We start from the raw sequence: 72,089 nt of genomic DNA, 5'->3' as shown, positions 1-72,089 counted from the left end.
AGGAATGGTTCAAATCATAGACAGTAAGAAGTGTCAGTCTTCTTGTACTTATGTCGGCATTGTGCTTTTTCTATTTAATTCCGATGCAATTTCTGTGTTTCATCGTCAATAAGAAGGTCCAAGGGATAGAGTAAACCTGAAGTGAAGCATCGGAATCTATAACTAGTGTCACAGGAATGCTTCAAACCATAGAGAGTAAGAAGAGTCCGTCTTCTTGTACTTAATTCGGCATTGTGCCTTTTCTATTTAATTCCGATGCAATTTCTGCGTTTCATCGTCAGTAAGAAGTTCAGAGGGATACAGTAAACTTGAAGTGAAGCATCGGAATCTATAACTAGTGTCACAGTAATGGTTCAAAACATATTCAGTAAGAAGAATCAGTCTTCTTGTACTTAAGTCGGCATTGTGCCTTTTCTATTTAATTTTGATGCAATAGCTGTGTTTCATCGTCAATAAGAAGGTCAGAGGGATACAATAAACCTGAAGTGAAGCATCGGAATCTATAACTAGTGTCACAGGAATGGTTCAAAGCATAGACAGTAAGAATGGTTAGTCTTCTTGTACTTAAGTCGGCATTGTGCCTTTTCTATTTAATTCCGATGCAATTTCTGTGTTTCATCGTCAATAAGATGGTCAGAGTGTTACAGTAAACCTGAAGTGAAGCATCGGAATCTGTAACTAGCGTCACAGGAACCGTTCAAATCATAGACAGTAAGAGGAGTCAGTCTTCTTGTACGTAAGTCGGCATTGTGCCTTTTCTATTTAATTCCGATGCAATTTCTGTGTTTCATCGTAAGTAAGAAGGTCCAAGGGATACAGTAAACCCGAGGTGAAGCATCGGAATCTATAACTAGTGTCACAGGAAATATTCAAACCATAGACAGTAAGAAGAGTCAGTCTTCTTGTACTTAAGTTGGCATTGTGCCATTTCTATTTAATTCCGATGCAATTTCTGCGTTTCATCGTCAGTAAGAAGTTCAGACGGATACAGTAAACCTGAAGTGACGCATCGGAATCTATAACTAGTATCACAGGAATGGTTCAAAACATATTCAGTAAGAGGAATCAGTCTTCTTGTACTAAAGTCGGCATTGTGCCTTCTCTATTTAATTTCCGACGCAATATCTGTGTTTCATCGTCAATAAGAAGGTCAGAGGGATACTATAAACCTGAAGTGAAGCATCGGAATCTATAGCTAGTGTCACAGGAATGCTTCCAAACATAGTCAGAAAGAAGAGTCAGTCTTCTTGTACTTAAGTCGGCATTGTGAATTTTCTATTTAATTCCGATGCAATTTCTGTGTTTCATCGTCAATACGGAGGTCCAAGGAATACAGTAAACCTGAAGTGAATCATCGGAATTTATAACTAGTGTCACAGGAATGGTACAAATCATAGACAGTAAGTTGAGTCAGTGTTCTTGTACTTAAGTCGGCATTTTGATTTTTGTATTTTATTCCGATGCAATTACTGTGTTTCATCGTCAATAAGAAGTGCAGAGGGATACAGTAAACCTGAAGTGAAGCATCGGAATCTGTAACTAGTGTCACAGGAATGGTTCAAAACATAGACAGTAAGAAGTGTCAGTCTTCTTGTACTTAAGTCGGCATTGTGCCTTTTGTATTTAATTCCGATGCAATTTCTGTGTTCCATCGTCAATAAGAAGGTCAGAGGGATGCAGTAAACCTGAAGTGAAGCATCGGAATCTGTAACAAGCGTCACAGGAATGGTTCAAAACATTGACAGTAAGAAGAGTCAGTCTTCCTGCACTTGAGTCGGCATTTTGCCTTTTGTATTTAATTCCGATGCAATTTCTGTGTTTCATCGTCAATAAGAAGGTCAGAGGGATACAATAAACCTGAAGTGAAGCATCGAAATTTATAACTAGTGCCACAGGAATGCTTCCAAACATAGTCAGAGAGAAGAGTCATTCTTCTTGTACTTATGTCGGCATTGTGCCTTTTCTATTTAATTCCGATGCAATTTCTGTGTTTCATCGTCAATACGGATGTCCAAGGAATACAGTAAACATGAACTGAATCATCGGAATCCATAACTAGTGTCACAGGAATTGTTCAAATCATAGACCGTAAGTTGAGTCAGTCTTCTTGTACGTAAGTCGGCATTTTGATTTTTGTATTTATTTCCGATGCAATATCTGTGTTTCATCGTCAATAAGAAGGTCAGAGGGATACAGTAAACCTGAAGTGAATCATCGGTATCTGTAACTAGCGTCACAGGAATGGTGCAAATCATAGACATTAAGAAGAGTCAGTCTTCTTGTACTTAAGTCGGCGTTGTGCCTTTTTTATTTAATTCCGATACAATTTCTGTGTTTCATCGTCAATAAGATGGTCAGAGGGATACAGTCAACCTGAAGTGAAGCATCGGAATCTATAACTAGTGTCACAGGAGTGGTTCAAGCCATAGACAGTAAGATGAGTCAGTCTTCTTGTACTTAAGTCGGCATTGTGCCATTTGAATTTAATTCCGATGCAATTTCTGTGTTTCATCGTCAGTAAGACGTTCAGAGGGATACAGTAAATCTGAAGTGAAGCATCGGAATCTATAACTAGTGTCACAGGAACGGTTCAAAACATATTCAGTGAGAAGAATCAGTCCGCTTGTACTTAAGTCGGCATTGTGCCTTTTCTATTTAATTCCGATTCGATATCTGTGTTTCATCGTCAATAAGAAGGTCAGAGGGATACAATAAACCTGAAGTGATGCATCGGAATCCATAACTAGTGCCACAGGAATGCTTCCAAACATAGTCAGAGAGAAGAGTCATTCTTCTTGTACTTATGTCGGCATTGTGCCTTTTCTATTTAATTCCGATGCAATTTCTGTGTTTCATCGTCAACACGGATGTCCAAGGAATACAGTAAACATGAAGTGAATCATCGGAATCTATAACTAGTGTCACAGGAATTGTTCAAATCATAGACCGTAAGTAGAGTCAGTCTTCTTGTACTTAAGTCGGCATTGTGATTTTTGTATTTATTTCCGATGCAATATCTGTGTTTCATCGTCAATAAGAAGGTCAGAGGGATACAGTAAACCTGAAGTGAAGCATCGGAATCTATAACTAGTGTCACAGGAATGGTTCAAAACATAGACAGTAAGATGGGTCAGTCGTCTTGTACTTAAGGCGGCAATGTGCCTTTTGTATTTAATACCGATGCAATTTCTATGTTTCATCGTTAATAACAAGGACCAAGTGATACAGTAAACCTGAAGTGATGCATCGGAATCTATAACTAGTGTCACAGGAATGGTTCAAAACATATTCAGTAAGAAGAATCTGTCTTCTTGTACTTAAGTCAGCATTGTGCCTTTTCTATTTAATTCCGATGCAATAGCTGTCTTTCATCGTCAATAAGAAGGTCAGAGGGACACAATAAACCTGAAGTGAAGCATCGGAATCTATAACTAGTGTCACAGGAATGGTTCAAATCATAGACATTAAGAGGAGTCAGTCTTCTTGTACTTAAGTCGGCATTGTGCCTTTTCTATTTAACTCCGATGCAATTTCTGTGTTTCATCGTCAATAAGAAGGTCCAAGGGATACAGTAAACCCGAAGTGAAGCATCGGAATCTATAACTAGTGTCACAGGAATGGTTCAAACCATAGACAGTAAGAAGAGTCAGTCTTCTTGTACTTAAGTCGGCATTGTGCCATTTCTATTTAATGCCGATGCAATTTCTGCGTTTCATCGTCTGTGAGAAGTTCAGTGGGATACAGTAAACCTGAAGTGAAGCATCGGAATAGATAACTAGTGTCACAGGAACGGTTCAAAACATATTCAGTAAGAAGAATCAGTCTTCTTGCACTTAAGCCGGCATTGTGCTTTTTCTATTTAATTCCGACGCAACATCTGTGTTTCTTCGTCAATAAGAAGGTCAGAGGGATACTATAAACCTGAAGTGAAGCATCGGAATCTATAACTAGTGTCACAGGAATGCATCCAAACATAGACAGAAAGAAGAGTCAGTCTTCTTGTACTTAGGTCGGCATTGTGCCTTTTCTATTTAATTCCGATGCAATTTCTGTGTTTCATCGTCAATACGGAGGTCCAAGGAATACAGTAAACCTGAAGTGAATCATCGGAATCTATAACTAGTGTCATAGGAATGGTTAAAATCATAGACAGTAAGTTGAGTCAGTCTTCTTGTACTTAAGTCGGCATTGTGCCTGTTGTATTTTATTGCGATGCAATTTCTGTGTTTCATCGTCAATAAGAAGGTCAGAGGGATACAGTAAACCAGAAGTGAAGCATCGTAATCTATAACTAGTGTCACAGGAATGGTTCAAAACATAGACAGTAGGAAGAGTAGGTCTTTTTGTACTTAAGTCGGCACTGTGCCTCTTCTATTTAATTCCGATGCCCTTTCTGTGTTTCATCGTCAATAAGAAGGTCCAAGGGATACAGTAAACCTGAAATGAAGCATCGGAATCTATAACTAAGGTCACAGGAATGTTTCAAAACATAGGCAGTAGGAAAAGTCAGTCTACATGTAGTTAAGTCGGCATTGTGCCTTTTGTATTTAATTCCGATGCAATTTCTGTGTTTCATCGTCAATAAGAAGGTCAGAGGGATACCGTAAACCTGAAGTAAAGCATCTGAATCCATAACTAGTGTCACAGGAATGGTTCAAAACATAGTCAGTAAGAAGAGTCAGTCTTTTTGTACTTAAGTCGGCATTGTGCCTTTTGTATTTAATTCCGATGCAATTTCTGTGTTTCATCGTCATTAAGAAGGTCCAAGGGATGCAGTAAACCTGAAGTGAAGCATCGGAATTTCTGACTAGTGTCACAGGAATGGTTTAAAACATAGTCAGTAAGAAGAGTCAGTCTTCTTGTACTTACGTCGGCTTTGTGCCTTTTGTATTTAATTCCGATGCAATATCTGTGTTTCATCGTCAATAAGAAGGTCAGAGGGATACAGTAAACCTGAAGTGAAGAATCGGAATCTATAAGTAGTGTCACAGGAATGGTTCACAACATAGAAAGTAGGAAGAGTCGGTCTTCTTGTACTTAAGTCGGCATTGTGCCTTTTCTGTTTAATTCCGATGCAATATCTATGTTTCATCGTCAATAAGAAGGTCAGAGGGATACTGTAAACCAGAAGTGAAGCATCGGAATCTATAACTAGTGTCACAGGAATGGTTCAAAACATAGACAGTTAGAAGGGCCAGTCTTCTTGTACTTGAGTCGGAATTGTGCCTTTTCTATTTAATTCCGATGCAATTTCTATGTTTCATCGTCAAAAAGAAGGTCAGAGGGATACAGTAAACCTGAAGTGAAGCAACGGAATCTATAACTAGTGTTACAGGAATGGTTCAAAACATAGTTAGTAAGAAGAGTCAGTCTTCTTGTACTTAAGGCGGCATTGTGCATTTTTTATTTAATTCCGATGCAATTTCTGTGTTTCATCGTCAATAAGAAAGTCCAAGAGATACAGTAAACCTGAAGTGAAGCATCGGAATCTATAACTAGTGTCACAGAAATGGTTCAAAACATAGTCAGTAAGAAGAGTCAGTCTTCTTGTACTTAAGTCGGCATTGTGCCCTTTTCATTTCAATTCCGATGCAATAACAGTGTTTCATCGTCAATTAGAAGGTCAGTGGGATACAGGAAATCTGAAGTGAAGCAACGGAATCTCTAACTAGTGTCACAGGAATGGTTTAGAGCATAGACAGTAGGAAGACTCAGTCTTCTTGTACTTAGGTCGGCATTGTGCCTTTTCTATTTAATTCCGATGCAATTTCTGTGTTTCATCGTCAATAAGAAGGTCAGAGGGATACAGTAAACCTGAAGTGAAGCATCGGAATCTATAACTAGTGTCACAGCAATGGATCCAAACACAGTCAGTAAGAAGAGTCAGTCTTCTTGTTCTTAAGTCGGCATTGTGAATTTTGTATTTAATTCCGATGCAATTTCTGTGTTTCATCGTCAATAAGAAGGTCAGAGGAATACATTAAACCTGAAGTGAAGCATCGGAATCTATAACTAGTGTCACAGAAATGGTTCAAAACATAGGCAGTAGGAAGAGTCAGTTTTCTTGTACTTAAGTCGGCATTGTGCCTTTTCTATTTAATTCCGTTGCGATTTCTGTGTTTTATCGTCAATAAGATGGTCAGAAGGATACAGTAAACGTGAAGTGAAGCATCGGAATCTGTAACTAGCGTCACAGGAATGGTTCAAATCATAGACAGTAAGAAGAGTCAGTCTTCTTGTACTTAAGTCGGCATTGTGCTTTTTCTATTTAATTCCGATGCAATTTCTGTGTTTCATCGTCAATAAGAAGGTCCAAGGGATAGAGTAAACCTGAAGTGAAGCATCGGAATCTATAACTAGTGTCACAGGAATGCTTCAAACCATAGACAGTAAGAAGAGTCCGTCTTCTTGTACTTAGTTCGGCATTGTGCCTTTTCTATTTAATTCCGATGCAATTTCTGCGTTTCATCGTCAGTAAGAAGTTCAGAGGGATACAGTAAACTTGAAGTGAAGCATCGGAATCTATAACTAGTGTCACAGTAATGGTTCAAAACATATTCAGTAAGAAGAATCAGTCTTCTTGTACTTAAGTCGGCATTGTGCCTTTTCTATTTAATTCCGATGCAATAGCTGTGTTTCATCGTCAATAAGAAGGTCAGAGGGATACAATAAACCTGAAGTGAAGCATCGGAATCTATAACTAGTGTCACAGGAATGGTTCAAAGCATAGACAGTAAGAATGGTTAGTCTTCTTGTACTTAAGTCGGCATTGTGCCTTTTCTATTTTATTCCGATGCAATTTCTGTGTTTCATCGTCATTAAGATGGTCAGAGGGATACAGTAAACCCGAAGTGAAGCATCGGAATCTGTAACTAGCGTCACAGGAACCGTTCAAATCATAGACAGTAAGAGGAGTCAGTCTTCTTGTAATTAAGTCGGCATTGCGCCTTTTGTATTTAATTCCGATGCAATTTCTGTGTTCCATCGTCAATAAGAAGGTCAGAGGGATGCAGTAAACCTGAAGTGAAGCATCGGAATCTGTAACAAGCGTCACAGGAATGGTTCAAAGCATAGAAAGTAAGAAGAGTCAGTCTTCTTGCACTTAAGTCGGCATTTTGCCTTTTGTATTTAATTCCGTTGCAATTTCTGTGTTTCATCGTCAATAAGAAGGTCAGAGGGATACAGTAAACCTGAAGTGAAGCATCGGAATCTATAACTAGTGTCACAGCAATGGATCCAAACATAGTCAGTAAGAAGAGTCAGTCTTCTTGTTCTTAAGTCGGCATTGTGCCTTTTGTATTTAATTCCGATGCAATTTCTGTGTTTCATCGTCAATAAGAAGGTCAGAGCAATACAGTAAACCTGAAGTGAAGCATCGGAATCTATAACTAGTGTCACAGGAATGGTTCACAACATATTCAGTACGAGGAATCAGTCTTCTTGTACTTAAGTCGAGATTGTGCCTTTTCTATTTAATTTCCGACGCAATATCTGTGTTTCATCGTCAATACGAAGGTCAGAGGGATACTATAAACCTGAAGTGAAGCATCGGAATCTATAACTAGTGTCACAGGAATGCTTCCAAACATAGTCAGAAAGAAGAGTCAGTCTTCTTTGACTAAAGTCGGCATTGTGAATTTTCTATTTAATTCCGATGCAATTTCTGTGTTTCATCGTCAATACGGAGGTCCAAGGAATACAGTAAACCTGAAGTGAATCATCGGAATCTATAACTAGTGTCACAGGAATGGTACAAATCATAGACAGTAAGTTGAGTCAGTGTTCTTGTACTTAAGTCGGCATTTTGATTTTTGTATTTTATTCCGATGCAATTTCTGTGTTTCATCGTCAATAAGAAGTGCAGAGGGATACAGTAAACCTGAAGTGAAGCATCGGAATCTGTAACTAGTGTCACAGGAATGGTTCAAAACATAGACAGTAAGAAGTGTCAGTCTTCTTGCACTTAAGTCGGCATTGTGCCTTTTGTATTTAATTCCGATGCAATTTCTGTGTTCCATCGTCAATAAGAAGGTCAGAGGGATGCAGTAAACCTGAAGTGAAGCATCGGAATCTGTAACAAGCGTCACAGGAATGGTTCAAAGCATAGACAGTAAGAAGAGTCAGTCTTCTTGCACTTAAGTCGGCATTTTGCCTTTTGTATTTAATTCCGTTGCAATTTCTGTGTTTCATCGTCAATAAGAAGGTCAGAGGGATACAGTAAACCTGAAGTGAAGCATCGGAATCTATAACTAGTGTCACAGCAATGGATCCAAACATAGTCAGTAAGAAGAGTCAGTCTTCTTGTTCTTAAGTCGGCATTGTGCCTTTTGTATTTAATTCCGATGCAATTTCTGTGTTTCATCGTCAATAAGAAGGTCAGAGCAATACATTAAACCTGAAGTGAAGCATCGGAATCTATAACTAGTGTCACAGGAATGGTTCAAAACATAGGCAGTAGGAAGAGTCAGTTTTCTTGTACTTAAGTCGGCATTGTGCCTTTTCTATTTAATTCCGTTGCGATTTCTGTGTTTCATCGTCAATAACATGGTCAGAGGGATACAGTAAACCTGATGTGAAGCATCGGAATCTATAACTAGTGTCACAGGAATGGTTCAAAACATATTCAGTAAGAAGAATCAGTCCACTTGTACTTAAGTCGGCATTGTGCCTTTTCTATTTAATTCTGATGCAATATCTGTGTTTCATCGTCAATAAGAAGGTCAGAGGGATACAATAAACCTGAAGTGAAGCATCGGAATCTAAAACTAGTGTCACAGGAATGGTTCAAAACATAGTCAGAAACAAGAGTCAGTCTTCTTGTAATTAAGTCGGCATTGTGCCGTTCCTATTTATTTCCGACGCAATTTCTGTGTTTCATCGTCAATAAGAGGTGCAGAGGGATACAGTAAACCTGAAGTGAAGCATCGGAATCTATAACTAGTGTCACAGGAATGTTTCAAAACATAGACAGTAAGAAGAGTCAGTCTTCTTGTACTTAAGTCGGCATTGAGGCTTTTCTATTTAATTCCGATGCAATTTCTGTGCTTCATCGTCAATAAGAAGGTCAGAGGGATACAGTAAACCTGAAGTGAAGCATCGGAATCTAAAACTAGTGTCACAGGAATGGTTCAAAACATAGTCAGAAACAAGAGTCAGTCTTCTTGTACTTAAGTCGGCATTGTGCCGTTTCTATTTATTTCCGACGCAATTTCTGTGTTTCATCGTCAATAAGAAGGTCAGAGGGATACAGTAAACCTGAAGTGAAGCATCGGAATTTATAACTGGTGTCACAGGAATGGTTCAAAACATAGACAGTAGGAAGAGTCAGTCTTCTTGTATTTAAGTCGGCATTGTGCCTTTTCTATTTAATTCCTATGCAATTTCTGTGTTTCATCGTCAATAAGAAGGTCAGAGGGATACAATAAACCTGAAGTGAAGCATCGGAATCTGTAACGACCGTCACAGCAATTGTTCAAAACATAGACAGTAAGAGGTGTCGGTCTTCTTGTACTTAAGTCCGCATTGTGCGTTTTCTATTTTATTCCGATGCAATTTGTGTGTTTCTTCGTCAACAAGAGGGTCCAAGGGATACAGTAAACCTGAAGTGAAGCATCGGAATCTATATCTAGTGTCATAGGAATGGTTCAAAACATAGACAGTGAGGAGAGTCAGTCTTCTTGTACTTAGGTCGGCATTGTGCCATTTCAATCTAATTCCGATGCAATTTCTGTGCTTCACGTCAATAAGAAGGTCAGAGGGATACAGTAAACCTGAAGTGAAGCATCGTAACCTATAACTAGTGTCACAGGTATGGTTCAAAACAGTCAGTAAGAAGAGTCAGTCTTCTGATACTTAGGTCGGCATTGTGCCTTTTGTATTTAATTCCGATGCAATTACTGTGTTTCATCGTCAACAAGAAGGTCAGAGGGATACAGTAAACCTGAAGTATAGCATCGGTATCAATAACTAGTGTCACAGGAATGGTTCAAAACATAGACAGTAGGAAGTGTCAGTCTTCTTGTACATAAGTCGGCATTGTGCCTTTTGTATTTAATTCCGATGCAATTTCTGTGTTTCATCGTCAAAAAGAAGGTCCAAGGGATACAGCAAACCTGCAGTGAAGCATCGGAATCTATAACTAGTGTCACAGGAATGGTTCTAAGCATAGACAGTAAGAAAGGTCAGTCTTCTTGTTCTTAAGTCGGCATTGTGCCTTTTGTATTTAATTCCGATGCAACTTCTGTGGTTCATCGTCAATAAGGAGGTCCAAGGGATACAGTAAACCTGAAATGAAGCATCGGAACCTGTAACTAGTGTCACAGGAATGTTTCAAAACATAGACAGTAGGAAGAGTTAATCTACGTGTACATAAGTCGGCATTGTGCATTTTGTTTTTAACTCCGATGCAATTTCTGTGTTTCATCGTCAATAAGAAAGTCAGAGGGATACAGTATACCTGAAGCGAGGCATCGTATTCAATAACTAGTGTCACAGGAATGGTTCAAAACATAGTCAGTAAGAAGAGTCAGTCATCTTGTACTTAAGTCGGCATTGTGCTTTTTCTATTTAATTCCGATGCAATTTCAGTGTTTCAGCGTCAATAAGAACGTCCAAGGGATACAGTAAACCTGAAGTGAAGCATCGGAATCCATTACTGGTGTCACAGGAATGGTTCAAAACATAGACAGTGAGGAGAGTCAGTCTTCTTGTACTTAAGTCGGCATTGTGCCATTTGAATTTAATTCCGATGCAATTTCAGTGCTTCATCGTCAATAAGAAGGTCAGAGGGATACAGTAAACCTGAAGTGAAGCATCGGAATCTATAACTAGTGTCAGAGGAATGGTTCTAAACAGTCAGTAAGAAGAGTCAGTCTTCTAGTACTTAAGTCGGCATTGTGCCTTTTGTATTTAATTCCGATGCAATTTCTGTGTTTCATCGTCAATAAGAAGGTCAGTGGGATACAGTAAACCTGAAGTGTGGCATCGGAATCAATAATTAGTGTCACAGGAATGGTTCAAAACATAGACAGTAGGAAGTGTCAGTCTTCTTGTACATAAGTCGGTATTGTGCCTTTTGTATTTAATTCCGATGCAATTTCTGTGTTTCATCGTCAATAAGAACGTCCAAGGGATACAGTAAACCTGAAGTGAAGCATCGGAATCTATAACTAGTGTCACAGGTATGGTTCAAAACAGTCAGTAAGAAGTGTCAGTCTTCTAGTACTTAAGTCGGCATTGTGCCTTTTGTATTTAATTCCGATGCAATTTCTGTGTTTCATCGTCAGCAAGAAGGTCAGAGGGATACAGTAAACCTGAAGTATAGCATCGGAATCAATAACTAGTGTCACAGGAATGGTTCAAAACATAGACAGTAGGAAGTGTCAGTCTTCTTGTACATAAGTCGGCATTGTGCCTTTTGTATTTAATTCCGATGCAATTTCTGTGTTTCATCGTCAATAAGAAGGTCCAAGGGATACAGCAAACCTGAAGTGAAGCATCGGAATCTATAACTAGTGTCACAGGAATGGTTCTAAGCATAGACAGTAAGAAAGGTCAGTCTTCTTGTACCTAAGTCGGCATTGTGACTTTTGTATTTAATTCCGATGCAATTTCTGTGTTTCACCGTCAATACGAAGGTCCAAGGGGTACAGCAAACCTGAAGTGAAGCATCGGAATCTGTAACTAGTGTCACAGGAATGGTTCAAAACATAGACAGTAAGAAGAGTCAGACTTCTTGTACTGAAGTCGTCATTATGCTCTTTTCAATTTAATTCCGACGCAATTACTGTGTTTCCTCGTCAATAAGAAGGTCAGAGCGATACAGTAAACCTGAAGTGAAGCATCGGAAGCTCTAACTCGTGTCACAGGAATGGTTCAAATTATCGTTAGTAAGAAGAGTCAGTCTTCTTGTACTTAAGTCGACATTGTGCCTTTTCTATTTAATTCCGATGCAATTTCTGTGTTTCATCGTCAATACGAAGGTCCAAGGGATACAGTAAATCTAAAGTGAAGCATCGAAATCTATAACTAGTGTCACAGGAATGGTTCAAAACATAGACAGTAAGAAGAGTCAGTCTTCTTGTACTTAAGTCGGCATTGTGCCCTTTGTATTTAATTCCGATCCAATTTCTGTGTTTCATCGTCAAAAAGAAGGTCAGAGGGATACAGTAATCCAGAAGTGAAGCATCGAAATCTATAACTAGTGTCACAGGAATGGTTCAAAACATAGACAGTAAGAGGAGTCAGTCTTCTTGTACTTAGGTCGGCATTGTGCGTTTTCTAGTTTATTCCGATGCAATTTCTGTGTTTCATCGTCATCAAGAAGGTCCAAGGGATGCAGTAAACCTGATGTGAAGCATCGGAATCTATATCTAGTGTCACAGGAATGCTTCAAAACATAGACAGTGAGGAGAGTCAGTCTTCTTGCACTTAAGTCGGCATTGTGCCATTTGAATTTAATTCCGATGCAATTTCTGTGCTTCATCGTCAATAAGAAGGTCAGAGGGATACAGTAAACCTGAAGTGAGGCATCGGAATCTATAACTAGTGTCACAGGAATGGTTGAAAACATAGACAGTAAGAAGAGTCAGTCTTCTTGTACTTAAGTCGGCATTGTTCCCTCTTCAATTAAATTCCGATGCTATTTCTGTGTTTCATCGTCAATAGGAAGGTCAGAGGGATACCGTAAACCTCAAGTGAAGCATCGGAATTTGTAACTAGTGTCTCAGGATTGGTTCAAAACATAGTCAGAAAGAAGAGTCAGTCATCTTGTACTTAAGTCGGCATTGTGCCGTTTCTATTTAATTCCGACGCAATTTCTGTGTTTCATCGTCAATACGAAGGTCAGAGGAATACAGTAAACCTGAAGTGAAGCATCGGAACCTATAACTAGTGTCACAGGAATGGTTCAAATCATAGTCAGTAAGAAGAGTCGGTCTTCTTGTACTTAAGTCGGCATTGTGCCTTTTCTATTTAATTCCTATGCAATTTCCGTGTTTCATCGTCAATAAGTAGGTCAGAGGGATACAATAAACCTGAAGTGAAGCATCGGAATCTGTAACGACCGTCACAGGAATGGTTCAAAACGTAGACAGTAAGAAGTGTCAGTCTTCTTGTACTTAAGTCGGCATTGTGCGTTTTCTATTTTATTCCGATGCAATTTCTGTGTTTCTTATTCAACGACAGGGTCCAAGGGATACAGTAAACCTTAAGTGAAGCATCTGAATCTATATCTAGTGTCATAGGAATGGTTCGAAACATAGACAATGAGGAGGGTCAGTCTTCTTGTACTTAAGTCGGCATTGTGCCATTTGAATTTAATTCCGATGCAATTTCTGTGCTTCACGTCAATAAGAAGGTCAGAGGGATACAGTAAACCTGAAGTGAAGCATCGGAATCTATAACTAGTGTCACAGGTATGGTTCAAAACAGTCAGTAAGAAGAGTCAGTCTTCTAGTACTTAAGTCGGCATTGTGCCTTTTGTATTTAATTCCGATGCAATGTCTGTGTTTCATCGTCAATAAGAAGGTCAGAGGGATACAGTAAACCTGAAGTATACCATCGGAATCAATAACTAGTGTCACAGGAATGGTTCAAAACATAGACAGTAGGAAGTGTCAGTCTTCTTGTACATAAGTCGGCATTGTGCCTTTTGTATTTAATTCCGATGCAATTTCTGTGTTTCATCGTCAATAAGAAGGTCCAAGGGATACAGCAAACCTGAAGTGAAGCATCGGAATCTATAACTAGTGTCACAGGAATGGTTCTAAGCATAGACAGTAAGAAAGGTCAGTCTTCTTGTACTTAAGTCGGCATTGTGGATTTCGTATTTAGTTCCGATGCAATTTCTGTGTTTCATCATCAATAAGAAGGTCCAAGGCATACAGTAAACCAGAAGTGAAGCATCGGAATCTTTAACTAGTTTCACAGGAATGGTTCAAAACATAGACAGTAAGAAGAGTCAGACTTCTTGTACTTAAGTCGTCATTATGCTCTTTTCAATTTAATTCCGACGCAATTACGGTGTTTCATCGTCAACAAGAAGGTCAGAGGGATACAGTAAACCTGAAGTATAGCATCGGTATCAATAACTAGTGTCACAGGAATGGTTCAAAACATAGACAGTAGGAAATGTCAGTCTTCTTGTACATAAGTCGGCATTGTGCCTTTTGTTTTTAACTCCGATGCAATTTCTGTGTTTCATTGTCAATAAGAAGGTCAGAGCGATACAGTAAACCTGAAGTGAAGCATCGGAAGCTCTAACTAGTGTCATAGGAATGGTTCAAATTATCGTTAGTAAGAAGAGTCAGTCTTCTTGTACTTAAGTCGGCATTGTGCCTTTTGTATTTAATTCCGGTGCAATATCTGTGTTTCATCGTCAATAAGAAGGTCCAAGGGATACAGTAAACCTGATGTGAAGCATCGGAATCTGTAACTAGCGTCGCAGGAATGGTTCAAAGCATTGTCAGTAAGAAGAATCAGTCTTCTTGTACTTAAGTCGGCATTGTGCCTTTTCTATTTAATTCCGATGCAATTTCTGTGTTTCATCGTCAATAAGAAGGTCCAAGGGATACAGTAAATCTGAAGTGAAGCATCGAAATCTATAACTAGTGTCACAGGAATGGTTCAAAACATAGACAGTAAGAAGAGTCAGTCTTCTTGTACTTAAGTCGGCATTGTGCCTTTTGTATTTAACTCCGATGCACTATCTGTGTTTCATCTTCAATTCGAAGGTCAGAGGGATACAGTAAACCTGAAGTGAAGCATCGGAACTTTTAACTAGTGTCACAGGAAAGGTTCAAAACATAGTCAGAAATAAGAGTCAGTCTTCTTGTACTTAACTCGGCATTGTGCCTTTTGTATTTAATTCAGACGCAATTTCTGTGTTTCATCGTCAATAAGAAGGTCAGAGGGATACAGTAAACCTGAAGTGAAGCATCGGAATCTATAACTAGTGTCACAGGAATGGTTTAAATCATAGTCAGTAAGAAGAGTCAGTCTTCTTGTACTTAAGTCGGCATTGTGCTTTTTCTATTTAATTTCGATGCAATTTCAGTGTTTCATCGTCAATAACTACGTCCAAGGGTTACAGTAAAACTGAAGTGAAGCATCGGAATCTCTAACTAGTGTCACAGGAATGGTTCAAAACATAGACAGTAGGAAGAGTCAGTCTTCTTGTACTTAAGTCGGCATTGTGCCTTTTCTATTTAATTCCAATGCAATTTCTGTGTTTCATCGTCAATAAGAAGGTCAGAGGGATACAATAAACCTGAAGTGAAGCATCGGAATCTGTAACGACCGTCACAGGAATGGTTCAAAACATAGACAGTAAGAGGAGTCAGTCTTCTTGTACTTAAGTCGGCATTGTGCGTTTTCTATTTTATTCCGATGCAATTTCTGTGTTTCATCGTCATCAAGAAGGTCCAAGGGATGCAGTAAACCTGAAGTGAAGCATTGGAATCTATATCTAGTGCCACAGGAATGGTTCATAACATAGACAGTGAGGAGAGTCAGTCTTCTTGTACTTAAGTCGGCATTGTGCCATTTGAATTTAATTCCGATGCAATTTCTGTGCTTCATCGTCAATAAGAAGGTCAGAGGGATACAGTAAACCTGAAGTGAAGCATCGGAATCTATAACTAGTGTCACAGGAATGGTTCGAAGCAGTCAGTAAGAAGAGTCAGTCTTCTAGTACTTAAGTCGGCATTGTGCCTTTTGTATTTAATTCCGATGCAATTTCTGTGTTTCATCGTCAATAAGAAGGTCAGTGGGATACAGTACACCTGAAGTGTAGCATCGGAATCAATAACTAGTGTCACAGGAATGGTTCAAAACATAGAAAGTAGGAAGTGTCAGTCATCTTGTACATAAGTCGGCATTGTGAGTTTTGTATTTAATTCCGATGCAATTTCTGTGTTTCATCGTCAATAAGAAGGTCCAAGGGATACAGCAAACCTGAAGTGAAGCATCGGAATCTATAACTATTGTCACAGGAATGGTTCTAAACATAGACAGTAAGAAAGGTCAGTCTTCTTGTACTTAAGTCGGCATTGTGCCTTTTCTATTTAATTCCGATGCAATTTCTGTGTTTCATCGTCAATAAGAAGGTCCAAGGGATACAGTAAAACTGAAGTGAAGCATCGAAATCTATAACTAGTGTCACAGGAATGGTTCAAAACATAGACAGTAAGAAGAGTCAGTCTTCTTGTACTTAAGTCGGCATTGTGCCTTTTGTATTTAATTCCGATCCAATTTCTGTGTTTCATCGTCAACAAGAAGGTCAGAGGGATACAGTAAACCTGAAGTATAGCATCGGAATCAATAACTAGTGTCACAGAAATGGTTCAAAACATAGACAGTAGGAAATGTCAGTCTTCTTGTACATAAGTCGGCATTGTGCCTTTTGTATTTAATTCCGATGCAATTTCTGTGTTTCATCGTCAATAAGAAGGTCCAAGGGATACAGCAAACCTGAAGTGAAGCTTCGGAATCTATAACTAGTGTCACAGGAATGGTTCTAAACATACACAGTAAGAAAGGTCAGTCTTCTTGTACTTAAGTCGGCATTGTGCCTTTTGTATTTAATTCCGATGCAATTTCTGTGTTTCATCGTCAATAAGAAGGTCCAAGGGATACAGTAAACCTGAAATGAAGCATCGGAATCTATAACTAGTGTCACAGGAATGTTTCAAAACATAGACAGTAGGAAGAGTTAATCTACATGTACTTAAGTCGGCATTGTGCATTTTGTTTTTAACTCCGATGCAATTTCTGTGTTTCATTGTCAATAAGAAAGCCAGAGGGATACAGTATACCTGAGGTGAGGCATCGTATTCAATAACTAGTGTCACAGGAATGGTTCAAAACGTAGTCAGTAAGAAGAGTCAGTCTTCTTGTAGTTAAGTCGGCATTGTGCCTTTCGTATTTAATTCCGATGCAATTTCTGTGTTTCATCATCAATAAGAAGGTCCAAGGGATACAGTAAACCTGAAGTGAAGCATCGGAATCTGTAACTAGTGTCACAGGAATGGTTCAATACATAGACAGTAAGAAGAGTCAGACTTCTTGTACTTAAGTCGTCATTATGCTCTTTTCAATTTAATTCCGACGCAATTACTGTGTTTCATCGTCAATAAGAAGGTCAGAGCGATACAGTAAACCTGAAGTGAAGCATCGGAAGCTCTAACTAGTGTCACAGGAATGGTTCAAATTAACGTTAGTAAGAAGAGTCAGTCTTCTTGTACTTAAGTCGGCATTGTGCCTTTTGTATTTAATTCCGATGCAATATCTGTGTTTCATCGTCAATAAGAAGGTCCAAGGAATACAGTAAACCTGATGTGAAGCATCGGAATCTGTAACTAGCGTCGCAGGAATGGTTCAAAGCATTGTCAGTAAGAAGAGTCAGTCTTCTTGTACTTAAGTCGGCATTGTGCCTTTTCTACTTAATTCCGATGCAATTTCTGTGTTTCATCGTCAATAAGAAGGTCCAAGGGATACAGTAAATCTGAAGTGAAGCATCGGAATCTATAACTAGTGTCACAGGAATGGTTCAAAACATAGACAGTAAGAAGAATCAGTCTTCTTGTACTTAAGTCGGCATTGTGCCTTTTGTATTTAATTCCGATCCAATTTCTGTGTTTCATCGTCAAAAAGAAGGTCAGAGGGATACAGTAATCCAGAAGTGAAGCATCGAAATCTATAACTAGTGTCACAGGAATGGTTCAAAACATAGACAGTAGGAAGAGTCAGTCTTCTTGTACTTAAGTCGGCATTGTGCCTTTTGTATTTAATTCCGACGCAATTTCTGTGTTTCATCGTCAATAAGAAGGTCAGAGGGATACAGTAAACCTGAAGTGAAGCTTCGGAATCTATAACTAGTGTCACAGGAATGGTTCAAATCATAGTCAGTAAGAAGAGTCGGTCTTCTTCTACTTAAGTCGGCATTGTGCTTTTTCTATTTAATTTCGATGCAATTTCAGTGTTTCATCGTCAATAAGTACGTCCAAGGGATACAGTAAACCTGAAGTGAAGCATCGGAATCTATAACTAGTGTCACAGGAATGGTTCAAAACATAGACAGTAGGAAGAGTCAGTCTTCTTGTACTTAAGTCGTCATTGTGCCTTTTCTATTTAATTCCAATGCAATTTCTGTGCTTCATCGTCAATAAGAAGGTCAGAGGGATACAATAAACCTGAAGTGAAGCATCGAAATCTGTAACGACCGTCACAGGAATGGTTCAAAACATAGACAGTAAGAGGAGTCAGTCTTCTTGTACTTAAGTCGGCATTGAGCGTTTTCTATTTTATTCCGATGCGATTTCTGTGTTTCATCGTCATCAAGAAGGTCCAAGGGATGCAGTATACCTGAAGTGAAGCATCGGAATCTATATCTAGTGTCACAGGAATGGTTCATAACATAGACAGTAGGAAGAGTCAGTCTACATGTACTTCAGTCGGCATTGTGCCTTTTGTATTTAATTCCGATGCAATTTCTGTGTTTCATCGTCAATAAGAACGTCCAAGGGATACAGTAAACCTGAAGTGAAGCATCGGAATCTATAACTAGTATCACAGGAATGGTTCAAAACATAGACAGTAGGAAGAGTCAGTTTTCTTGTACTTAAGTCGGCATTGTGCCTTTTCTATTTAATTCCTATGCAATTTCCGTGTTTCTTCGTCAACGACAGGGTCCAAGGGATACAGTAAACCTTAAGTGAAGCATCTGAATCTATATCTAGTGTCATAGGAATGGTTCGAAACATAGACAATGAGGAGGGTCAGTCTTCTTGTACTTAAGTCGGCATTGTGCCATTTGAATTTAATTCCGATGCAATTTCTGTGCTTCACGTCAATAAGAAGGTCAGAGGGATACAGTAAACCTGAAGTGAAGCATCGGAATCTACAACTAGTGTCACAGGTATGGTTCAAAACAGTCAGTAAGAAGAGTCAGTCTTCTAGTACTTAAGTCGGCATTGTGCCTTTTGTATTTAATTCCGATGCAATGTCTGTGTTTCATCGTCAATAAGAAGGTCAGAGGGATACAGTAAACCTGAAGTATACCATCGGAATCAATAACTAGTGTCACAGGAATGGTTCAAAACATAGACAGTAGGAAGTGTCAGTCTTCTTGTACATAAGTCGGCATTGTGCCTTTTGTATTTAATTCCGATGCAATTTCTGTGTTTCATCGTCAATAAGAAGGTCCAAGGGATACAGCAAACCTGAAGTGAAGCATCGGAATCTATAACTAGTGTCACAGGAATGGTTCTAAGCATAGACAGTAAGAAAGGTCAGTCTTCTTGTACTTAAGTCGGCATTGTGGATTTCGTATTTAATTCCGATGCAATTTCTGTGTTTCATCATCAATAAGAAGGTCCAAGGCATACAGTAAACCAGAAGTGTAGCATCGGAATCTTTAACTAGTTTCACAGGAATGGTTCAAAACATAGACAGTAAGAAGAGTCAGACTTCTTGTACTTAAGTCGTCATTATGCTCTATTCAATTTAATTCCGACGCAATTACGGTGTTTCATCGTCAACAAGAAGGTCAGAGGGATACAGTAAACCTGAAGTATAGCATCGGAATCAATAACTAGTGTCACAGGAATGGTTCAAAACATAGACAGTAGGAAATGTCAGTCTTCTTGTACATAAGTCGGCATTGTGCCTTTTGTTTTTAACTCCGATGCAATTTCTGTGTTTCATTGTCAATAAGAAGGTCAGAGCGATACAGTAAACCTGAAGTGAAGCATCGGAAGCTCTAACTAGTGTCATAGGAATGGTTCAAATTATCGTTAGTAAGAAGAGTCAGTCTTCTTGTACTTAAGTCGGCATTGTGCCTTTTGTATTTAATTCCGGTGCAATATCTGTGTTTCATCGTCAATAAGAAGGTCCAAGGGATACAGTAAACCTGATGTGAAGCATCGGAATCTGTAACTAGCGTCGCAGGAATGGTTCAAAGCATTGTCAGTAAGAAGAATCAGTCTTCTTGTACTTAAGTCGGCATTGTGCCTTTTCTATTTAATTCCGATGCAATTTCTGTGTTTCATCGTCAATAAGAAGGTCCAAGGGATACAGTAAATCTGAAGTGAAGCATCGAAATCTATAACTAGTGTCACAGGAATGGTTCAAAACATAGACAGTAAGAAGAGTCAGTCTTCTTGTACTTAAGTCGGCATTGTGCCTTTTGTATTTAACTCCGATGCACTATCTGTGTTTCATCTTCAATTCGAAGGTCAGAGGGATACAGTAAACCTGAAGTGAAGCATCGGAACTTTTAACTAGTGTCACAGGAAAGGTTCAAAACATAGTCAGAAATAAGAGTCAGTCTTCTTGTACTTAACTCGGCATTGTGCCTTTTGTATTTAATTCAGACGCAATTTCTGTGTTTCATCGTCAATAAGAAGGTCAGAGGGATACAGTAAACCTGAAGTGAAGCATCGGAATCTATAACTAGTGTCACAGGAATGGTTTAAATCATAGTCAGTAAGAAGAGTCAGTCTTCTTGTACTTAAGTCGGCATTGTGCTTTTTCTATTTAATTTCGATGCAATTTCAGTGTTTCATCGTCAATAACTACGTCCAAGGGTTACAGTAAATCTGAAGTGAAGCATCGGAATCTCTAACTAGTGTCACAGGAATGGTTCAAAACATAGACAGTAGGAAGAGTCAGTCTTCTTGTACTTAAGTCGGCATTGTGCCTTTTCTATTTAATTCCAATGCAATTTCTGTGTTTCATCGTCAATAAGAAGGTCAGAGGGATACAATAAACCTGAAGTGAAGCATCGGAATCTGTAACGACCGTCACAGGAATGGTTCAAAACATAGACAGTAAGAGGAGTCAGTCTTCTTGTACTTAAGTCGGCATTGTGCGTTTTCTATTTTATTCCGATGCAATTTCTGTGTTTCATCGTCATCAAGAAGGTCCAAGGGATGCAGTAAACCTGAAGTGAAGCATTGGAATCTATATCTAGTGTCACAGGAATGGTTCATAACATAGACAGTGAGGAGAGTCAGTCTTCTTGTACTTAAGTCGGCATTGTGCCATTTGAATTTAATTCCGATGCAATTTCTGTGCTTCATCGTCAATAAGAAGGTCAGAGGGATACAGTAAACCTGAAGTGAAGCATCGGAATCTATAACTAGTGTCACAGGAATGGTTCGAAGCAGTCAGTAAGAAGAGTCAGTCTTCTAGTACTTAAGTCGGCATTGTGCCTTTTGTATTTAATTCCGATGCAATTTCTGTGTTTCATCGTCAATAAGAAGGTCAGTGGGATACAGTACACCTGAAGTGTAGCATCGGAATCAATAACTAGTGTCACAGGAATGGTTCAGAACATAGAAAGTAGGAAGTGTCAGTCATCTTGTACATAAGTCGGCATTGTGAGTTTTGTATTTAATTCCGATGCAATTTCTGTGTTTCATCGTCAATAAGAAGGTCCAAGGGATACAGCAAACCTGAAGTGAAGCATCGGAATCTATAACTATTGTCACAGGAATGGTTCTAAACATAGACAGTAAGAAAGGTCAGTCTTCTTGTACTTAAGTCGGCATTGTGCCTTTTCTATTTAATGCCGATGCAATTTCTGTGTTTCATCGTCAATAAGAAGGTCCAAGGGATACAGTAAAACTGAAGTGAAGCATCGAAATCTATAACTAGTGTCACAGGAATGGTTCAAAACATAGACAGTAAGAAGAGTCAGTCTTCTTGTACTTAAGTCGGCATTGTGCCTTTTGTATTTAATTCCGATCCAATTTCTGTGTTTCATCGTCAACAAGAAGGTCAGAGGGATACAGTAAACCTGAAGTATAGCATCGGAATCAATAACTAGTGTCACAGAAATGGTTCAAAACATAGACAGTAGGAAATGTCAGTCTTCTTGTACATAAGTCGGCATTGTGCCTTTTGTATTTAATTCCGATGCAATTTCTGTGTTTCATCGTCAATAAGAAGGTCCAAGGGATACAGCAAACCTGAAGTGAAGCTTCGGAATCTATAACTAGTGTCACAGGAATGGTTCTAAACATACACAGTAAGAAAGGTCAGTCTTCTTGTACTTAAGTCGGCATTGTGCCTTTTGTATTTAATTCCGATGCAATTTCTGTGTTTCATCGTCAATAAGAAGGTCCAAGGGATACAGTAAACCTGAAATGAAGCATCGGAATCTATAACTAGTGTCACAGGAATGTTTCAAAACATAGACAGTAGGAAGAGTTAATCTACATGTACTTAAGTCGGCATTGTGCATTTTGTTTTTAACTCCGATGCAATTTCTGTGTTTCATTGTCAATAAGAAAGTCAGAGGGATACAGTATACCTGAGGTGAGGCATCGTATTCAATAACTAGTGTCACAGGAATGGTTCAAAACGTAGTCAGTAAGAAGAGTCAGTCTTCTTGTAGTTAAGTCGGCATTGTGCCTTTCGTATTTAATTCCGATGCAATTTCTGTGTTTCATCATCAATAAGAAGGTCCAAGGGATACAGTAAACCTGAAGTGAAGCATCGGAATCTGTAACTAGTGTCACAGGAATGGTTCAATACATAGACAGTAAGAAGAGTCAGACTTCTTGTACTTAAGTCGTCATTATGCTCTTTTCAATTTAATTCCGACGCAATTACTGTGTTTCATCGTCAATAAGAAGGTCAGAGCGATACAGTAAACCTGAAGTGAAGCATCGGAAGCTCTAACTAGTGTCACAGGAATGGTTCAAATTAACGTTAATAAGAAGAGTCAGTCTTCTTGTACTTAAGTCGGCATTGTGCCTTTTGTATTTAATTCCGATGCAATATCTGTGTTTCATCGTCAATAAGAAGGTCCAAGGAATACAGTAAACCTGATGTGAAGCATCGGAATCTGTAACTAGCGTCGCAGGAATGGTTCAAAGCATTGTCAGTAAGAAGAGTCAGTCTTCTTGTACTTAAGTCGGCATTGTGCCTTTTCTACTTAATTCCGATGCAATTTCTGTGTTTCATCGTCAATAAGAAGGTCCAAGGGATACAGTAAATCTGAAGTGAAGCATCGGAATCTATAACTAGTGTCACAGGAATGGTTCAAAACATAGACAGTAAGAAGAGTCAGTCTTCTTGTACTTAAGTCGGCATTGTGCCTTTTGTATTTAATTCCGATCCAATTTCTGTGTTTCATCGTCAAAAAGAAGGTCAGAGGGATACAGTAATCCAGAAGTGAAGCATCGAAATCTATAACTAGTGTCACAGGAATGGTTCAAAACATAGACAGTAGGAAGAGTCAGTCTTCTTGTACTTAAGTCGGCATTGTGCCTTTTGTATTTAATTCCGACGCAATTTCTGTGTTTCATCGTCATCAAGAAGGACCAAGGGATGCAGTATACCTGAAGTGAAGCATCGGAATCTATATCTAGTGTCACAGGAATGGTTCATAACATAGACAGTAGGAAGAGTCAGTCTACATGTACTTCAGTCGGCATTGTGCCTTTTGTATTTAATTCCGATGCAATTTCAGTGTTTCATCGTCAATAAGAACGTCCAAGGGATACAGTAAACCTGAAGTGAAGCATCGGAATCTGTAACTAGTATCACAGGAATGGTTCAAAACATAGACAGTAGGAAGAGTCAGTTTTCTTGTACTTAAGTCGGCATTGTGCCTTTTCTATTTAATTCCTATGCAATTTCCGTGTTTCATCGTCAATAAGTAGGTCAGAGGGATACAATAAACCTGAAGTGAAGCATCGGAATCTGTAACGACCCTCACAGGAATGGTTCAAAACATAGACAGTAAGAAGAGTCAGTCTTCTTGTACTTAAGTCGGCATTGTGCCATTTGAATTTAATTCCGATGCAATTTCTGTGCTTCATCTTCAATAAGAAGGTCAGAGGGATACAGTGAACCTGAAGTGAAGCACCGGAGTCTATAACTAGTGTCACAGGAACGGTTCAAAACAGTCAGTAAGAAGAGTCAGTCTTCTAGTACTTAAGTCGGCATTGTGCCTTTTGTATTTAATTCCGATGCCATTTCTGTGTTGCATCGTCAATACGAAGGTGCAAGGGATACAGTAAACATGAAGTGAAGCATCGGAATCTATAACTAGTGTCACAGGAATGGTTCAAAACATAGACAGTAAGAAGAGTCAGTCTTCTTGTACTTAAGTCGGCATTGTTCCCTCTTCAATTAAATTCCGATGCTATTACTGTGTTTCATCGTCAATAAGAAGGTCAGAGGGATACCGTAAACCTGAAGTGAAGCATCGGAATTTGTAACTAGTGTCACAGGAATGGTTTAAAACATACTCAGTAAGAAGAGTCAGTCTTCTTGTACTTACGTCGGCTTTGTGCCTTTTGTATTTAATTCCGATGCGATATCTGTGTTTCTCGTCAAGAAGAAGGTCCAAGGGAAACAGTAAACCTGAAGAGAAGCATCGGAATCTGTAACTAGCGTCACAGGAATGTTTCAAAACATAGACAGTAAGAAGAGTCTGTCTTCTTGTACTTAAGTCGGCATTGTGCTTTTTCTATTTAATTCCGATGCAATTTCAGTGGTTCATCGTCTATAAGAACGTCCAAGGGATTCAGTAAACCTGAAGTGAAGCATCAGAATCCATAACTGGTGTCACAGGAATGGTTCAAAACATAGACAGTAGGAAGAGTCAGTCTTCTTGTACTTAAGTCGGCTTGTGCCTTTTCTATTTAATTCCTATGCAATTTCTGTGTTTCATCGTCAATAAGAAGGTCAGAGGGATACAATAAACCTGAAGTGAAGCATCGGAATCTGTAACGACCGTTACAGGAATGGTTCAAAACGTAGACAGTAAGAAGTGTCAGTCTTCTTGTACTTAAGTCGGCATTTTGCGTTTTCTATTTTATTCCGATGCAATTTCTGTGTTTCTTCGTCAACAAGAGGGTCCAAGGGATACAGTAAACCTGAAGTGAAGCATCGGAATCTATATCTAGTGTCATAGGAATGGTTCAAAACATAGACAGTGAGGAGGGTCAGTCCTCTTGTACTTAAGTCGGCATTGTGCCTTTTGTATTTAACTCCGATGCACTATCTGTGTTTCATCTTCAATTCGAAGGTCAGAGGGATACAGTAAACCTGAAGTGAAGCATCGGAACTTTTAACTAGTGTCACAGGAATGGTTCAAAACATAGTCAGAAAGAGGAGTCAGTCTTCTTGTACTTAAGTCGGCATTGTGCCTTTTCTATTTAATTCCGACGCAATTTCTGTGTTTCATCGTCAATAAGAAGGTCCAAGGGATACAGTAAACCTGAAGTGAAGCATCGGAATCTATAACTAGTGTCACAGGAATGGTTCAAAACATAGACAGTAAGAAGAGTCAGACTTCTTGTACTTATGTCGTCATTATGCTCTTTTCAATTTAATTCCGACGCAATTACTGTGTTTCATCGTCAATAAGAAGGTCAGAGCGATACAGTAAACCTGAAGTGAAGCATCGGAAGCTCTAACTAGTGTCACAGGAATGGTTCAAATTATCGTTAGTAAGAAGAGTCAGTCTTCTTGTACTTAAGTCGGCATTGTGATATTTGTATTTAATTCCGATGCAATATCTGTGTTTCATCGTCAGTAAGAAGGTCCAAGGGATACAGTAAACCTGATGTGAAGCATCGGAATCTGTAACTAGCGTCGCAGGAATGGTTCAAAGCATAGTCAGTAAGAAGAGTCAGTCTTCTTTTGCTTAAGTCGGCTTTGTGGCTTTTGTATTTAATTCCGATGCAATTACTGTGTTTCATCGTCAATAAGAAAGTCAGAGGGATACAGTATACCTGAAGTGAGGCATCGCAATCTTTAACTAGTGTCACAGGAATGGTTCAAAACATAGTCAGAAAGAGGAGTCAGTCTTCTTGTACTTAAGTCGGCATTGTGCCTTTTCTATTTAATTCCGACGCAATTTCTGTGTTTCATCGTCAATAAGAAGGTCAGAGGGATACAGTAAACCAGAAGTATAGCATCGGAATCTATAACTAGTGTCACAGGAATGGTTCAAAACAGTCAGTAAGAAGAGTCCGTCTTCTAGTACTTTAGTCGGCATTGTGCTTTTTCTATTTAATTTCGATGCAATTTCTGTGTTTCATCGTCAATAAGAACGTCCAAGAGATACAGTAAACCTGAAGTGAAGCATCGGAATCCATAACTAGTGTCACAGGAATGGTTCAAAACATAGACAGTAGGAAGAGTCAGACTTCTTGTACTTAAGTCGGCATTGTGCCTTTTCTATTTCATTCCAATGCAATTTCTGTGTTTCATCGTCAATAAGAAGGTCAGAGGGATACAATACACCTGAAGTGAAGCATCGGAATCTGTAACGACCGTCACAGGAATGGTTCAAAACATAGACAGTAAGAGGAGTTAGTCTTCTTGTACTTAAGTCGGCATTGTGCGTTTTCTATTTTATTCCGATGCAATTTCTGTGTTTCATCGTCAACAAGAAGGTAGAAGGGATGCGGTAAACCTGAAGTGAAGCATCGGAATCTATATCTAGTGTCACAGGAATGGTTCATAACATAGACAGTGAGGAGAGTCAGTCTTCTTGTACTTAAGTCGGCATTGTGCCATTTGAATTTAATTCCGATGCAATTTCTGTGCTTCATCGTCAATAAGAAGGTCAGAGGGATACAGTAAACCTGATGTGAAGCATCGGAATCTATAACTAGTGTCACAGGAATGGTTCAAATCAGTCAGTAAGAAGAGTCAGTCTTCTAGTACTTAAGTCGGCATTGTGATTTCTGTACTTAATTCCGATGCAATTTCTGTTTTGCATTGTCAATACGAAGGTGCAAGGGATACAGTAAACCTGAAGTGAAGCATCGGAATCTATAACTAGTGTCACAGGAATGGTTCAAAACATTGACAGTAAGAAGAGTCAGTCTTCTTGTACTTAATTCGGCATAGTGCCTTTTGTATTTAATTCCGATCCAATTTCTGTGTTTCATCGTCAAAAAGAAGGTCAGAGGGATACAGTAATCCAGAAGTGAAGCATCGAAATCTATAACTAGTGTCGCAGGAATGGTTCAAAACATAGACAGTAGGAAGAGTCAGTCTTCTTGTACTTAAGTTGGCATTGTGCCTTTTGTATTTAACTCCGATGCACTATCTGTGTTTCATCTTCAATTAGAAGGTCAGAGGGATACCGTAAACCTGAAGTGAAGCATCGGAATCTTTAACTAGTGTCACAGGAATGGTTCAAACATAGTCAGAAAGAAGAGTCAGTCTTCTTGTACTTAAGTCGGCATTGTGCCTTTTCTATTTAATTCCGACGCAATATCTGTGTTACATCGTCAATAAGAAGGTCAGAGGGATACAGTAAACCTGAAGTGAAGCATCGGAATTTATAACTAGTGTCACAGGAATGGTTCAAAACATAGTCAGTAAGAAGAGTCAGTCTTCTTGTACTTAAGTCGGCATTGTGCTTTTTCTATTCAATTTCGATGCAATTTCAGTGTTTCATCGTCAATAAGAACGTCCAAGGGATACAGTAAACCTGAAATGAAGCATCGGAATCTATATCTAGTGTCACAGGAATGGTTCAAAACATAGACAGTTGGAAGAGTCAGTCTTCTTGTACTTAAGTCGGCATTGTGCCTTTTCTATTTAATTCCAATGCGATTTCTGTGTTTCATCGTCAATAAGAAGGTCAGAGGGATACAATAAACCTGACGTGAAGCATCGGAATCTGTAACGACCGTCACAGGAATGGTTCAAAACATAGACAGTAAGAGGAGTCAGTCTTCTTGTACTTAAGTCGGCATTGTGCGTTTTCTATTTTATTCCGATGCAATTTCTGTGTTTCATCGTCATCAAGAAGGTCCAAGGGATGCAGTAAACCTGAAGTGAAGCATCGGAATCTATATCTAGTGTCACAGGAATGGTTCAAAAGATAGACAGTGAGGAGAGTCAGTCTTCTTGTACTTAAGTCGGCATTGTGCCATTTGAATTTAATTCCGATGCAATTTCTGTGCTTCATCGTCAATAAGAAGGTCAGAGGGATACAGTAAACCTGAAGTGAAGCATCGGAATCTATAACTAGTGTCACAGGAATGGTTCAAAACAGTCAGTAAGAAGAGTCAGTCTTCTAGTACTTAAGTCGGCATTGTGATTTCTGTATTTAATTCCGATGCAATTTCTGTTTTGCATTGTCAATACGAAGATGCAAGGGATACAGTAAACCTGAAGTGAAGCATCGGAATCTATAACTAGTGTCACAGGAATGGTTCAAAACATTGACAGTAAGAAGAGTCAGTCTTCTTGTACTTAATTCGGCATTGTGCCTTTTGTATTTAATTCCGATCCAATTTCTGTGTTTCATCGTCAAAAAGAAGGTCAGAGGGATACAGTAATCCAGAAGTGAAGCATCGAAATCTATAACTAGTGTCACAGGAATGGTTCAAAACATAGACAGTAGGAAGAGTCAGTCTTCTTGTACTTAAGTTGGCATTGTGCCTTTTGTATTTAACTCCGATGCACTATCTGTGTTTCATCTTCAATTAGAAGCTCAGAGGGATACCGTAAACCTGAAGTGAAGCATCGGAATTTGTAACTAGTGTCACAGGAATGGTTTAAAACATACTCAGTAAGAAGAGTCAGTCTTCTTGTACTTACGTCGGCTTTGTGCCTTTTGTATTTAATTCCGATGCGATATCTGTGTTTCTCGTCAAGAAGAAGGTCCAAGGGAAACAGTAAACCTGAAGAGAAGCATCGGAATCTGTAACTAGCGTCACAGGAATGTTTCAAAACATAGACAGTAAGAAGAGTCAGTCTTCTTGTACTTAAGTCGGCATTGAGGCTTTTCTATTTAATTCCGATGCAATTTCTGTGTTTCATCGTCAATAAGAAGGTCAGAGGGATACAGTAAACCTGAAGTGAAGCATCGGAATCTATAACTAGTGTCACAGGAATGGTTCAAAACATAGTCAGAAAGAAGAGTCAGTCTTCTTGTACTTAAGTCGGCATTGTGCCGTTTCTATTTAATTCCGACCCAATTTCTGTCTTTCATCGTCAATAAGAAGGTCAGAGGGATACAGTAAACCTGAAGTGAAGCATCGGAATCTATAACTAGTGTCACAGGAATGGTTCAAATCATAGTCAGTAAGAAGAGTCAGTCTTATTGTACTTAAGTCGGCATTGTGCTTTTTCTATTTAATTCCGTAGCAATTTCAGTGGTTCATCGTCTATAAGAACGTCCAAGGGATTCAGTAAACCTGAAGTGAAGCATCAGAATCCATAACTGGTGTCACAGGAATGGTTCAAAACATAGACAGTAGGAAGAGTCAGTCTTCTTGTACTTAAGTCGGCTTGTGCCTTTTCTATTTAATTCCTATGCAATTTCTGTGTTTCATCGTCAATAAGAAGGTCAGAGGGATACAATAAACCTGAAGTGAAGCATCGGAATCTGTAACGACCGTTACAGGAATGGTTCAAAACGTAGACAGTAAGAAGTGTCAGTCTTCTTGTACTTAAGTCGGCATTTTGCGTTTTCTATTTTATTCCGATGCAATTTCTGTGTTTCTTCGTCAACAAGAGGGTCCAAGGGATACAGTAAACCTGAAGTGAAGCATCGGAATCTATATCTAGTGTCATAGGAATGGTTCAATACATAGACAGTGAGGAGGGTCAGTCTTCTTGTACTTAAGTCGGCATTGTGCCTTTTGTATTTAACTCCGATGCACTATCTGTGTTTCATCTTCAATTCGAAGGTCAGAGGGATACAGTAAACCTGAAGTGAAGCATCGGAACTTTTAACTAGTGTCACAGGAATGGTTCAAAACATAGTCAGAAAGAGGAGTCAGTCTTCTTGTACTTAAGTCGGCATTGTGCCTTTTCTATTTAATTCCGACGCAATTTCTGTGTTTCATCGTCAATAAGAAGGTCCAAGGGATACAGTAAACCTGAAGTGAAGCATCGGAATCTATAACTATTGTCACAGGAATGGTTCAAAACATAGACAGTAAGAAGAGTCAGACTTCTTGTACTTAAGTCGTCATTATGCTCTTTTCAAATTAATTCCGACGCAAATACTGTGTTTCATCGTCAATAAGAAGGTCAGAGCGATACAGTAAACCTGAAGTGAAGCATCGGAAGCTCTAACTAGTGTCACAGGAATGGTTCAAATTATCGTTAGTAAGAAGAGTCAGTCTTCTTGTACTTAAGTCGGCATTGTGATATTTGTATTTAATTCCGATGCAATATCTGTGTTTCATCGTCAGTAAGAAGGTCCAAGGGATACAGTAAACCTGATGTGAAGCATCGGAATCTGTAACTAGCGTCGCAGGAATGGTTCAAGGCATTGTCAGTAAGAAGAGTCAGTCTTCTTGTACTTAAGTCGGCATTGTGCCTTTTGTATTTAACTCCGATGCACTATCTGTGTTTCATCTTCAATTAGAAGGTCAGAGGGATACAGTAAGCCTGATGTGAAGCATCGGAACTTTTAACTAGTGTCACAGGAATGGTTCAAAACATAGTCAGAAAAAAGAGTCAGTCTTCTTGTACTTAAGTCGGCATTGTGCCTTTTCTATTTAATTCCGACGCAATATCTGTGTTTCATCGTCAATAAGAAGGTCAGAGGGATACAGTAAACCTGAAGTGAAGCATCGGAATCTATAACTAGTGTCACAGGAATGGTTCAAAACAGTCAGTAAGAAGAGTCCGTCTTCTAGTACTTTAGTCGGCATTGTGCTTTTTCTATTTAATTTCGATGCAATTTCTGTGTTTCATCGTCAATAAGAACGTCCAAGAGATACAGTAAACCTGAAGTGAAGCATCGGAATCTATAACTAGTGTCACAGGAATGGTTCAAAACATAGACAGTAGGAAGAGTCAGTCTTCTTGTACTTAAGTCGGCATTGTGCCTTTTCTATTTAATTCCAATGCAATTTCTGTGTTTCATCGTCAATAAGAAGGTCAGAGGGATAAAATAAACCTGAAGTGAAGCATCGGAATCTGTAACGACCGTCACAGGAATGGTTCAAAACATAGACAGTAAGAGGAGTCAGTCTTCTTGTACTTAAGTCGGCATTGTGCGTTTTCTATTTTATTCCGATGCAATTTCTGTGTTTCATCGTCATCAAGAAGGTCCAAGGGATGCGGTAAACCTGAAGTGAAGCATCGGAATCTATATCTAGTGTCACAGGAATGGTTCATAACATAGACAGTGAGGAGAGTCAGTCTTCTTGTACTTAAGTCGGCATTGTGCCATTTGAATTTAATTCCGATGCAATTTCTGTGCTTCATCGTCAATAAGAAGGTCCGAGGGATACAGTAAACCTGAAGTGAAGCATCGGAATCTATAACTAGTGTCACAGGAATGGTTCAAAACAGTCAGTAAGAAGAGTCAGTCTTCTAGTACTTAAGTCGGCATTGTGATTTCTGTATTTAATTCCGATGCAATTTCTGTTTTGCATTGTCAATACGAAGGTGCAAGGGATACAGTAAACCTGAAGTGAAACATCGGAATCTATAACTAGTGTCACAGGAATGGTTCAAAACATTGACAGTAAGAAGAGTCAGTCTTCTTGTACTTAATTCGGCATTGTGCATTTTGTATTTAATTCCGATCCAATTTCTGTGTTTCATCGTCAAAAAGAAGGTCAGAGGGATACAGTAATCCAGAAGTGAAGCATCGAAATCTATAACTAGTGTCACAGGAATGGTTCAAAACATAGACAGTAGGAAGAGTCAGTCTTCTTGTACTTAAGTTGGCATTGTGCCTTTTGTATTTAACTCCGATGCACTATCTGTGTTTCATCTTCAATTAGAAGGTCAGAGGGATACCGTAAACCTGAAGTGAAGCATCGGAATCTTTAACTAGTGTCACAGGAATGGTTCAAAACATAGTCAGAAAGAAGAGTCAGTCTTCTTGTACTTAAGTCGGCATTGAGGCTTTTCTATTTAATTCCGACGCAATTTCTGTGTTTCATCGTCAATAAGAAGGTCCAAGGGATACAGTAAACCTGAAGTGAAGCATCGGAATCTATATCTAGTGTCACAGGAATGGTTCAAAACATAGACAGTTGGAAGAGTCAGTCTTCTTGTACTTAAGTCGGCATTGTGCCTTTTCTATTTAATTCCAATGCGATTTCTGTGTTTCATCTTCAATTAGAAGGTCAGAGGGATACCGTAAACCTGAAGTGAAGCATCGGAATCTTTAACTAGTGTCACAGGAATGGTTCAAAACATAGTCAGAAAGAAGAGTCAGTCTTCTTGTACTTAAGTCGGCATTGAGGCTTTTCTATTTAATTCCGACGCAATATCTGTGTTACATCGTCAATAAGAAGGTCAGAGGGATACAGTAAACCTGAAGTGAAGCATCGGAATTTATAACTAGTGTCACAGGAATGGTTCAAATCATAGTCAGTAAGAAGAGTCAGTCTTCTTGTACTTAAGTCGGCATTGTGCTTTTTCTATTCAATTTCGATGCAATTTCAGTGTTTCATCGTCAATAAGAACGTCCAAGGGATACAGTAAACCTGAAATGAAGCATCGGAATCTATATCTAGTGTCACAGGAATGGTTCAAAACATAGACAGTTGGAAGAGTCAGTCTTCTTGTACTTAAGTCGGCATTGTGCCTTTTCTATTTAATTCCAATGCGATTTCTGTGTTTCATCTTCAATTAGAAGGTCAGAGGGATACCGTAAACCTGAAGTGAAGCATCGGAATTTGTAACTAGTGTCACAGGAATGGTTTAAAACATACTCAGTAAGAAGAGTCAGTCTTCTTGTACTTACGTCGGCTTTGTGCCTTTTGTATTTAATTCCGATGCGATATCTGTGTTTCTCGTCAAGAAGAAGGTCCAAGGGAAACAGTAAACCTGAAGAGAAGCATCGGAATCTGTAACTAGCGTCACAGGAATGTTTCAAAACATAGACAGTAAGAAGAGTCAGTCTTCTTGTACTTAAGTCGGCATTGAGGCTTTTCTATTTAATTCCGATGCAATTTCTGTGTTTCATCGTCAATAAGAAGGTCAGAGGGATACAGTAAACCTGAAGTGAAGCATCGGAATCTATAACTAGTGTCACAGGAATGGTTCAAAACATAGTCAGAAAGAAGAGTCAGTCTTCTTGTACTTAAGTCGGCATTGTGCCGTTTCTATTTAATTCCGACCCAATTTCTGTCTTTCATCGTCAATAAGAAGGTCAGAGGGATACAGTAAACCTGAAGTGAAGCATCGGAATCTATAACTAGTGTCACAGGAATGGTTCAAATCATAGTCAGTAAGAAGAGTCAGTCTTATTGTACTTAAGTCGGCATTGTGCTTTTTCTATTTAATTCCGATGCAATTTCAGTGGTTCATCGTCTATAAGAACGTCCAAGGGATTCAGTAAACCTGAAGTGAAGCATCAGAATCCATAACTGGTGTCACAGGAATGGTTCAAAACATAGACAGTAGGAAGAGTCAGTCTTCTTGTACTTAAGTCGGCTTGTGCCTTTTCTATTTAATTCCTATGCAATTTCTGTGTTTCATCGTCAATAAGAAGGTCAGAGGGATACAATAAACCTGAAGTGAAGCATCGGAATCTGTAACGACCGTTACAGGAATGGTTCAAAACGTAGACAGTAAGAAGTGTCAGTCTTCTTGTACTTAAGTCGGCATTTTGCGTTTTCTATTTTATTCCGATGCAATTTCTGTGTTTCTTCGTCAACAAGAGGGTCCAAGGGATACAGTAAACCTGAAGTGAAGCATCGGAATCTATATCTAGTGTCATAGGAATGGTTCAAAACATAGACAGTGAGGAGGGTCAGTCTTCTTGTACTTAAGTCGGCATTGTGCCTTTTGTATTTAACTCCGATGCACTATCTGTGTTTCATCTTCAATTCGAAGGTCAGAGGGATACAGTAAACCTGAAGTGAAGCATCGGAACTTTTAACTAGTGTCACAGGAATGGTTCAAAACATAGTCAGAAAGAGGAGTCAGTCTTCTTGTACTTAAGTCGGCATTGTGCCTTTTCTATTTAATTCCGACGCAATTTCTGTGTTTCATCGTCAATAAGAAGGTCCAAGGGATACAGTAAACCTGAAGTGAAGCATCGGAATCTATAACTATTGTCACAGGAATGGTTCAAAACATAGACAGTAAGAAGAGTCAGACTTCTTGTACTTAAGTCGTCATTATGCTCTTTTCAAATTAATTCCGACGCAAATACTGTGTTTCATCGTCAATAAGAAGGTCAGAGCGATACAGTAAACCTGAAGTGAAGCATCGGAAGCTCTAACTAGTGTCACAGGAATGGTTCAAATTATCGTTAGTAAGAAGAGTCAGTCTTCTTGTACTTAAGTCGGCATTGTGATATTTGTATTTAATTCCGATGCAATATCTGTGTTTCATCGTCAGTAAGAAGGTCCAAGGGATACAGTAAACCTGATGTGAAGCATCGGAATCTGTAACTAGCGTCGCAGGAATGGTTCAAGGCATTGTCAGTAAGAAGAGTCAGTCTTCTTGTACTTAAGTCGGCATTGTGCCTTTTGTATTTAACTCCGATGCACTATCTGTGTTTCATCTTCAATTAGAAGGTCAGAGGGATACAGTAAGCCTGATGTGAAGCATCGGAACTTTTAACTAGTGTCACAGGAATGGTTCAAAACATAGTCAGAAAAAAGATTCAGTCTTCTTGTACTTAAGTCGGCATTGTGCCTTTTCTATTTAATTCCGACGCAATATCAGTGTTTCATCGTCAATAAGAAGGTCAGAGGGATACAGTAAACCTGAAGTGAAGCATCGGAATCTATAACTAGTGTCACAGGAATGGTTCAAAACAGTCAGTAAGAAGAGTCCGTCTTCTAGTACTTTAGTCGGCATTGTGCTTTTTCTATTTAATTTCGATGCAATTTCTGTGTTTTATCGTCAATAAGAACGTCCAAGAGATACAGTAAACCTGAAGTGAAGCATCGGAATCTATAACTAGTGTCACAGGAATGGTTCAAAACATAGACAGTAGGAAGAGTCAGTCTTCTTGTACTTAAGTCGGCATTGTGCCTTTTCTATTTAATTCCAATGCAATTTCTGTGTTTCATCGTCAATAAGAAGGTCAGAGGGATACAATAAACCTGAAGTGAAGCATCGGAATCTGTAACGACCGTCACAGGAATGGTTCAAAACATAGACAGTAAGAGGAGTCAGTCTTCTTGTACTTAAGTCGGCATTGTGCGTTTTCTATTTTATTCCGATGCAATTTCTGTGTTTCATCGTCATCAAGAAGGTCCAAGGGATGCGGTAAACCTGAAGTGAAGCATCGGAATCTATATCTAGTGTCACAGGAATGGTTCATAACATAGACAGTGAGGAGAGTCAGTCTTCTTGTACTTAAGTCGGCATTGTGCCATTTGAATTTAATTCCGATGCAATTTCTGTGCTTCATCGTCAATAAGAAGGTCCGAGGGATACAGTAAACCTGAAGTGAAGCATCGGAATCTATAACTAGTGTCACAGGAATGGTTCAAAACAGTCAGTAAGAAGAGTCAGTCTTCTAGTACTTAAGTCGGCATTGTGATTTCTGTATTTAATTCCGATGCAATTTCTGTTTTGCATTGTCAATACGAAGGTGCAAGGGATACAGTAAACCTGAAGTGAAACATCGGAATCTATAACTAGTGTCACAGGAATGGTTCAAAACATTGACAGTAAGAAGAGTCAGTCTTCTTGTACTTAATTCGGCATTGTGCATTTTGTATTTAATTCCGATCCAATTTCTGTGTTTCATCGTCAAAAAGAAGGTCAGAGGGATACAGTAATCCAGAAGTGAAGCATCGAAATCTATAACTAGTGTCACAGGAATGGTTCAAAACATAGACAGTAGGAAGAGTCAGTCTTCTTGTACTTAAGTTGGCATTGTGCCTTTTGTATTTAACTCCGATGCACTATCTGTGTTTCATCTTCAATTTGAAAGTCAGAGGGATACCGTAAACCTGAAGTGAAGCATCGGAATCTTTAACTAGTGTCACAGGAATGGTTCAAAACATAGTCAGAAAGAAGAGTCAGTCTTCTTGTACTTAAGTCGGCATTGTGCCTTTTCTATTTAATTCCGACGCAATATCTGTGTTACATCGTCAATAAGAAGGTCAGAGGGATACAGTAAACCTGAAGTGAAGCATCGGAATTTATAACTAGTGTCACAGGAATGGTTCAAATCATAGTCAGTAAGAAGAGTCAGTCTTCTTGTACTTAAGTCGGCATTGTGCGTTTTCTATTTTATTCCGATGCAATTTCTGTGTTTCATCGTCATCAAGAAGGTCCAAGGGATGCAGTAAACCTGAAGTGAAGCATCGGAATCTATATCTAGTGTCACAGGAATGGTTCAAAAGATAGACAGTGAGGAGAGTCAGTCTTCTTGTACTTAAGTCGGCATTGTGCCATTTGAATTTAATTCCGATGCAATTTCTGTGCTTCATCGTCAATAAGAAGCTCAGAGGGATACAGTAAACCTGAAGTAAAGCATCGGAATCTATAACTAGTGTCACAGGAATGGTTCAAAACAGTCAGTAAGAAGAGTCAGTCTTCTAGTACTTAAGTCGGCATTGTGCCTCTTGTATTTAATTCCGATGCAATTTCTGTGTTTCATCGTCAATAAGAAGGTCAGTGGGATACAGTAAACCTGAAGTGTAGCATCGGAATCAATAACTAGTGTCACAGGAATGGTTCAAAACATAGACAGTAGGAAGTGTCAGCCTTCTTGTACATAAGTCGGCATTTTGATTTTGTATTTAATTCCGATGCAGTTTCTGTGTTTCATCTTCAATAAGAAGGTCCAAGGGATACAGGAAACCTGAAGTAAAGAATCGGAATCTATAACTAGTGTCACAGGAATGGTTCTAAGCATAGACAGTAAGTAAGGTCAGTCTTCTTGTACTTAAGTCGGCATTGTGCCTTTTCTATTTAATTCCGATGCCCTTTATGTGTTTCATCGTCAATTCGAAGGTACAAGTTTTACAGTAACCCTGAAATGAAGCATCGGAATCTATAACTAAGGTCACAGGAATGTTTCAAAACATAGACAGTAGAAGAGTCAGTCTACATGTACTTCAGTCGGCATTGTGCCTTTTGTATTTAATTCCGATGCAATTTCTGTGTTTCATCGTCAATAAGAACGTCCAAGGTATACAGTAAACCTGAAGTGAAGCATCGGAATCTATAACTAGTGTCACAGGAATGGTTCAAAACATAGACGGTAGGAAGAGTCAGTCTTCTTGTACTTACGTCGGCATTGTGCCTCTTCTATTTAATTCCTATGCAACTTCTGTGTTTCATCGTCAATAAGAAGGTCAGAGGGATACAATAAACCTGAAATGAAGCATCGGAATCTGTAAAGACCGTCACAGGAATGGTTCAAAACATAGACAGTAAGAAGAGTCAGTCTTCTTGTACTTAAGTCGGCATTGTGCGTTTTCTATTTTATTCCGATGCAATTTCAGTGTTTCATCGTCAGCAAGAAGGTCCAAGGGATACAGTAAACCTGAAGTGAAGAATCGGAATCTATATCTAGTGTTACAGGAATGGCTCAAAACATAGACAGTGAGGATAGTCAGTCTTCTTGTACTTAAGTCGGCATTGTGCTCTCTTCAATTAAATTCCGATGCTATTACTGTGTTTCATCGTCAATAAGAAGGTCAGTGGGATACCGTAAACCTGAAGTGAAGCATCGGAATTTGTAACTAGTGTCACAGGAATGGTTTAAAACATACTCAGTAAGAAGAGTCAGTCTTCTTGTACTTACGTCGGCTTTGTGCCTTTTGTATTTAATTCCGATGCAATATCTGTGTTTCTCGTCAAGACGAAGGTCCAAGGGAAACAGTAAACCTGAAGAGAAGCATCGGAATCTGTAACTAGCGTCACAGGAATGTTTCAAAGCATAGACAGTCAGAAGAGTCAGTCTTCTTGTACTTAAGTCGGCATTGTGCCTTTACTATTTAATTCCTATGCAATTTCTGCGTTTCATCGTCAATAAGAAAGTCAGAGGGATACAGTAAACCTGAAGTGAAGCATCGGAATCTATAACTAGTGTCACAGGAATGGTTCATAACAGTCAGTAAGAAGAGTCAGTCTTCTAGTACTTAAGTCGGCATTGTGCCTTTTGTATTTAATTCCGATGCAATTTCTGTGTTTCATCGTCAATAAGAAGGTCAGAGGGATACAGTAAACCTGAAGTATAGCATCGGAATCAATAACTAGTGTCACAGGAATGGTTCAAAACATGGACAGTAGGAAGTGTCAGTCTTCTTGTACATAAGTCGGCATTGTGCCTTTTCTATTTAATTCCTATGCAATTTCTGTGTTTCATCGTCAATAAGAAGGTCAGAGTGATACAATAAACCTGAAGTGAAGCATCGGAATCTGTAACGACCGTCACAGGAATGGTTCAAAACATAGACAGTAAGAAGAGTCAGTCTTCTTGTACTTAAGTCGGCATTGTGCCATTTGAATTTACTTCCGATGCAATTTCTGTGTTTCATCGTCAATAAGAAGGTCAGAGGGATACAGTAAACCTGAAGTGAAGCATCGGAACCTATATCTAGTGTCACAGGAACGGTTCAAAGCAGTCAGTAAGAAGAGTCAGTCTTCTAGTACTTAAGTCGGCATTGTGATTTTTGTATTTAATTCCGATGCCATTTCTGTTTTGCATCGTCAATACGAAGGTGCAAGGGATACAGTAAACCTGAAGTGAAGCATCGGAAACTTTAACTAGTGTCACAGGAATGGTTCAAATTATAGACTAAGAAGAGTCAGTCTTCTTGTACTTAAGTCGGCATTATGCTCTTTTCAATTTAATTCCGACGCTATTACTGTGTTTCATCGTCAATAAGAAGGTCAGAGCGATACAGTAAACCTGAAGTGAAGCATCGGAAGCTCTAACTAGTGTCACAGGAATGGTTCAAATTATCGTTAGTAAGAAGAGTCAGTCTTCTTGTACTTAAGTTGGCATTGTGCCTTTTGTATTTCATTCCGATGCAATATCAGTGTTTCATCGTCAATAAGAAGGTCCAAGGGATACAGTAAACCTGATGTGAAGCATCGGAATCTGTAACTAGCGTCGCAGGAATGGTTCAAAGCATTGTCAGTAAGAAGAGTCAGTCTTCTTGTACTTAAGTCATCATTGTGCCTTTTCTATTTAATTCCGATGCAATTTCTGTGTTTCATCGTCAATAAGAAGGTCCAAGGGATACAGTAAATCTGAAGTGAAGCATCGAAATCTATAACTAGTGTCACAGGAATGGTTCAAAACATAGACAGTAAGAAGAGTCAGTCTTCTTGTACTTAATTCGGCATTGTGCCTTTTGTATTTAATTCCGATCCAATTTCTGTGTTTCATCGTCAATTAGAAGGTCAGAGGGATACAGTAAACCTGAAGTGAAGCATCGGAATCTATAACTAGTGTCACAGGAATGGTTCAAATCATAGTCAGTAAGAAGAGTCAGTCTTCTTGTACTTAAGTCGGCATTGTGCTTTTTCTATTCAACTTCGATGCAATTTCAGTGTTTCATCGTCAATAAGAACGTCCAAGGGATACAGTAAACCTGAAGTTAAGCATCGGAATCTATAACTAGTGTCACAGGAATGGTTCAAAACATAGACAGTAGGAAGAGTCAGTCTTCTTGTACTTAAGTTGGCATTGTGCCTTTTGTATTTAACTCCGATGCACTATCTGTGTTTCATCTTCAATTAGAAGGTCAGAGGGATACAGTAAACCTGAAGTGAAGCATCGGAATCTTTAACTACTGTCACAGGAATGTTCAAAACATAGTCAGAAAGAAGAGTCAGTCTTCTTGTACTTAAGTCGGCATTGTGCCTTTTTCTATTTAATTCCGACGCAATTTCTGTGTTTCATCGTCAATTAGAAGGTCAGAGGGATACAGTAAACCTGAAGTGAAGCATCGGAATCTATAACTAGTGTCACAGGAATGGTTCAAATCATAGTCAGTAAGAAGAGTCAGTCTTCTTGTACTTAAGTCGGCATTGTGCTTTTTCTATTCAACTTCGATGCAATTTCAGTGTTTCATCGTCAATAAGAACGTCCAAGGGATACAGTAAACCTGAAGTTAAGCATCGGAATCTATAACTAGTGTCACAGGAATGGTTCAAAACATAGACAGTAGGAAGAGTCAGTCTTCTTGTACTTAAGTCGGCATTGTGCCTTTTCTATTTAATTCCAATCCAATTTCTGTGTTTCATCGTCAATAAGAAGGTCAGAGGGATACAATAAACCTGAAGTGAAGCATCGGAATCTGTAACGACCGTCACAGGAATGGTTCAAAACATAGACAGTAAGAGGAGTCAGTCTTCTTGTACTTAAGTCGGCATTGTGCGTTTTCTATTTTATTCCGATGCAATTTCTGTGTTTCATCGTCATCTAGAAGGTCCAAGGGATGCAGTAAACCTGAAGTGATGCATCGGAATCTATATCTAGTGTCACAGGAATGGTTCAAAACATAGACAGTGAGGAGAGTCAGCCTTCTTGTACTTAAGTCGGCATTGTGCCATTTGAATTTAATTCCGATGCAATTTCTGTGCTTCATCGTCAATAAGAAGGTCAGAGGGATACAGTAAACCTGAAGTGAAGCATCGGAATCTATAACTAGTGTCACAGGAATGGTTCATAACAGTCAGTAAGAAGAGTCAGTCTTCTAGTACTTAAGTCGGCATTGTGCCTTTTGTATTTAATTCCGATGCAATTTCTGTGTTTCATCGTCAATAAGAAGGTCAGAGGGATACAGTAAACCTGAAGTATAGCATCGGAATCAATAACTAGTGTCACAGGAATGGTTCAAAACATAGACAGTAGGAAGTGTCAGTCTTCTTGTACATAAGTCGGCATTGTGCCTTTTCTATTTAATTCCTATGCAATTTCTGTGTTTCATCGTCAATAAGAAGGTCAGAGTGATACAATAAACCTGAAGTGAAGCACCGGAATCTGTAACGACCGTCACAGGAATGGTTCAAAACACAGACAGTAAGAAGAGTCAGTCTTCTTGTACTTAAGTCGGCATTGTGCCATTTGAATTTAATTCCGATGCAATTTCTGTGTTTCATCGTCAAAAAGAAGGTCAGAGGGATACAGTAATCCAGAAGTGAAACATCGAAGTCTATAACTAGTGTCACAGGAATGGTTCAAAACATAGACAGTTGGAAGAGTCAGTCTTCTTGTACTTAAGTCGGCATTGTGCCTTTTGTATATAACTCCGATGCACTATCTGTGTTTCATCTTCAATAAGAAGGTCAGAGGGATACAGTAAACCTGAAGTGAAGCATCGGAATCTTTAACTAGTGTCGCAGGAATGGTTCAAAGCATACTCAGTAAGAAGAGTCAGTCTTCTTGTGCTGAAGTCGGCTTTGTGGCTTTTGGATTTTTAATCCGATGCAATTTCTGTTTTTTGTCGTCAATAGGAAGGTCCAAGGGATACAGTAAATCTGAAGTGAAACATCGGAATCTATAACTAGTGTCACAGGAATGGTTCAAAACATAGACAGTAAGAACAGTCAGTCTTCTTGTACTAAAGTCGGCATTGTGCCTTTTGTATTTAATTCCGATCCAATTTCTGTGTTTCATCGTCAAAAAGAAGGTCAGAGGGATACAGTAATCCAGAAGTGAAGCATCGAAATCTATAACTAGTGTCACAGGAATGGTTCAAAACATAGACAGTAGGAAGAGTCAGTCTTCTTGTACTTAAGTCGGCATTGTGCCTTATGTATTTAACTCAGATGCACTATCTGTGTTTCATCTTCAATATGAAGGTCAGAAGGATACAGTAAACCTGAAGTGAAGTATCGGAATCTTTAACTAGTGTCACAGGAATGGTTCAAAGCATAGTCAGTAAGAAGAGTCAGTCTTCTTGTGCTTAAGTCGGCTTTGTGGCTTTTGTATTTAATTCCGATGCAATATCTGTTTTTCATCGTCAATAAGAAGGTCCAAGGGATACAGTAAACCTGAAGTTAAGCATCGGAATCTATAACTAGTGTCACAGGAATGGTTCAAAACAAAGACAGTAAGAAGAGTCAGTCTTCTTGTACCTAAGTCGGCATTGTGCCCTTTTCAATTTAATTCCGATGAAATTACTGTGTTTCATCGTCAATAATAAGGTCAGAGGAATATAGTAAACCTGAAGTGAAGCATCGGAATCTATAACTAGTGTCACAGGAATGGTTCAAAACATAGTCCGTAAGAAGAGTTAGTCTTCTAGTACTTACGTCGGCATTGTGCCTTTTGTGTTTAATTCCGATGCAATATCTGTGTTTCATCGTCAATAAGAAGGTCCAAGGGATACAGTAAACCTGAAGTGATGCATCGGAATCCAAAACCAGTGTCACAGGAATGGTTCAAAACATAGTCAGTAAGAAGAGTCAGTCTTCTTGTACTTAAGTCGGCATTGTGCTTTTTTTGGATTTAATTCCGATGCAATTTCTGTGTTTCATCGTCAATAAGAAGGTCCAAGGGGTAAAGTAAATCTGAAGTGAAGCATCAGAATCTGTAACAATCGTCACAGGAATGGTTCAAAGCATAGTCAGTATGAAGAGTCAGTCTTCTTGTACATAAGTCGGCATTGTGCCTTTTGTATTTCATTCAGATGCAATATCTGTGTTTCTTCGTTAATAAGAAGGTCAGACAGATACAGTAAACCTGAAGTGAAGCATCGGAATCCATAACTAGTGTCACAGGAATGGTTCAAATCATAGACAGAAAGAAGAGTCAGTCTTCTTGTACTTAAGTCGGCATTGTGCCTTTTGTATTTAATTCCGATGCAATATCTGTGTTTTACCGCCAATAAGAAGGTCCAAGGGATACAGTAAAAATGAAGTGAAGCATCGGAATCCATAACTAGTGTCACAGGAATGGTTCAAAACAGTCAGTAAGATGAGTCAGTCTTCTAGTACTTCAGTCAGCATCGTGCCTTTTGTATTTAATTCCGATGCAATTTCTGTGTTTCATCGTCAATAAGAAGGTCAGAGGGATACAGTAAACCTGAAGTGTAGCATCGGAATCAATAACTAGTGTCACAGGAATGGTTCAAAACAAAGACAGTAGGAAGTGTCAGTCTTCTTGTACTTAAGTCGGCATTGTGCCTTTTGTATTTAATTCCGATGCAATTTCTGTGTTTCATCATCAATAAGAAGGTCCAAGGGATACAGTAAACCTGAAGTGAAGCATCGGAATCTATAACTAGTGTCACAGGAATGGTTCAAAACATAGACAGTAAGAAAAGTCAGACTTCTTGTACCTTAGTCGGCATTATGCCCTTTTCAATTTATTTCCGACGTAATTACTGTGTTTCATCGTCAATAAGAAGGTCAGAGGGATACAGTAAACCTGAAGTGAAGCATCGGAAGCTCTTACTAGTGTCACAGGAATGGTTCAAAACATCGTTAGTAAGAAGAGTCAGTCTTCTTGTATTTAAGTCGGCATTGTGCCTTTTGTATTTAATTCCGATGCAATATCTGTGTTTCATCGTCAATAGGAAGGTCCAAGGGATACAGTAAACCTGATGTGAAGCATCGGAATCTGTAACTAGCGTCGCAGGAATGGTTCAAAACATTGTCAGTAAGACGAGTCAGTCTTCTTGTACTTAAGTCGGCATTGTGCATTTGTATTTAATTCCGATGCAATTTCTGTGTTTCATCGTCAATAAGAAGGTCCAAGGGATACAGATCACCTGAAGTGAAGCATCGGAATCTATAACTAGTGTCACAGGAATGGTTCAAATCATAGGCAGTAAGAAGGGTCAGTCTTCTTGTACTTTAGTCGGCATTGTGCCTTTTCAATTTAATTCCGATGCAATTTCTGTGATTCATCGTCAATAAGAAGGTCAGATGGATACACTAAACCTGAAGTGAAGTATCGGAATCTATAACTAGTGTCACAGGAATGGTTAAAAACAGTCAGTAAAAAGAGTCAGTCTTCTTGTACTTTTGTCGGCAATGTGCATTAAGTATTCAATTCCGTTGCAATTTCTGTGTTTCATTGTCAATAGGAAGGTCCAAGGGATCCAGTAAATCTGAAGTGTAGCATCGGAATCTATAACTAGTGTCACAGGAATGGTTCAAAGCATAGACAGTAAGAAGAGTCAGTCTTCTTGTACTTAAGTCATAATTGTGCCTTTTGTATTTAACTCCGATGCACTATCTGTGTTTCATCTTCAATAAGAAGGTCAGAGGGATACAGTAAACCTGAAGTGAAGCATCGGAATCTTTAACTAGTGTCACAGGAATGGTTCAAAGCATACTCAGTAAGAAGAGTCAGTCTTCTTGTACTTATGTCGGTAATGTGCATTTTGTATTTAATTCCGATGCAATTTCTGTGTTTCATCGTCAATAAGAAGGTCCAAGGGATACAGTTAACCTGAAGAGAAGCATCGGAATCTATAACTAGTGTCACAGGAATGGTTCAAATCATAGACAGTAAGAAGGGTCAGTCTTCTTGTACTTAAGTCGGCATTGTGCCTTTTCTATTTAATTCCGATACAATTTCTGTGTTTCATCGTCAATAAGAAGGTCAGAGGGTTACAGTAAACCTGAAGTGAAGCATCGGAAGCTCTAACTATTGTCACAGGAATGGTTCAAAACATCGTTAGTAAGAAGAGTCAGTCTTTTTGTACTTAAGTCGGCATTGTGCCTTTTGTATTTAATTCCGATGCAATATGTGTGTTTCATCGTCAATAGGAAGGTCCAAGGGATACAGTAAACCTGATGTGAAGCATCGGAATCTGTAACTAGCGTCGCAGGAATGGTTCAAAACATTGTCAGTAAGAAGAGTCAGTCTTCTTGCACTTAAGTCGGCATTGTGCCTTTTGTATTTAATTCCGATGCAATTTCTGTGTTTCATAGTCAATAAGAAGGTCCAAGGGATACAGTTAACCTGAAGTGAAGCATCGGAATCTATAACTGGTGTCACAGGAATGGTTCAAATCATAGACAGTAAGAAGGGTCAGTCTTCTTGTACTTAAGTCGGCATTGTGCCTTTTCTATTTAATTCCGATGCAATTTCTGTGATTCATCGTCAATAAGAAGGTCAGATGGATACACTAAACCTGAAGTGAAGTATCGGAATCTATAACTAGTGTCACAGGAATGGTTAAAAACAGTCAGTAAAAAGAGTCAGTCTTCTTGTACTTTTGTCGGCAATGTGCATTAAGTATTCAATTCCGATGCAATTTCTGTGTTTCATTGTCAATAGGAAGGTCCAAGGGATCCAGTAAATCTGAAGTGTAGCATCGGAATCTATAACTAGTGTCACAGGAATGGTTCAAAGCATAGACAGTAAGAAGAGTCAGTCTTCTTGTACTTAAGTCATAATTGTGCCTTTTGTATTTAACTCCGATGCACTATCTGTGTTTCATCTTCAATAAGAAGGTCAGAGGGATACAGTAAACCTGAAGTGAAGCATCGGAATCTTTAACTAGTGTCACAGGAATGGTTCAAAGCATACTCAGTAAGAAGAGTCAGTCTTCTTGTACTTATGTCGGTAATGTGCATTTTGTATTTAATTCCGATGCAATTTCTGTGTTTCATCGTCAATAAGAAGGTCCAAGGGATACAGTTAACCTGAAGAGAAGCATCGGAATCTATAACTAGTGTCACAGGAATGGTTCAAATCATAGACAGTAAGAAGGGTCAGTCTTCTTGTACTTAAGTCGGCATTGTGCCTTTTCTATTTAATTCCGATACAATTTCTGTGTTTCATCGTCAATAAGAAGGTCAGAGGGTTACAGTAAACCTGAAGTGAAGCATCGGAAGCTCTAACTAGTGTCACAGGAATGGTTCAAAACATCGTTAGTAAGAAGAGTCAGTCTTTTTGTACTTAAGTCGGCATTGTGCCTTTTGTATTTAATTCCGATGCAATATGTGTGTTTCATCGTCAATAGGAAGGTCCAAGGGATACAGTAAACCTGATGTGAAGCATCGGAATCTGTAACTAGCGTCGCAGGAATGGTTCAAAACATTGTCAGTAAGAAGAGTCAGTCTTCTTGCACTTAAGTCGGCATTGTGCCTTTTGTATTTAATTCCGATGCAATTTCTGTGTTTCATAGTCAATAAGAAGGTCCAAGGGATACAGTTAACCTGAAGTGAAGCATCGGAATCTATAACTGGTGTCACAGGAATGGTTCAAATCATAGACAGTAAGAAGGGTCAGTCTTCTTGTACTTAAGTCGGCATTGTGCCTTTTCTATTTAATTCCGATGCAATTTCTGTGATTCATCGTCAATAAGAACGTCAGATGGATACAGTAAACCTGAAGTGAAGCATCGGAATCTATAACTAGTGTCACAGGAATGGTTCAAAGCAGTCAGTAAGAAGAGTCAGTCTTCTTGTACTTATGTCGGTAATGTGCATTTTGTATTTAATTCCGATGCAATTTCTGTGTTTCATCGTCAATAGGAAGGTCCAAGGGATACAGTAAATCTGAAGTGAAGCATCGGAATCTATAACTAGTGTCACAGGAATGGTTCAAAACATAGACAATAAGAAGAGTCAGTCTTCTTGTACTTAAGTCGGCATTGTGCCTTTTGTATTTAATTCCGATCCAATTTCTGTGTTTCATCGTCAAAAAGAAGGTCAGAGGGATACAGTAATCCAGAAGTGAAGCATCGAAATCTATAACTAGTGTCACAGGAATGGTTCAAAACATAGACAGTGGGAAGAGTCAGTCTTCTTGTACTCAAGCCGGCATCGTGCCTTTTGTATATAACTCCGATGCACTATCTGTGTTTCATCTTCAATAAGAAGGTCAGAGGGATACAGTAAACCTGAAGTGAAGCATCGGAATCTTTAACTAGTGTCGCAGGAATGGTTCAAAGCATACTCAGTAAGAAGAGTCAGTCTTCTTGTGCTGAAGTCGGCTTTGTGGCTTTTGGATTTTTAATCCGATGCAAATTCTGTTTTTCATCGTCAATAGGAAGGTCCAAGGGATACAGTAAATCTGAAGTGAAGCATCGGAATCTATAACTAGTGTCACAGGAATGGTTCAAAACATAGACAGTAAGAAGAGTCAGTCTTCTTGTACTAAAGTCGGCATTGTGCCTTTTGTATTTAATTCCGATCCAATTTCTGTGTTTCATCGTCAAAAAGAAGGTCAGACGGATACAGTAATCCAGAAGTGAAGCATCGAAATCTATAACTAGTGTCACAGGAATGGTTCAAAACATTGACAGTAGGAAGAGTCAGTCTTCTTGTACTTAAGTCGGCATTGTGCCTTATGTATTTAACTCAGATGCACTATCTGTGTTTCATCTTCAATATGAAGGTCAGAAGGATACAGTAAACCTGAAGTGAAGTATCGGAATCTTTAACTAGTGTCACAGGAATGGTTCAAAGCATAGTCAGTAAGAAGAGTCAGTCTTCTTGTGCTTAAGTCGGCTTTGTGGCTTTTGTATTTAATTCCGATGCAATATCAGTTTTTCATCGTCAATAAGAAGGTCCAAGGGATACAGTAAACCTGAAGTTAAGCATCGGAATCTATAACTAGTGTCACAGGAATGGTTCAAAACAAAGACAGTAAGAAGAGTCAGTCTTCTTGTACCTAAGTCGGCATTGTGCCCTGTTCAATTTAATTCCGATGAAATTACAGTGTTTCATCGTCAATAATAAGGTCAGAGGAATATAGTAAACCTGAAGTGAAGCATCGGAATCTATAACTAGTGTCACAGGAATGGTTCAAAACATAGTCCGTAAGAAGAGTCAGTCTTCTAGTACTTACGTCGGCATTGTGCCTTTTGTGTTTAATTCCGATGCAATATCTGTGTTTCATCGTCAATAAGAAGGCCCAAGGGATACAGTAAACCTGAAGTGATGCATCGGAATCCAAAACCAGTGTCACAGGAATGGTTCATAACATAGTCAGTAAGAAGAGTCAGTCTTCTTGTACTTAAGTCGGCATTGTGCTTTTTTTGGATTTAATTCCGATGCAATTTCTGTGTTTCATCGTCAATAAGAAGGTCCAAGGGGTACAGTAAATCTGAAGTGAAACATCGGAATCTGTAACAATCGTCACAGGAATGGTTCAAAGCATAGTCAGTATGAAGAGTCAGTCTTCTTGTACTTAAGTCGGCATTGTGCTTTTTGTATTTAATTCAGATGCAATATCTGTGTTTCATCGTTAATAAGAAGGTCAGGGAGATACAGTAAACCTGAAGTGAAGCATCGGAATCTGTAACTAGTGTCACAGGAATGGTTCAAATCATAGACAGAAAGAGGAGTCAGTCTTCTTGTACTTAAGTCGGCATTGTGCCTTTTGTATTTAATTCCGATGCAATATCTGTGTTTCATCGCCTATAAGAAGGTCCAAGGGATACAGTAAAAATGAAGTGAAGCATCGGAATCCATAACTAGTGTCACAGGAATGGTTCAAAACAGTCAGTAAGATGAGTCAGTCTTCTAGTACTTCAGTCAGCATCGTGCCTTTTGTATTTAATTCCGATGCAATTTCTGTGTTTCATCGTCAATAAGAAGGTCAGAGGGATACAGTATACCTGAAGTGTAGCATCGGAATCAATAACTAGTGTCACAGGAATGGTTCAAAACAAAGACAGTAGGAAGTGTCAGTCTTCTTGTACTTAAGTCGGCATTGTGCCTTTTGTATTTAATTCCGATGCAATTTCTGTGTTTCATCATCAATAAGAAGGTCCAAGGGATACAGTAAACCTGAAGTGAAGCATCGGAATCTATAACTAGTGTCACAGGAATGGTTCAAAACATAGACAGTAAGAAAAGTCAGACTTCTTGTACCTTAGTCGGCATTATGCCCTTTTCAATTTATTTCCGACGCAATTACTGTGTTTCATCGTCAATAAGAAGGTCAGAGGGATACAGTAAACCTGAAGTGAAGCATCGGAAGCTCTTACTAGTGTCACAGGAATGGTTCAAAGCATCGTTAGTAAGAAGAGTCAGTCTTCTTGTATTTAAGTCGGCATTGTGCCTTTTGTATTTAATTCCGATGCAATATCTGTGTTTCATCGTCAATAGGAAGGTCCAAGGGATACAGTAAACCTGATGTGAAGCATCGGAATCTGTAACTAGCGTCGCAGGAATGGTTCAAAACATTATCAGTAAGAAGAGTCAGTCTTCTTGTACTTAAGTCGGCATTGTGCCTTTTGTATTTAATTCCGATGCAATTTCTGTGTTTCATCGTCAATAAGAAGGTCCAAGGGATACAGATCACCTGAAGTGAAGCATCGGAATCTATAACTAGTGTCACAGGAATGGTTCAAATCATAGGCAGTAAGAAGGGTCAGTCTTCTTGTACTTAAGTCGGCATTGTGCCTTTTCAATTTAATTCCGATGCAATTTCTGTGATTCATCGTCAATAAGAAGGTCAGATGGATACACTAAACCTGAAGTGAAGTATCGGAATCTATAACTAGTGTCACAGGAATGGTTAAAACAGTCAGTAAAAAGAGTCAGTCTTCTTGTACTTTTGTCGGCAATGTGCATTTTGTATTTAATTCCGATGCAATTTCTGTGTTTCATTGTCAATAGGAAGGTCCAAGGGATCCAGTAAATCTGAAGTGTAGCATCGGAATCTATAACTAGTGTCACAGGAATGGTTCAAAGCATAGACAGTAAGAAGAGTCAGTCTTCTTGTACTTAAGTCATAATTGTGCCTTTTGTATTTAACTCCGATGCACTATATGTGTTTCATCTTCAATAAGAAGGTCAGAGGGATACAGTAAACCTGAAGTGAAGCATCGGAATCTTTAACTAGTGTCACAGGAATGGTTCAAAGCATACTCAGTAAGAAGAGTCAGTCTTCTTGTGCTTAAGTCGGCTTTGTGGCTTTTGTATTTAAATCCGATGCAATTTCTGTTTTTCATCGTCAATAGGAAGGTCCAAGGGATACAGTAAATCTGAAGTGAAGCATCGGAATCTATAACTAGTGTCACAGGAATGGTTCAAAACATAGACAGTAAGAAGAGTCAGTCTTCTTGTACTTAAGTCGGCATTGTGCCTTTTGTATTTAATTCCGATCCAATTTCTGTGTTTCATCGTCAAAAAGAAGGTCAGAGGGATACAGTAATCCAGAAGTGAAGCATCGAAATCTATAACTAGTGTCACAGGAATGGTTCAAAAAATAGACAGTAGGAAGAGTCAGTCTTCTTGTACTTAAGTCGGCATTGTGCCTTATGTATTTAACTCCGATGCACTATCTGTGTTTCATCTTCAATATGAAGGTCAGAGGGATACTGTAAACCTGAAGTGAAGTATCGGAATCTTTAACTAGTGTCACAGGAATTGTTCAAAGCATAGTCAGTAAGAAGAGTCAGTCTTCTTGTGCTTCAGTCGGCTTTGTGGCTTTTGTATTTAATTCCGATGCAATATCTGTTTTTCATCGTCAATAAGAAGGTCCAAGGGATACAGTAAACCTGAAGTTAAGCATCGGAATCTATAACTAGTGTCACAGGAATGGTTCAAAACAAAGACAGTAAGAAGAGTCAGTCTTCTTGTACCTAAGTCGGCATTGTGCCCTTTTCAATTTAATTCCGATGAAATTACTGTAATTCATCGTCAATAATAAGGTCAGAGGAATATAGTAAACCTGAAGTTAAGCATCGGAATCTATAACTAGTGTCACAGGAATGGTTCAAAACATAGTCCGTAAGAAGAGTCAGTCTTCTAGTACTTACGTCGGCATTGTGCCTTTTGTGTTTAATTCCGATGCAATATCTGTGTTTGATCGTCAATAAGAAGGTCCAAGGGATACAGTAAACCTGAAGTGAAGCATCGGAATCCATAACCAGTGTCACAGGAATGGTTCAAATCATAGTCAGTAAGAAGAGTCAGTCTTCTTGTACTTAAGTCGGCATTGTGCATTTTTTGGATTTAATTCCGATGCAATTTCTGTGTTTCATCGTCAATAAGAAGGTCCAAGGGGTACAGTAAATCTGAAGTGAAGCATCGGAATCTGTAACAATCGTCACAGGAATGGTTCAATGCATAGTCAGTATGAAGAGTCAGTCTTCTTGTACTTAAGTCGGCATTGTGCCTTTTGTATTTAATTCAGATGCAATATCTGTGTTTCATCGTTAATAAGAAGGTCAGGGAGATACAGTAAACCTGAAGTGAAGCATCGGAATCTATAACTAGTGTCACAGGAATGGTTCAAATCATAGACAGTAAGAAGGGTCAGTCCTCTTGTACTTAAGTCGGCATTGTGCCTTTTTATTTAATTCCGACGCAATATCTGTGTTTCATCGCCAATAAGAAGGTCCAAGGGATACAGTAAAAATGAAGTGAAGCATCGGAATCCATAACTAGTGTCACAGGAATGGTTCAAAACAGTCAGTAAGATGAGTCAGTCTTCTAGTACTTAAGTCAGCATTGTGCCTTTTGTATTTAGTTCCGATGCAATTTCTGTGTTTCATCGTCAATAAGAAGGTCAGAGAGATACAGTAAACCTGAAGTGTAGCATCGGAATCAATAACTAGTGTTACAGGAATGGTTCAAAACAAAGACAGTAGGAAGTGTCAGTCTTCTTGTACTTAAGTCGGCATTGTGCCTTTTGTATTTAATTCCGATGCTATTTCTGTGTTTCATCGTCAATAAGAAGGTATAAGGGATACAGAAAACCTGAAATGAAGCATCGGAATCTATAACTAGTGTCACAGGAATGTTTCTAAACATAGACAGTAGGAAGAGTTAGTCTACATGTACTTAAGTCGGCATTGTGCATTTTGTATTTAACTCCGATGCAATTTCTGTGTTTCATCGTCAATAAGAAGGTCCAAGGGATACAGATCACCTGAAGTGAAGCATCGGAATCTGTAACTAGTGTCACAGTAATGGTTCAAAGCATAGACAGTAAGAAGAGTCAGTCTTCTTGTACTTAAGTCGGAATTGTGCCATTTGTATTTAACTCCGATGCACTATCTGTGTTTCATCTTCAATAAGAAGGTCAGAGGGATACAGTAAACCTGAAGTGAAGCATCGGAATCTTTAACTAGTGTCACAGGAATGGTTCAAAGCATACTCAGTAAGAAGAGTCAGTCTTCTTGTGCTTAAGTCGGCTTTGTGGCATTTGTATTTAAATCCGATGCAATTTCTGTTTTTCATCGTCAATAGGAAGGTCCAAGGGATACAGTAAATCTGAAGTGAAGCATCGGAATCTATAACTAGTGTCACAGGAATGGTTCAAAACATAGACAGTAAGAAGAGTCAGTCTTCTTGTACTTAAGTCGGCATTGTGCCTTTTGTATTTAATTCCGATCCAATTTCTGTGTTTCGTCGTCAAAAAGAAGGTCAGAGGGATACAGTAATCCAGAAGTGAAGCATCGAAATCTATAACTAGTGTCACAGGAATGGTTCAAAACATAGACAGTAGGAAGAGTCAGTCTTCTTGTACTTAAGTCGGCATTGTGCCTTTTGTATTTAACTCCGATGCACTATCTGTGTTTCATCTTCAATTAGAAGGTCAGAGGGATACGGTAAACCTGAAGTGAAGCATCGGAATCTTTAACTAGTGTCACAGGAATGGTTCAAAGCATAGTCAGTAAGAAGAGTCAGTTTTCTTGTGCTTAAGTCGGCTTTGTGGCTTTTGTATTTAATTCCGATGCAATTTCTGTGTTTCATCGTCAATAAGAAAGTCAGAGGGAAACAGTATACCTGAAGTGAGGCATCGCAATCTATAACTAGTGTCACAGGAATGGTTCAAAACATAGTCAGTAAGAAGAGTCAGTCTTCTTGTAGTTAAGTCGGCATTGTGCCTTTTGTATTTAATTCCGATCTAATTTCTGTGTTTCATCATCAATAAGAACTTCCAAGGGATACAGTAAACCTGAAGTGAAGCATCGGAATCTATAACTAGTGTCACAGGAATGGTTCCAAACATAGACAGTAAGAAAAGTCAGACTTCTTGTACCTAAGTCGGCATTATGCCCTTTTCAATTTATTTCCGACGCAAATACTGTGTTTTATCGTCAATAAGAAGGTCAGAGGGATACAGTAAACCTGAAGTGAAGCATCGGAAGCTCTAACTAGTGTCACAGGAATGGTTCTAAACATAGACAGTAGGAAGAGTTAGTCTACATGTACTTAAGTCGGCATTGTGCATTTTGTATTTAACTCCGATGCAATTTCTGTGTTTCATCGTCAATAAGAAAGTCAGAGGGATACAGTATACCTGAAGTGAGGCATCGGAATCTATAACTAGTGTCACAGGAATGGTTCAAAACATAGTCAGTAAGAAGAGTTAGTCTTCTTGTAGTTATGTCGGCATTGTGCCTTTTGTATTTAATTCCGATGCAATTTCTGTGTTTCATCGTCAATATGAAGGTCCAAGGGATACAGTTCACCTGAAGTGAAGCATCGGAATCTATAACTAGTGTCACAGGAATGGTTCAAATCATAGACAGTAAGAAGGGTCAGTCTTCTTGTACTTAAGTCGGCATTGTGCCTTTTCTATTTAATTCCGATGCAATTTCTGTGATTCATCGTCAATAAGAAGTTCAGATGGGTACAGTAAACCTGAAGTGAAGCATCGGAATCTATAACTAGTGTCACAGGAATGGTTCAAAACAGTCAGTAAGAAGAGTCAGTCTTCTTGTACTTATGTTGGCAATGTGCATTTTGTATTTAATTCCGATGCAATTTCTGTGTTTCATCGTCAATAGGAAGGTCCAAGGGATACAGTAAACCTGAAGTGAAGCATCCGAATTTTTAACTAGTGTCACAGGAATGGTTCAAAGCATTCTCAGTAAGAAGAGTCAGTCTTCTTGTGCTTAAGTCGGCTTTGTGGCTTTTGTATTTAAATCCGATGCAATTTCTGTTTTTCATCGTCAATAGGAAGGTCCAAGAGATACCGTAAATCTGAAGTGAAGCATCGGAATCTATAACTAGTGTCACAGGAATGGTTCAAAACATAGACAGTAAGAAGAGTCAGTCTTCTTGTACTTATGTCGGCATTGTGCTTTTTGTATTTAATTCCGATCCAATTTCTGTGTTTCATCGTCAAAAAGAAGGTCAGAGGGATACAGTAATCCAGAAGTGAAGCATCGAAATCTATAACTAGTGTCACAGGAATGGTTCAAAACATAGACGGTAGGAAGAGTCAGTCTTCTTGTACTTAAGTCTTCATTGTGCCTTTTGTATTTAACTCCGATGCACTTTCTGTGTTTCATCTTCAATTAGAATGTCAGAGGGATACAGTAAACCTGAAGTGAAGCATCGGAATCTTTAACTAGTGTCACAGGAATGGTTCAAAGCATAGTCAGTAAGAAGAGTCAGTCTTCTTGTGCTTAAGTCGGCTTTGTGGCTTTTGTATTTAATTCCGAAGCAATTTCTGTGTTACATCGTCAATAAGAAAGTCAGCGGGGTACAGTATACCTGAAGTGAGGCATCGCAATCTATAACTAGTGTCACAGGAATGGTTCAAAACATAGTCAGTAAGAAGAGTCAGTCTTCTTGTAGTTAAGTCGGCATTGTGCCTTTTGTATTTAATTCCGATGCAATTTCTGTGTTTCGTCATCAATAAGAAGGTCCAAGGGATACAGTAAACCTGAAGTGAAGCATCGGAATCTATAACTAGTGTCACAGGAATGGTTCAAAACATAGACAGTAAGAAAAGTCAGACTTCTTGTACCTTAGTCGGCATTATGCCCTTTTCAATTTATTTCCGACGCAATTACTGTGTTTCATCGTCAATAACAAGGTCAGAGGGATACAGTAAACCTGAAGTGAAGCATCAAAAGCTCTAACTAGTGTCACAGGAATGGTTCAAAACATCGTTAGTAAGAAGAGTCAGTCTTCTTGTACTTAAGTCGGCATTGTGCCTTTTGTATTTAATTCCGATGCAATATCTGTGTTTCATCGTCAATAGGAAGGTCCAAGGGATACAGTAAACCTGATGTGAAGCATCGGAATCTGTAACTAGCGTCGCAGGAATGGTTCAAAACATTGTCAGTAAGAAGAGTCAGTCTTCTTGTACTTAAGTCGGCATTGTGCCTCTTGTATTTAATTCCGATGCAATTTCTGTGTTTCATCGTCAATAAGAAGGTCCAAGGGATACAGATCACCTGAAGTGAAGCATCGGAATCTATAACTAGTGTCACAGGAATGGTTCAAATCATAGACAGTAAGAAGGGTCAGTCTTCTTGTACTTAAGTCGGCATAGTGCCTTTTCTATTTAATTCCGATGCAATTTCTGTGATTCATCGTCAATAAGAAGGTCAGATGGATACAGTAAACCTGAAGTGAAGTATCGGAATCTATAACTAGTGTCACAGGATGGTTCAAAACAGTCAGTAAAAAGAGTCAGTCTTCTTGTACTTTTGTCGGCAATGTACATTTTGTATTTAATTCCGATGCAATTTGTGTGTTTCATTGTCAATAGGAAGGTCCAAGGGATACAGTAAATCTGAAGTGAAGCATCGGAATCTATAACTAGTGTCACAGGAATGGTTAAAAACATAGACAGTAGGAAGAGTCAGTCTTCTTGTACTTAAGTCGGCATCGTGCCTTTTGTATTTAACTCCGATGCACTATCTGTGTTTCATCTTCAATAAGAAGGTCAGAGGGATACAGTAAACCTGAAGTGAAGCATCGGAATCTTTAACTAGTGTCACAGGAATGGTTCAAAGCATACTCAGTAAGAAGAGTCAGTCTTCTTGTGCTTAAGTCGGCTTTGTGGCGTTTGTATTTAATTCCGAAGCAATTTCTGTGTTACATCGTCAATAAGAAAGTCAGAGGGATACAGTATACCTGAAGTGAGGCATCGCAATCTATAACTTGTGTCACAGGAATGGTTCAAAACATAGTCAGTAAGAAGAGTCAGTCTTCTTGTAGTTAAGTCGGCATTGTGCCTTTTGTATTTAATTCCGATGCAATATCTGTGTTTCATCATCAATAAGAAGGTCCAAGGGATACAGTAAACCTGAAGTGAAGCATCGAAATCTATAACTAGTGTCACAGGAATGGTTCAAAACATAGACAGTAAGAAAAGTCAGACTTCTTGTACCTAAGTCGGCATTATGCCCTTTTCAATTTATTTCCGACGCAAATACTGTGTTTCATCGTCAATAAGAAGGTCCGAGGGATACAGTAACCCTGAAGTGAAGCATCGGAAGCTCTAACTAGTGTCACAGGAATGGTTCTAAACATAGCCAGTAGGAAGAGTTAGTCTACATGTACTTAAGTCGGCATTGTGCATTTTGTATTTAACTCCGATGCAATTTCTGTATTTCATCGTCAATAAGAAAGTCAGAGGGATACAGTATACCTGAAGAAAGGCATCGCAATCTATAACTAGTGTCACAGGAATGGTTCAAAACATAGACAGTAGGAAGAGTCAGTCTTCTTGTACTTATGTCGGCATTGTGCCATTTCTATTTAATTCCGATGCAATTTCTGTGTTGCATCATTCAATAGGCAGGTCAGAGGGATACAGTAAACCTGAAGTGAAGCATCGGAAGCTCTAACTAGTGTCACAGGAATGGTTCAAAGCATAGTCAGTATGAAGAGTCAGTCTTCTTGTGCTTAAGTCGGCTTTGTGGCTTTTGTATTTAATTCCGATGCAATTACTGTGTTTCATCGTCAACAAGAAAGTCAGAGGGATACAGTATACCTGAAGTGAGGCATCGCAATCTATAACTGGTGTCACAGGAATGGTTCAAAGCATAGACAGTAAGAAGAGTCAGTCTTCTTGTAGTTAAGTCGGCATTGTGCCTTTTGTATTTAATTCCGATGCAATTTCTGTGTTTCATCATCAATAAGAAGGTCCAAGGGATACAGTAAACCTGAAGTGAAGCATCGGAATCTATAACTAGTGTCACAGGAATGGTTCCAAACATAGACAGTAAGAAAAGTCAGACTTCTTGTACCTAAGTCGGCATTATGCCCTTTTCAATTTATTTCCGACGCAAATACTGTGTTTCATCGTCAATAAGAAGGTCAGAGGGATACAGTAAAACTGAAGTGAAGCATCGGAAGCTCTAACTAGTGTCACAGGAATGGTTCTAAACATAGACAGTAGGATGAGTTAGTCTACATGTACTTAAGTCGGCATTGTGCATTTTGTATTTAACTCCGATGCAATTTCTGTGTTTCATCGTCAATAAGAAAGTCAGAGGGATACAGTATACCTGAAGTGAGGCATCGCAATCTATAACTAGTGTCACAGGAATGGTTCAAAACATAGTCAGTAAGAAGAGTCAGTCTTCTTGTAGTTAAGTCGGCATTGTGCCTTTTGTATTTAATTCCGATGCAATTTCTGTGTTTCATCGTCAATATGAAGGTCCAAGGGATACAGTTCACCTGAAGTGAAGCATCGGAATCTATAACTAGTGTCACAGGAATGGTTCAAATCATAGACAGTAAGAAGGGTCAGTCTTCTTGTACTTAAGTCGGCATTGTGCCTTTTCTATTTAATTCCGATGCAATTTCTGTGATTCATCGTCAATAAGAAGGTCAGATGGATACAGTGAACCTGAAGTGAAGCATCGGAATCTATAACTAGTGTCACAGGAATGGTTCAAAACAGTCAGTAAGAAGAGTCAGTCTTCTTGTACTTATGTCGGCAATGTGCATTTTGTATTTAATTCCGATGCAATTTCTGTGTTTCATTGTCAATAGGAAGGTCCAAGGGATACAGTAAATCTGAAGTGAAGCATCGGAATCTATAACTAGTGTCACAGGAATGGTTCAAAGCATAGACAGTAAGAAGAGTCAGGCTTCTTGTACTTAAGTCGGCATTGTGCCTTTTGTATTTAACTCCGATTCAATTTCTGTGTTTCATCGTCAGAAAGAAGGTCAGAGGGATACAGTAATCCAGAAGTGAAGCATCGAAATCTATAACTAGTGTCACAGGAATGGTTAAAAACATAGACAGTAGGAAGAGTCAGTCTTCTTGTACTTTAGTCGGCATCGTGCCTTTTGTATTTAACTCCGATGCACTATCTGTGTTTCATCTTCAATAAGAAGGTCAGAGGGAACGGTAAACCTGAAGTGAAGCATCGGAATCTTTATCTAGTGTCACAGAAATGGTTCAAAGCATACTCAGTAAGAAGAGTCAGTCTTCTTGAGCTTAGGTCGGTTTTGTGGCTTTTGTATTTAAATCCGATGCAATTTCTGTTTTTCATCGTCAATAGGAAGCTCCAAGGGATACAGTAAATCTGAAGTGAAGCATCGGAATCTATAACTAGTGTCACAGGAATGGCTCAAAACATAGACAGTAAGAAGAGTCAGTCTTCTTGTACTTATGTCGGCATTGTGCCATTTGTATTTCATTCCGATCCAATTTCTGTGTTTCATCGTCAAAAAGAAGGTCAGATGGATACAGTGAACCTGAAGTGAAGCATCGGAATCTATAACTAGTGTCACAGGAATGGTTCAAAACAGTCAGTAAGAAGAGTCAGTCTTCTTGTACTTATGTCGGCAATGTGCATTTTGTATTTAATTCCGATGCAATTTCTGTGTTTCATTGTCAATAGGAAGGTCCAAGGGATACAGTAAACCTGAAGTGAAGCATCGGAATCTATAACTAGTGTCACAGGAATGGTTCAAAACATAGACAGTAAGAAAAGTCAGACTTCTTGTACCTAAGTCGACATTATGCCCTTTTCAATTTATTTCCGACGCAAATACTGTGTTTCATCGTCAATAAGAAGGTCCGAGGGATACAGTAAACCTGAAGTGAAGCATCGGAAGCTCTAACTAGTGTCACAGGAATGGTTCTAAACATAGCCAGTAGGAAGAGTTAGTCTACATGTACTTAAGTCAGCATTGTGCATTTTGTATTTAACTCCGATGCGATTTCTGCATTTCATCGTCAATAAGAAAGTCAGAGGGATACAGTATACCTGAAGAGAGGCATCGCAATCTATAACTAGTGTCACAGGAAAGGTTCAAAGCATAGTCAGTAAGAAGAGTCAGTCTTCTTGTAGTTAAGTCGGCATTGTGCCTTTTGTATTTAATTCCGATGCAATTTCTGTGTTTCATCATCAATAAGAAGGTCCAAGGGATACAGTAAACCTGAAGTGAAGCATCGGAATCTATAACTAGTGTCACAGGAATGGTTCAAAACATAGACAGTAAGAAAAGTCAGACTTCTTGTACCTAAGTCCGCATTATGCCCTTTTCAATTTATTTCCGACGCAATTACTGTGTTTCATCGTCAATAAGAAGGTCAGAGGGATACAGTAAACCTGAAGTGAAGCATCGGAAGCTCTAACTAGTGTCACAGGAATGGTTCAAAACATCGTTAGTAAGAGGAGTCAGTCTTCTTGTACTTGAGTCGGCATTGTGATTTTTGTATTTAATTCCGATCCAATTTCTGTGTTTCATCGTCAATAAGATGGTCCAAGGGATACAGTTCACGTGAAGTGAAGCATCGGAATCTATAACTAGTGTCACAGGAATGGTTCAAATCATAGACAGTAAGAAGGGTCAGTCTTCTTGTACTTAAGTCGGCATTGTGCCTTTTCTATTTAATTCCGATGCAATTTCTGTGACTCATCGTCAAAAAGAAGGTCAGATGGATACAGTAAACCTGAAGTGAAGCATCGGAATTTATAACTAGTGTCACAGGAATGGTTGAAAACAGTCACTAAGAAGAGTCAGTCTTCTTGTACTTATGTCGGCAATGTGCCTTTCGTATTTAAATCCGATGCAATTTCTGTGTTTCATCGTCAATAGGAAAGTCCAAGGGATACAGTAAATCTGAAGTGAAGCATCGGAATCTATAACTGGTGTCACAGGAATGGTTCAAGACATAGACAGTAAGAAGAGTCAGTCTTCTTGTACTTAAGTCGGCATTGTGCCTTTTGTATTTAATTCCGATCCAATTTCTGTGTTTCATCGTCAAAAAGAAGGTCAGAGGGATACAGTAATCCAGAAGTGAAGCATCGAAATCTATAACTAGTGTCACAGGAATGGTTCAAAACATAGACAGTAGGAAGAGTCAGTCTTTTTGTACTTAAGTCGGCATTGTGCCTTTGGTATTTAACTTCGATGCACTATCTGTGTTTCATCTTCAGTTAGAAGGTCAGAGGGATACAGTAAACCTGAAGTGAAGCATCTGAATCTTTAACTAGTGTCACAGGAATGGTTCAAAGCATAGTCAGTAAGAAGAGTCAGTCTTCTTTTGCTTAAGTCGGCTTTGTGGCTTTTGTATTTAATTCCGATGCAATTACTGTGTTTCATCATCAATAAGAAGGTCCAAGGGATACAGTAAACCTGAAGTGAAGCATCGGAATCTATAACTAGTGTCACTGGAATGGTTCAAAGCATAGACAGTAAGAAAAGTCAGACTTCTTGTTCCTAAGTCGGCATTATGCCCTTTTCAATTTATTTCCGACGCAAATACTGTGTTTCATCGTCAATAAGAAGGTCCGAGGGATACAGTAAACCAGAAGTGAAGCATCGGAAGCTCTAACAAATGTCACAGGAATGGTTCTAAACATAGCCAGTAGGAAGAGTTAGTCTACATGTACTTAAGTCGGCATTGTGCATTTTGTATTTAACTCCGATGCAATTTTTGTATTTCATCGTCAATAAGAAAGTCAGAGGGATACAGTATACCTGAAGAGAGGCACCGCAATCTATAACTAGTGTCACAGGAAAGGTTCAAAACATAGTCGGTAAGAAGAGTCAGTCTTCTTGTAGTTAAGTCGGCATTGTGCCTTTTGTATTTAATTCCGATGCAATTTCTGTGTTTCATCATCAATAAGAATGTCCAAGGGATACAGTAAACCTGAAGTGAAGCATCGGAATCTATAACTAGTGTCACAGGAATGGTTCAAAACAGTCAGTAAGAAGAGTCAGTCTTGTACTTATGTACTTATGTCGGCAATGTGCATTTTGTATTTAATTCCGATGCAATTTCTGTGTTTCATCGTCAATAGGAAGGTCCAAGTGATACAGTAAATCTGAAGTGAAGCATCGGAATCTATAACTAGTGTCACAGGAATGGTTCAAAGCATAGACAGTAAGAAGAGTCAGTCTTCTTGTACTTAAGTCGGCATTGTGCCTTTTGTATTTAACTCCGATTCAATTTCTGTGTTTCATCGTCTGAAAGAAGGTCAGAGGGATACAGTAATCCAGAAGTGAAGCATCGAAATCTATAACTAGTGTCACAGGAATGGTTAAAAAACATAGACAGTAGGAAGAGTCAGTCTTCTTGTACTTAAGTCGGCATCGTGCCTTTTGTATTTAACTCCGATGCTTTATCTGTGTTTCATCTTCAATAAGAAGGTCAGAGGGATACGGTAAACCTGAAGTGAAGCATCGGAATCTTTAACTAGTGTCACAGGAATGGTTCAAAGCATACTCAGTAAGAAGAGTCAGTCTTCTTGTGCTTAAGTCGGCTTTGTGGCTTTTGTATTTAAATCCGATGCAATTTCTGTTTTTCATCGTCAATAGGAAGGTCCAAGGGATACAGTAAATCTGAAGTGAAGCATCGGAATCTATAACTAGTGTCACAGGAATGGTTCAAATCATAGACAGTAAGAAAAGTCAGACTTCTTGTACCTAAGTCGGCATTATGCCCTTTTCAATTTATTTCCGACGCAAATACTGTGTTTCATCGTCAATAAGAAGGTCACAGGGATACAGTAAACCTGAAGTGAAGCATCGGAAGCTCTAACTAGTGTCACAGAAATGGTTCTAAACATAGACAGTAGGAAGAGTTAGTCTACATGTACTTAAGTCGGCATTGTGCATTTTGTATTTAACTCCGATGCAATTTCTGTGTTTCATCGTCAATAAGAAAGTCAGAGGGATACAGTATACCTGAAGTCAGGCATCGCAATCTATAAGTAGTGTCACAGGAATGGTTTAAAACATAGTCAGTAAGAAGAGTTAGTCTTCTTGTAGTTAAGTCCGCATTGTGCCTTTTGTATTTAATTCCGATGCAATTTCTGTGTTTCATCGTCAATATGAAGGTCCAAGGGATACAGTTCACCTGAAGTGAAGCATCGGAATCTATAACTAGTGTCACATTAATGGTTCAAATCATAGACAGTAAGAAGGGTCAGTCTTCTTGTACTTAAGTCGGCATTGTGCCTTTTCTATTTAATTCCGATGCAATTTCTGTGATTCATCGTCAATAAAAAGGTCAGATGGATACAGTAAACCTGAAGTGAAGCATCGGAATCTATAACTAGTGTCACAGGAATGGTTCAAAACAGTCAGTAAGAAGAGTCAGTCTTCTTGTACTTATGTCGGCAATGTGCATTTTGTATTTAATTCCGATGCAATTTCTGTGTTTCATCGTCAATAGGAAGGTCCAAGGGATACAGTAAATCTGAAGTGAAGCATCGGAATCTATAACTAGTGTCACAGGAATGGTTCAAAGCATAGACAGTAAGAAGAGTCAGTCTTCTTGTACTTAAGTCGGCATTGTGCCTTTTGTATTTAACTCCGATTCAATTTCTGTGTTTCATCGTCAGAAAGAAGGTCAGAGGGATACAGTAATCCAGAAGTGAAGCATCGAAATCTATAACTAGTGTCACAGGAATGGTTAAAAACAAAGACAGTAGGAAGAGTCAGTCTTCTTGTACTTAAGTCGGCATCGTGCCTTTTGTATTTAACTCCGATGCACTATCTGTGTTTCATCTTCAATAAGAAGGTCAGAGGGATACGGTAAACCTGAAGTGAAGCATCGGAATCTTTAACTAGTGTCACAGGAATGGCTCAAAGCATACTCAGTAAGAAGAGTCAGTCTTCTTGTGCTTAAGTCGGCTTTGTGGCTTTTGTATTTAAATCCGATGCAATTTCTGTTTTTCATCGTCAATAGGAAGCTCCAAGGGATACAGTAAATCTGAAGTGAAGCATCGGAATCTATAACTAGTGTCACAGGAATGGTTCAAATCATAGACAGTAAGAAGAGTCAGTCTTCCTGTACTTATGTCGGCATTGTGCCTTTTGTATTTCATTCCGATCCAATTTCTGTGTTTCATCGTCAAAAAGAAGGTCAGAGGGATACAGTAATCCAGAAGTGAAGCATCGAAATCTATAACTAGTGTCACAGGAATGGTTCAAAACATAGACAGTAGGAAGAGTCAGTCTTCTTGTACTTAAGTCGGCAATAAGCCTTTTGTAATTAACTCAGATGCACTTTCTGTGTTTCATCTTCAATTAGAAGGTCAGAGGGATACAGTAAACCTGAAGTGAAGCATCGGAATCTTTAACTAGTGTCACAGGAATGGTTCAAAGCATAGTCAGTAAGAAGAGTCAGTCTTCTTGTGCTTAAGTCAGCTTTGTGGCTTTTGTATTTAATTCCGATGCAATTACTGTGTTTCATCGTCAATAAGAAAGTCAGAGGGATACAGTATACCTGAAGTGCGGCATCGCAATCTATAACTAGTGTCACAGGAATGGTTCAAAGCATAGTCAGTAAGAAGATTCAGTCTTCTTGTAGTAAAGTCGGCATTGTGCCTTTTGTATTTAATTCCGATGCAATTTCTTTGTTTCATCATCAATAAGAAGGTCCAAGGGATACAGTAAACCTGAAGTGAAGCATCGGAATCTATAACTAGTGTCACAGGAATGGTTACAAACATAGACAGTAAGAAAAGTCAGACTTCTTGTACCTAAGTCGGCATTATGCCCTTTTCAATTTATTTCCGACGCAAATACTGTGTTTCATCGTCAATTAGAAGGTCAGAGGGATACAGTAAATCTGAAGTGAAGCATCGGAAGCTCTAACTAGTGTCACAGGAATGGTTCTAAACATAGACAGTAGGAAGAGTTAGTCTACATGTACTTAAGTCGGCATTGTGCATTTTGTATTTAACTCCGATGCAATTTCTGTGTTGCATCGTCAATAAGAAAGTCAGAGGGATACAGTATACCTGAAGTGAGGCATCCCAATCTATAACTAGTGTCACAGGAATGGTTCAAAACATAGTCAGTAAGAAGAGTCAGTCTTCTTGTAGTTAAGTCGGCATTGTGCCTTTTGTATTTAATTCCGATGCAATTTCTGTGTTTCATCGTCAATATGAAGGTCCAAGGGATACAGTTCACCTGAAGTGAAGCATCGGAATCTATAACTAGTGTCACAGGAATGGTTCAAATCATAGACAGTTAGAAGGGTCAGTCTTCTTGCACTTAGGTCGGCATTGTGCCTTTTCTATTTAATTCCGATGCAATTTCTGTGATTCATCGTCAATAAGAAGGTCAGATGTATACAGTAAACCTGAAGTGAAGCATCGGAATCTATAACTAGTGTCACAGGAATGGTTCAAAACAGTCAGTAAGAAGAGTCAGTCTTCTTGTACTTATGTCAGCAATGTGCCTTTTGTATTTAATTCCGATGCAATTTCTGTGTTTCATCGTCAATAGGAAGGTCCAAGGGATACAGTAAATCTGAAGTGAAGCATCGGAATCTATAACTAGTGTCACAGGAATGGTTCAAAGCATAGACAGTAAGAAGAGTCAGTCTTCTTGTACTTAAGTCGGCATTGTGCCTTTTGTATTTAACTCCCATTCAATTTCTGTGTTTCATCGTCAGAAAGAAGGTCAGAGGGATACAGTAATCCAGAAGTGAAGCATCGAAATCTATAACTAGTGTCACAGGAATAGTTAAAAACATAGACAGTAGGAAGAGTCAGTCTTCTTGTACTTAAGTTGGCATCGTGCCTTTTGTATTTAACTCCGATGCACTATCTGGGTTTCATCTTCAATAAGAAGGTCAGAGGGATACGGTAAACCTGAAGTGAAGCATCGGAATCTTTAACTAGTGTCACAGGAATGGTTCAAAGCATACTCAGTAAGAAGAGTCAGTCTTCTTGTGCTTAAGTCGGCTTTGTGGCTTTTGTATTTAAATCCGATGCAATTTCTGTTTTTCATCGACAATAGGAAGCTCCAAGGGATACAGTAAATTTGAAGTGAATCATCGGAATCTATAACTAGTGTCACAGGAATGGTTCAAAACATAGACAGTAAGAAGAGTCAGTCTTCTTGTACTTATGTCGGCATTGTGCCTTTTGTATTTCATTCCGATCCAATTTCTGTGTTTCATCGTCAAAAAGAAGGTCAGAGGGATACAGTAATCCAGAAGTGAAGCATCGAAATCTATAACTAGTGTCACAGGAATGGTTCAAAACATAGGCAGTAGGAAGAGTCAGTCTTCTTGTACTTAAGTCGGCGTTGTGCCTTTTGTATTTAACTCAGATGCACTTTCTGTGTTTCATCTTCAATTAGAAGGTCAGAGGGATACAGTAAACATGAAGTGAAGCATCGGAATCTTTAACTAGTGTCACAGGAATGGTTCAAAGCATAGACAGTAAGAAGAGTCAGTCTTCTTGTGCTTAAGTCGGCTTTGTGGCTTTTGTATTTAATTCCGAAGCAATTTCTGTGTTACATCGTCAATAAGAAAGTCAGACGGATACAGTATACCTGAAGTGAGGCATCGCAATCTATAACTAGTGTCACAGGAATGGTTCAAAGCATAGTCAGTAAGAAGAGTCAGTCTTCTTGTAGTTAAGTCGGCATTGTGCCTTTTGTATTTAATTCCGATGCAATTTCTGTGTTTCATCATCAATAAGAAGGTCCAAGGGATACAGTAAACCTGAAGTGAAACATCGGAATCTATAACTAGTGTCACAGGAATGGTTCAACTCATAGACAGTAAGAAAAGTCAGACTTCTTGTACCTAAGTCGGCATTATGATCTTTTCAATTTATTTCCGACGCAAATACTGTGTTTCATCGTCAATAAGAAGGTCCGAGGAATACAGTAAACCTGAAGTGAAGCATCGGAAGCTCTAACTAGTGTCACAGGAATGGTTCTAAACATAGCCAGTAGGAAGAGTTAGTCTACATGTACTTAAGTCGGCATTGTGCATTTTGTATTTAACTCCGATGCAATTTCTGTATTTCATCGTCAATAAGAAAGTCAGAGGGATACAGTATACCTGAAGAGAGGCATCGCAATCTATAACTAGTGTCACAGGAAAGGTTCAAAGCATAGTCAGTAAGAAGAGTCAGTCTTCTTGTAGTTAAGTCGGCATTGTGCCTTTTGTATTTAATTCCGATGCAATTTCTGTGTTTCATCATCAATAAGAAGGTCCAAGGGATACAGTAAACCTGAAGTGAAGCACCGGAATCTATAACTAGTGTCACAGGAATGGTTCAAAACATAGACAGTAAGAAAAGTCAGACTTCTTGTACCTAAGTCGGCATTATGCCCTTTTCAATTTATTACCGACGCAATTACTGTGTTTCATCGTCAATAAGAAAGTCAGAGGGATACAGTAAACCTGAAGTGAAGCATCGGAAGCTCTAACTAGTGTCACAGGAATGGTTCAAAACATCGTTAGTAAGAGGAGTCAGTCTTCTTGTACTTAAATCGGCATTGTGCCTTTTGTATTTAATTCCGATGCAATATCTGTGTTTCATCGTCAACAATAAGGTCCAAGGGATACAGTAAACCTGATGTGAAGCATCGGAATCTGTAACTAGCGTCGCAGGAATGGTTCAAAACATTGTCAGTAAGAAGAGTCAGTCTTCTTGTACTTAAGTCGGCATTGTGACTTTTGTATTTAATTCCGATGCAATTTCTGTGTTTCATCGTCAATAAGATGGTCCAAGGGATACAGTTCACGTGAAGTGAAGCATCGGAATCCATAACTAGTGTCACAGGAATGGTTCAAATCATAGCCAGTAAGAAGGGTCAGTCTTCTTGTACTTAAGTCGGCATTGTGCCTTTTCTAATTAATTCCGATGCAATTTCTGTGATTCATCGTCAATAAGAGGGTCAGATGGATACAGTAAACCTGAAGTGAAGCATCGGAATTTATAACTAGTGTCACTGGAATGGTTGAAAACAGTCACTAAGAAGAGTCAGTCTTCTTGTACTTATGTCGGCAATGTGCATTTCGTATTTAAATCCGATGCAATTTCTGTGTTTCATCGTCAATAGGAAAGTCCAAGGGATACAGTAAATCTGAAGTGAAGCATCGGAATCTATAACTGGTGTCACAGGAATGGTTCAAGACATAGACAGTAAGAAGAGTCAGTCTTCTTGTACTTAAGCCTTCATTGTGCCTTTTGTATTTAACTCCGATCCAATTTCTGTGTTTCATCGTCAAAAAGATGGTCAGAGGGATACAGTAATCCAGAAGTGAAGCATCGAAATCTATAACTAGTGTCACAGGAATGGTTCAAAACATAGACAGTATGAAGAGTCAGTCTTCTTGTACTTAAGTCGGCATTGTGCCTTTTGTATTTAACTCCGATGCACTATTTGTGTTTCATCTTCAATACGAAGGTCAGAGGGATACAGTAAACGTAAAGTGAAGCATCGGAATCTTAAACTAGTGTCACAGGAATGGTTCAAAGCATACTCAGTAAGAAGTGTCAGTCTTCTTGTGCTTAAGACGGCTTTGTGGCATTTGTATTGAAATCCGATGCAATTTCTGTTTTTCATCGTCAATAGGAAGGTCCAAGGGATACAGTAAATCTGAAGTGAAGCATCGGAATCTATAACTAGTTCCACAGGAATGGTTCTAAACATAGACAGTAAGAAGAGTCAGTCTTCTCGTACTTAAGTCGGCATTGTGCCTTTTGTATTTAATTCCGATCCAATTTCTGTGTTTCATCGTCAAAAAGAAGGTCAGAGGGATACAGTAATCCAGAAGTGAAGCATCGAAATCTATAACTAGTGTCACAGGAATGGTTCAAAACATAGACAGTAGGAAGAGTCAGTCTTCTTGTACTTAAGTCGGCATTGTGCCTTTGGTATTTAACTCCGATGCACTATCTGTGTTTCATCTTCAATTAGAAGGTCAGAGGGATACAGTAAACCTGAAGTGAAGCATCTGAATCTTTAACTAGTGTCACAGGAATGGTTCAAAGCATAGTCAGTTAGAATAGTCAGTCTTCTTTTGCTTAATTCGGCTTTGTGGCTTTTGTATTTAATTCCGATGCAATTACTGTGTTTCATCATCAATAAGAAGGTCCAAGGGATACAGTAAACCTGAAGTGAAGCATCGGGATCTATAACTAGTGTCACAGGAATGGTTCAAAACATAGACAGTAAGAAAAGTAAGACTTCTTGTACCTAAGTCGGCATTATGCCCTTTTCAATTTATTTCCGACGCAAATACTGTGTTTCATCGTCAATAAGAAGGTCCGAGGGATACAGTAAACCTGAAGTGAAGCATCGGAAGCTCTAACTAGTGTCACAGGAATGGTTCTAAACATAGCCAGTAGGAAGAGTCAGTCTACATGTACTTAAGTCGGCATTGTGCATTTTGTATTTAACTCCGATGCAATTTCTGTATTTCATCGTCAATAAGAAAGTCAGAGGGATACAGTATAAATGAAGAGAGGCATCGCAATCTATAACTAGTGTCACAGGAAAGGTTCAAAACATAGTCAGTAAGAAGAGTCAGTCTTCTTGTAGTTAAGTCGGCATTGTGCCTTTTGTATTTAATTCCGATGCATTTTCTGTGTTTCATCATCAATAAGAAGGTCCAAGGGATACAGTAAACCTGAAGTGAAGCATCGGAATCTATAACTAGTGTCACAGGAATGGTTCAAAACAGTCAGTAAGAAGAGTCAGTCTTCTTGTACTTATGTCGGCAATGTGCATTTTGTATTTAATTCCGATGCAAATTCTGTGTTTCATCGTCAAAAGGAAGGTCCAATGGATACAGTAAATCTGAGGTGAAGCAACGGAATCTATAACTAGTGTCACAGGAATGGTTCAAAGCATAGACAGTAAGAAGAGTCAGTCTTCTTGTACTTAAGTCGGCATTGTGCCTTTTGTATTTAACTCCGATTCAATTTCTGTGTTTCATCGTCAGAAAGATGGTCAGAGGGATACAGTAATCCAGAAGTGAAGCATCGAAATCTATAACTAGTGTCACAGGAATGGTTAAAAACATAGACAGTAGGAAGAGTCAGTCTTCTTGTACTTAAGTCGGCATCGTGCCTTTTGTATTTAACTCCGATGCACTATCTGTGTTTCATCTTCAATAAGAAGGTTAGAGGGATAGGGTAAACCTGAAGTGAAGCATCGGAATCTTTAACTAGTGTCACAGGAATGGTTCAAAGCATTATCAGTAAGAAGAGTCAGTCTTCTTGTGCTTAAGTCGGCTTTGTGGCTTTTGTATTTAAATCCGATGCAATTTCTGTTTTTCATCGTCAATAGGAGGGTCCAAGGGATAGTGTAAATCTGAAGTGAAGCTTCGGAATCTATAACTAGTGTCACAGGAATGGTTCAAAACATAGACAGTAAGAAGAGTCAGTCTTCTTGTACTTATGTCGGCATTGTGCCTTTTGTATTTCATTCCGATCCAATTTCTGTGTTTCATCGTCAAAAAGAAGGTCAGTGGGATACAGTAATCCAGAAGTGAAGCATCGAAATCTATAACTAGTGTCACAGGAATGGTTCAAAACATAGACAGTAGGAAGAGTCAGTCTTCTTGTACTTATGTCGGCATTGTGCCTTTTGTATTTAACTCCGATGCACTATTTGTGTTTCATCTTCAATTAGAAGGTCAGAGATATACAGTAAACCTGAAATGAAGCATCGGAATCTTTAACTAGTGTCACAGGAATGGTTCAAAGCATAGTCAGTAAGAAGAGTCAGTCTTCTTGTGCTTAAGTCGGCTTTGTGGCTTTTGTATTTAATTCCGAAGGAATTTGTGTGTTACATCGTCAATAAGAAAGTCAGAGGGATACAGTATACCTGAAGTGAGGCATCGCAATCTATAACTAGTGTCACAGGAATGGGTCAAAACATAGTCAATAAGAAGAGTCAGTCTTCTTGTAGTTAAGTCGGCATTGTGCATTTTCTATTTAATTCCGATGCAATTTCTGTGATTCATCGTTAATAAGAAGGTCAGATGGATACAGTAAACCTGAAGTGAAGCATCGGAATTTATACCTAGTGTCACAGAAATGGTTGAAAACAGTCACTAAGAGGAGTCAGTCTTCTTGTACTTATGTCGGCAATGTGCATTTCGTATTTAAATCCGATGCAATTTCTGTGTCTCATCGTCAATAGGAAAGTCCAAGGGATACAGTAAATCTGAAGTGAAGCATCGGAATCTATAACTGGTGTCACAGGAATGGTTCAAGACATAGACAGTAAGAAGAGTCAGTCTTCTTGTACTTAAGTCTTCATTGTGCCTTTTGTATTTAATTCCGATCCAATTTCTGTGTTTCATCGTCAAATAGAAGGTCAGAGGGATACAGTAATCCAGAAGTGAAGCATCGAAATCTGTAACTAGTGTCACAGGAATGGTTCAAAACATAGACAGTAGGAAAAGTCAGTCTTCTTGTACTTAAGTCGGCATTGTGCCCTTGGTATTCAACTCCGATGCACTATCTGTGTTTCATCTTCAATTAGAAGGTCAGAGGGTTACAGTAAACCTGAAGTGAAGCATCTGAAACTTTAACTAGTGTCACAGGAATGGTTCATAGCATAGTCAGTAAGAAGAGTCAGTCTTCTTTTGCTTAAGTCGGCTTTGTGGCTTTTGTATTTAATTCCGATGCAATTACTGTGTTTCATCATCAATAAGAAGGTCCAAGGGATACAGGAAACCTGAAGTGAAGCATCGGAATCTATAACTAGTGTCACAGGAATGGTTCAAACATAGACAGTAAGAAAAGTCAGACTTCTTGTACCTAAGTCGGCATTAAGCCCTTTTCAATTTATTTCCGACGCAAATACTGTGTTTCATCGTCAATAAGAAGGTCCGAGGGATACAGTAAACCTGAAGTGAAGCATCGGAAGCTCTAACTAGTGTCACAGGAATGGTTCTAAACATAGCCAGTAGGAAGAGTTAGTCTACATGTACTTAAGTCGGCATTGTGCATTTTGTATTTACCTCCGATGCAATTTCTGTATTTCATCGTCAATAAGAAAGTCAGAGGGATACAGTATACCTGAAGAGAGGCATCGCAATCTATAACTAGTGTCACAGGAAAGGTTCAAAACATAGTCAGTAAGAAGAGTCAGTCTTCTTGTAGTTAAGTCGGCATTGTGCCTTTTGTATGTAATTCCGATGCAATTTCTGTGTTTCATCATCAATAAGAAGGTCAAAGGGATACAGTAAACCTGAAGTGAAGCATCGGAATCTATAACTAGTGTCACAGGAATGGTTCAAAACATAGACAGTAAGAAAAGTCAGACTTCTTGTACCTAAGTCGGCATTATGCCCTTTTCAATTTATTTCCGACTCAATTACTGTGTTTCATCGTCAATAAGAAGGTCAGAGGGATACAGTAAACCTGAAGTGAAGCATCGGAAGCTCTAACTAGTGTCACAGGAATGGTTCAAAACATCGTTAGTAAGAGGAGTCAGTCTTCTTGTACTTAAGTCGGCATTGTGCCTTTTGTATTTAATTCCGATGCAATATCTGTGTTTCATCGTCAATAGGAAGGTCCAAGGGATACAGTAAACCTGATGTGAAGCATCGGAATCTGTAACTAGCGTCGCAGGAATGGTTCAAAACATTGTCAGTAAGAAGAGTCAGTCTTCTTGTACTTAAGTCGGCATTGTGCCTTTTCTATTTAATTCCGATGCAATTTCTGTGATTCATCGTCAATCAGAAGGTCAGATGGATGCAGTAAACCTGAAGTGAAGCATCGGAATTTATAACTAGTGTCACAGGAATGGTTGAAAACAGTCACTAAGAAGAGTCAGTCTTCTTGTACTTATGTCGGCAATGAGCATTTCGTATTTAAATCCGATGCAATTTCTGTGTTTCATCGTCAATAGGAAAGTCCAAGAGATACAGTAGATCTGAAGTGAAGCATCGGAATCTATAACTGGTGTCACAGGAATGGTTCAAGACATAGACAGTAAGAAGAGTCAGTCTTCTTGTACTTAAGTCTTCATTGTGCCTTTTGTATTTAACTCCGATCCAATTTCTGTGTTTCATCGTCAAAAAGAAGGTCAGAGGGATACAGTAATCCAGAAGTGAAGCATCGAAATCTATAACTAGTGTCACAGGAATGGTTCAAAACATAGACAGTATGAAGAGTCAGTCTTCTTGTACTTAAGTCGGCATTGTGCCTTCTGTATTTAACTCCGATGCACTATTTGTGTTTCATCTTCAATACGAAGGTCAGAGGGATACAGTAAACGTAAAGTGAAGCATCGGAATCTTTAGCTAGTGTCACAGGAATGGTTCAAAGCATACTCAGTAAGAAGAGTCAGTCTTCTTGTGCTTAAGACGGCTTTGTGGCTTT

The sequence above is a fragment of the Schistocerca serialis genome, unplaced genomic scaffold (genome assembly GCF_023864345.2).
Source record: "Schistocerca serialis cubense isolate TAMUIC-IGC-003099 unplaced genomic scaffold, iqSchSeri2.2 HiC_scaffold_867, whole genome shotgun sequence".
NCBI classification, from domain to species: Eukaryota; Metazoa; Arthropoda; class Insecta; order Orthoptera; family Acrididae; genus Schistocerca; species Schistocerca serialis.
This window is presented reverse-complemented; position numbering follows the sequence as displayed.